Below are 72,089 nucleotides of genomic sequence, written 5' to 3' on the forward strand. Positions count from 1 at the left end.
GGAAGTAATACTGTAGGACTTTTTTTTTTTGTCGAATACTGTAGGACTAATTCGGTCGTTATAAATATACAGTTCTACTTTCACAGATTAATTCGTTCATAGATTCATAGAGTTTTCCATCCCAACAAGCTTAAAAGTTATTTCGTACATGCTTTCAAGTCACCGACATGAAGGTAAGCGTTTTAATTAGTTCTAAAACATTTCATTAGTACTACTCTTACATTTTATCGAATGGAAAATTTGGAACAAGTTCTAGGGTCAGTTAAGTCCTCTCACACGCAAAATTATAGGGCCAATTGTTCCTGACTAGGTCTCAAGCAGTAATAACTAGGCAAAGCGTTTGAATGCGAATAAAACTATGGGGTCAGTTAAATTTTTTTTCACACGTAGAAGAGGAAAAAAGACATTTTCCTAACTTTCCCAATTAAAACGTTCTCTATAAAATATCTAAGATTTTAATAATATATGTTTGGCATTAATTTATACAGTATGATGCAGCAAAAGATACTATTGAAGGTGGAAATGCACTCTGACAAATGCAGAACCAAGGCCTTGAAGATTGCAGCAGCTGCATACGGTAATGCATCAATCATTTGAGTTTTATTTGTATCAATTCTTCATTCATATTTATTTAGGGTTGGATAATTAAGATAATTAACTGATGATCGTTAATATGGAAGCAGGTGTGAGCAAAGTGTCAATAGAAGGAACAGATAAAGATCATCTTGAGGTGAGAGGGGATGGAGTTGACTCCGTTCGCTTGACGGGGTTGTTAAGGAAGAAGGTTGGCTTCGCCACCATAGTCCAAATTGAACAAGTGAAAGGAGGTAATGCAGATGATGGTGAAAAACCAACTCAAGGTGAGAGGGGATGGAGTTGACTCCGTTCGCTTGACGGGGTTGTTAAGGAAGAAGGTTGGCTTCGCCACCATAGTCCAAATTGAACAAGTGAAAGGAGGTAATGCAGATGATGGTGAAAAACCAACTCATACTGTTGAATGGACGCCATTAGCAAGCTATTGTTGTACTCCGCAATGCCGTCCAATGTACTGTGAAGTGGTTCGTGAATATTCAGAACCAACTTGCTCTATTATGTAATTGTCCTTAACACACACACACACACACATATATATATATATGTATATATCTTAATGTTAAATATATATGTGTGACTGAGATTCAGATTAAGGAGAACATTTAACTTCAAACATTTGCCGGTTCTATATACAAGTAAGGTTTGCTTTCTTTGAATTATGGCCCTAACTTCATCTCAATGACTCAAGGATTCGGATTAGATTTATCGTTGGATGAACTGCAGTGCTGATATTGACCCTAACTCTAAAAATTTCACCAATATTCTACAAATTATAGAACATTTAGTGATGACATCATTTCCATTATCCAAAGTTTTAGTTTTGAGTATAAAATTTTCACTTCCTTATATAATTCTTCGCCGCGGATTGTGGTTGTATTAAAAAAAAAAAAAAAAATCCCGTGGCTTCTTGTTGTATGGAAAAAAAAAACTCAGGAAAACCCATATATGATGGCAAGGATTTAGTTTTCCATTAGCTTTGGGACAAATATTTCATTGCAAACACACTATGCATGATATTTTAAGTCAGCCATTTTCACCCCATTTAGGGATATAAATACAATCATATGCAGTCAATCCTTCCGGGTCCAGGGGCAGGGAAGACTCATAGAAGTATTTCAACCTCCATCTGGTCACCCGTTGTTTGATTCAGCCGCGTCAGGAATTGATCTTAAGACGTACCGTGTAGAATACGAGTCTGAATTCTTTCTCAACCACTGGGCTTCCCATGATGGTTGTTAATTGAAAATGGTTAATAAAATACAGATCACATGCCAATTATATAATTGTGATTTAGAGTCCCTCTCTTTCCGTTATAGGTTAGACTGAGAGGTAACCCTACCAATTATATACGGAACTGTCCCTACTTTCACAATGCTAAACCCTATAGTACCGTGTTAGTTCATTATGGTGGTTTGTTTGGCCGTCAAGAAATAATTCATTCAAAATTTGCGATAGTGCAACATTAGTTTATGTAAAAAAAAGAAGACTTAGACTTTGCTATGCAATCTATCACATTTTCATTCACAATATATATAACAAAGACAGCTGTAGGTTGAAAATAACAAACCAATTGTAGTCGTGCATATTAGGTATATATATATATATATATATATATACACATACATATATATATATATATACACACACACACACATACATATATAACAAAGACAGCTGTAGGTTGAAAATAACAAACTAATTGTAGTCGTGCGTATTAGGTATATATATACTTTTGACGATTAATTTGTTATGATTACTCAAAGACTTTGACTTCGCTTTGCCAATAGAGATGTACAAGATATTAATCATCAATTAAAAGATATGTACAAGTATATACACATGAGTTAAAATGTACACATTAACACATGAATCTTTGAACGTTTGTGACAAGGTTTAGGTTTGAATGTATCATTGCACTGTGATATTGTATTATTAATTTACTTATTATATTATGAGTCAATTATAAATTTACGTAATGGCCACAACGGAAAATTACTCTACATACCTAAGGCAATGAACAAAGATGAATTGTGAGAATTAAATATTGCTTTCATAAACATCCGTGAATTACTGTGTATAATTTTAATGATGTACGAGTCCTATATCGTATTAATGAATATCTTACTCTTTCTAAAAAAAAATTGACGATGTATTAATCTAAATAAATTTCTCAGTGTGTTTTCAGTTTAAAATTGTCTGACAGACCTTCCCACTTCCCCCAACTCTTTTTTATTTATTTTTGTTTTAGTTTTTTCCTAGTGTCCAATTGGGATTTTATAATTTTTGTGGAGTATGTTTGGCTTACAGGACCATGAAAGTCTCAAGGCTTCCATCAATACATGTCTGCATGAGTCTAATTAATCCTCTAACAATATGCTTGTTGGCCAATAGAAATTATTGTATATTAGCTAATGCAGATTGGATGAAACGCTGTAAGTTGACTATATATTAGTATGCGTTCACTTTCTGGATATCAAAATATAATTTGTCTTCAGTAATACTAAATTTTGTTATCGTTATGATGTATGGATCAAGTGGATTAATTATAGCCACGTGGGGTGCTTCAGAGTGTAAGGCATGTGGATAACTTTTCAGTCGTCGAATCGTGTTCTTCAAAATGTTTTGATTAATTTTCTTGAAGTTCAGTTGCTAGCTACTATTTTTTTTTTTTTAAGGAATTTTAACCGAGTTCAGTTGCTAGCTACTATTTTTTTTTTTTTAAGGAATTTTAACGAAATCTTTTCGGTACTGTTTATTTTAATGAAAAATTACATTTGTACACTAAAAAGTCAATCATAGTACTATTCACATTACCCTTTATTTTGTCACTTTCATTAAAACTCAAAATTTTTAAGCCATTTTCATTAGTTTTCTTTTTTTTTTGAAAGGAATTTTAACGAAAAGCTTCCGGTACTATTCACTTTAACGAAAAACCACATTTTTACATTAAATAAAATCAATCCTGGTATTATTTACTTTACCCTTTATTTTGTCATAATCGACTCAAAGTTTTCAAGTTTTTTTTCATGAGTTTTTTTTTTTTTTTTTAAGGGGTGATAGTGTTCTCATTCCCTTATTCTTATTAAAATAAAAACAGAAATACAAACAAGGGCAACATAAAGCCAGACCATCTTGAAGGAAAAATGTAAAACCAAAAATCAAACCCACGTACAAAGAAAACATATAATGAAAATAATTTGAAACGATAGTTGGTAGAAGCAGAAAAATCATGAATATAAGCAGAAGTTTCACATGAAAGAACGTTAGATCATTAGAAATATGCATTATAATTTGCACGAAAGTTGGCTAAGGTATCAGCCACACATGCAATTGCTAGCTAGTATTTGGAGCTAATGAAGGATTTGGTGTAAAATCGAGTGCAGTGATGTTCTAAGATTTATACAGTCAATAAGATTTTTTTGTTGTTGTTGTTTGTTGTAAGAAAAAGATATTATTAAATCAAGTGCTTGTTTAATAGCAAAAATATTTGACACTACTGAAAAAAACAAAAAGAGTATTTACACTTGCCAGAGTCATATTCTTGTCGAGTTAATGTGCGATATTAATTTATAAGTACAACATTGGTTGTAACTAATTTCATCATAATGGAAAACGTATTCAGTTCACTCTCTCTTCAGATCTGACTTTTCTTATAAACAATAAATAAAATCTTGTCTGTAAGATATATACGATCTCATATTTTTCACTAAAAAAGAAAAGAAGAAGAAAGGCACGATCCCATGTAATTGGTACAGGATAGGCATGTATGGACTTGTAATACAAATCGAGAAAAATATTAAAGGGGATCCTATCTTTCTATAAGTAGCATGGTAATCGATATATAGTTCTACTTTGGCTGTTTCATAGGGTTTCTATCCCAAAAACTTAAACTTACATATTTCACACAATATTCTCTCCAAAATGCCGCCGGTAAGCCTTTTCATATATATATATTCTACTACTCTTGCATCTTGTTGCAGTTATATAACTTTTTTCTTTTAATCCAACTGAAACTAATTAATAAGGCGGGAAGGTTTTCTTAAATTAGCTGACATTAATTAAATGTATAAATTGATCATGTTGTTTATACATCTTTTGTACAAATTGATGGTGCAGCAAATGAAGATCGTTGTGAAGGTGCCAATGCACTGTGACAAATGCAGAACCAAGGCCTTGAAGATTGCAGCTGCTGCACACGGTATGTGCCTTTTGATATTATCATGATTCAAATTTTCTTTCAACGATTTCATTGTTAATTATAGTTGGCATGGTTATTAAAGAGTATCATAATTAATGAAAGCAGGTGTTAGTAAAGTGTCGATAGAAGGAGCAAACAAAGATCATGTGGAGGTGATAGGGGATGATGTAGACTCGGTTTGCTTGACGAGGTCATTGAGGAAAAAGCTCGGCTGTTCCTGCACCATACTCAAAGTTGAAGAAGTGAAGAAGGCAGTTAAAACTGGGGAAAAGCCAACTCCAGCTCCTCCAGCTCCTTCAGCTCGCTGTGTTCAATACTGTTGTACTGCCCAGTTTCGTCCAATGTACTGTGAACTGGTTCATGAATATCCAGAACCAACCACTTGCTCCATAATGTAATTGCGTATGACATGAATAAGTTGAACTTGATTATGATCATCTTCATTTTCTCTTTTCCCTTGTAGATGCATGGATCTAAAGTTCATAAGAAATATTTTTATATCAATTGCTTGTCTCTTTGAAATTTTGTTTGTGTTTCTGCTTGTGCCTTTTTCATATGTTTCCTAACCCATATGGAATTGCTCAGGTACTAGGAAACACTTTTGATCATAAGTGCTTTTATCAGAAACACTTTTATGACAAACATAACAAGTTTGTAATCCAAAGAGACCATCATTTATATGCGTTGCCTTTAATTATGTACTTGTAATGATCCATACTAATTTTCGACCAATAAATGGGTGAAAGTATGATTATATAGCAGCATGTGTGGATGCATGGTTAATCAGGGTGTCAACACAATTAAACTATATCTATTTCTTGATTTCTCTACAAAATGGGTCCTGTCCACCTAAGCTTTCTCCGCGTGTGGCTGGCTGTTAACCACAAGGTCGAAGGTTCAACCAATCTTCTAGGGGTGGGTTTCTTTTATTTTTCCATAAAAAATGAGTTATTTCATTGATGAAACAGCAAAAATACAATCTAGCAGGACAAAACCAGACTACATGTACAATCTAGCCAAGATCTGTTGTGGGTGTTGTCTAGCTTTACGAGTGATGTAGACTCGCTTGTTGTGGTGACTTTTGTGAGCTTGAGTATAGATCAGTGGTGGCTGATCAGGCCGTCTACTTTATTTAATGTATACGCAAGATTCTTTCCAAATTAAGAAATTGATCATTGGAGATGATGCACCATATTATTGTTTTGTTTCATCATCAAACTAGGAAAAGAAAAAGGATAGGGAAGATCACAGAATTGACCTGACTAGGTACAATACTAAAGAAGAAGGCTCGAAAGTTATGATCCCAACTCAATAACAAAATAGGGTGTAATTTCACCACAAGAGTAGAAATGTGGTGATGACACACCTTTATTATATCCAAGGGATGATTTCGTTTTCTTTTGATTTTGGGACTGAAGGTTTCATTGCGAAAAAACCATTGGAGGCAACTTAATTTTATGTACATTACATATACAAAAACTTACTTGTCACATCAGATAGTGAATCATTGTAGTCTAAAACTGTCTAGGTGGTCCAGTAGTTGGAGACGAATTCTCAACACGCATTCTATAGGGCATACGTCCTGAGTTCGATTCCTGGAGCTGGTTGAATCATAAGATGGTGATCAGGGGAGACAAAAATGTCTCTGTAAGCCTTCTTAGCCCCCGAAAGAGTAGACTGATGTGACAAAGTCATCAGCTGATCATTTTAAAAAAAATAAAATAAAACTGTTGTTTCTCTAACATTTTTTTTATTATAAAATAATAAACTTTTTTTTTTTTTGGGAACCGGTTAAAAGCTTAAACTTAATTTCAAATTCGACTTTTAATTTGCGTAACATCGTTCTCCCTATACGTACTTTGCAGGGAATTCATCGAAAGATGGCCAAATTAATCTACACCATGTACCACTCTTGTGGCCTCAAAGTGAGGACACAAGTCATTGTGACGAAGTTGAGCCAAAAAACAACACAAGTTTGGTCGGACTGTACCACGAGCCAATATAGTAGGTAGAATAGTTCAATCATAGGCACCCGATCCACACGTCAAGTAAGCTACTGCTTAATTGATCTTATCTCTTTAGTGACAAATTAAACATTCAAGTAGATATTATAGGAAAACTCTTATTATGCTATCTCCCATTAAACAACCAAATGTTAAACTAAATTATATGTAGGGATTTTATCACGGTTTGGTCTTTGAAATTGGACTTTCCAATCAAAATGATTTTTTGAAATTAAAAATCCATCAATTTGATTTCGAAAAATGAACCGCAAATCAATTCGATCATTCTGTTACATTTTCATTAAATTCTCTATTAATATGCTTATGTGGCAAACAAGTGGATCACTTGGATACAATCATATGGTGTCACGTGGATTAATCATAAAACCAATTTTTGTATTGTCTAAGGTGGGGATCCTACTTTTAACTCTAAAGTTAATATGTGCACGTCATGAGCACCCTGCTTTTTAATGTTATATAGAATTGTGTGTAACTATTGAGCCCAAAGCTAAACATGACATTGCATTTGACTCCAAAGTACTGAACAACTCATATAAGCACTAAATCTTGAATATCCCTGATCATGAGATGTATAATATTTGTCACAATAAATTAAGTGAGACCTATTTAAGATTAATATTTTGTTAGTGAATGCAAAACTTGTTATAAATCTTAATTAAGTGATGGATTGTAACTCCCTGTATTTTGAATTCAAACCCTCTATTATTATTTTTTTGGTGTAGAATAATATAAAATATCGTTTGTAATACTTTGTGTAATAATCAATCAAAAAAAAAAAAAAATTGGCGTAATTTAAAGGCTTGCACATATATATGATTCGTGTCATGAAGTTCACTTTATTCATTCTGGAATCACAAGAAGCTTCTACAGCTAGCTAGCTAGCTGCTATGTGTATTTCACGGAAAGTACTTACGAAATGAAAGATTAATTTCCAATTAATTATTTTAATCAAATCAAAGTAGAATCTACTGGGTCTTAATAAAGATTTTGAGAAATCTACGGTGGCCTTAATTTGACTAAGCTTGTGGAAACCTTGGATTTTAAGCTTCTGGAATATCTCGTCTGCTGTTGAGATTAGTCAACAGCCGGTAATGGTATTATAAGACGACGAAGCTCCTATAAATACAGCATAGCTTTTTACTACTTTTTATTGACCTCTAAGTGCTCAAGTACAACAAACAAAAATACCCAACAAAAATCATCGATTCGTAGAATATAGAGTTTCCGTACGAAAAACAATCTAGCCTTTTGTACAATGGTGCAGCAAAAGATAGTTATGAAGGTGCACTTGAGCTCTGAAAAACTCCGAACCAATGAAGGTGCACTTGAGCTCTGAAAAACTCAGAACCAAGGCGTTGAAGATTGCTGCAGTCGCTAAAGGTATGCAAAATATATGAACCAATCTTTAAACTTAAGGCCATCCTCATCCACGATCTAAAGGGATCTTTTAGTCCATAAAATATCTAAAAGCCATCTCCAGCAAGCAGGTTATAAGTAGGCTGCATCTAGTTATCAGCAGGCTAAAGGGCTACAGGCTTGGCAAATATAGCAAGCCTTTTAGCCAAGCTAATCTTTTTGGAACCCATGTGGCCCCAGCTATACATTAAAATATTTATATTAGAACAACTCTACCGTGGTGGATTGGTCGGGGGACAGCCCAGAGAAAAGGGCCCGAGGCCCTGTGGATCGGCTCCAGCGTGAAGGAGCCCGAGTGGAGGTGGAGGCCCGAGCTCCGGGCCAGTGAAGAATTGCCAGCCCGAATGGATGTGACACCAGGGCTGACGTCAGCCTGGCATCAAGCCTTTTTTTATTTTTTTTCTGTCAGGCGCGTGCACCCCACTCGCGTGTGGGGGCGCGTCGCCAACACATTTTCAGAAAAATCAGCCCACTTTTTCAGATTCAAATGTTACCGTTGGGAAGCCACGTGGCTTCCCACGGTCCGTTCGATCTCAACGACTCTTTAACTTGGATCGTTCGATCTCAACGGTAAAAAAATAAAAAAAAGTCTTATTTAATATCCACCGTTCTATCTGAGATCAACGGTCGATATTAATATGCTTTATAAATAAATAAATGAAAGAAAAAATAGTTTTAAAACTAAGAAAAGTTACCGTTGTGACACGTGACACAATCTGGAGTGTTGAAATTCAATTTTTTTTTTATATCCAATGGCAAATATTAATTAGTTGAATAAAAATTGTAAAAAAATTGTAAAAAAATTCGAAAAATCTGAATTTTTTTAAAAAAAAATTGTTTTTACTTTTCTATAAATACATTCTCATCATCATCTACCTTACACCATAGTTTCATATTTTCTCAACTACTTTCAATCCTTTTTTTTTTCAACAAAATGACTACTGATGCAGGTACGAATTGGTCGTTTCTTGAAGATGTTGCGTTGTGTACTAGATGGGTTGAAGTTACTCATAGTTCGCTTACGGGTAATGAGATGCAGTTGCGAGAAATGTGGAGTCTTATTCATACCAATTATCTTGAGAAAATTGGTGGGAAAAGAATCAAAGAATCAATGTCCAGTCGTTGGAAATTACTTAGCCAATCGTTTAGCATGTGGGGAGACGCCTTGGCACAAGCAAGTACTAATATTCAAAGTGGGGAAAATTACTCGGATCAGGTAACAATATATTATTTATTTGTTTGTACTATACCCAATTTTACATTATAATTATTTGTTTGTATTATTTATTTGTTACCTACTTACATTATAATTATTTGTTTGTATTATTTATTTGTTACCTATTTTCATTATAATTATTCTCTTCTCCCGCATTGTGTAGGAACTTCAAGCACAAGCTTGGTACAGAGCCAAAACCAAAAGCAAAAATAAATCATTCAACTGGTGGAAATGTTGGAATATTGTCAAAGATTGTCCTAAATTTAGAGTTGTGCCTGTTGGTCCAGAAGTTTTCATGAACAGCACTCCTCTACACTCTACACCCGATCATGTCTCGCATGTTCATGAAGATGATGCGGAAGAAGTGCCTGAAACGCCCCTTCCTGAACAAGCGTCGGGTTCAACCCGTTATCCAATTAGGCCTCAAGATAAGAAGGCTTCAAAGAGAAAAAGGAGTACTTCCAAGAATGATTATGCAAAGTTCATGGAAGAACTTACTCGCCAAGGTGAATTGACTTTGGCGAGGGAAATAGCGAAATATGAGGCTGATAAGGCTAGAGAGGACACAAAAGCTGCAACTATTGAGAGAGAATTTCAAGCTAATGAGAGAGAAAGAGAGCTACTTAGGCAAGAAAGGGAACATGTTAGAAAAGAAAGACGGGCTCAACGAGATCGTGAGATTATGAACACGCCTTTAGAAGGGAAGTCTCCAAATTCTAAATTTTTTTGGAAGTCAGAAAAAGCGGACGTGGTGCGAATGAGGCGTGCAAGAGAAGCGAGAGCAAGCCAAGATGGTCCTAGCACCACAAGAGAAGATCATCCTAGCACCACAAATTGGTTAAGTGATGATGAATAGAGTAGTTTTTGTAATCGGAGCCCATAATTTTCCAATCACTTTGGGTTGTAATTTATTATTTATTGAATATAGTACTTTATGTTGTTTCCAATTTATTGAATATTTATTCAAATGAATTTGGTAAGTTATTTATACTAAGAGAATATTTATTCAAATGACAAAAACACACCAAATAAAATTACATAAACATATTGAATAATAAAAAACTCACTAAAGCTGAACTAAAAAAATTACATAAACATACCAAATAATAAAACACACCACATAAAATTACATAAACATACCAAATTTAAAAAAAACACACTAAATGAACTTAATTATCTTTAGCTTGTTTCAATGCCCACTGGTGCTCTATCAAGTCAATTTGTCGGGCGTTGTGCATGTCTGACATTTGAAATGCAGTATATCGTTGAATGAGTCTTTCATTGTAACGTTCATCCCTTTGTAATGGCTTATGTTGCACGGGCTCATCGGTGGCGTCATGAGCACAATATATACGTGTTCTTGAATTGTTCATCGTGTCTGGCTCATATTCATCAACGGCTTCATAATCGTACTCATATTCCAGAATCATGTTGTGGAGAATGATGCACGTCATCATGATGGATCGAAGTGACTCTACATCAAACAATCTGGCAGCACCCTTGACGATCGCCCAGCGAGCTTGGAGGATACTGAAACAACGCTTCACATCCTTCCTGCACCCCTCTTGACAGCTTGCAAAGTGTTTTTCCTTTGCACTTCACGGATGTGGCACTGTTTTGACAAATGTTGACCACCTTGGGTAAATGTCGTCAACTAGGTAGTGTGGCCCGTCGTACATACGTCCATTGACCTCATATGTGACTTTTGGTGCCTTTCCTTGCAGGACATCATTGAACACTGGGGATTGGGTAAGGACGTTGAGGTCATTTTAAGCTCCCGGAACCTCGAAAAAAGTGTGCCAAATCCATGTATCAAAAGATGCCACCGCCTCCAAAATGATACTTTTTGCTCATTTTCTGTCCCCATAAGCGCCTTGCCATGCACTTGGATAGTTTTTCCACGTCCAGTGCATACAATCAATGCTTCCAATCATCCCAGGAAAACCACGCATCTCGACCTTCTTCAGAAGCCGTTGCAAGTCCATGTTTGTAGGTTTCCGAAGGTACTTTGCGGTGTAGATAGATTCGATTGCTCCGCAAAACCTCATCAGGGACTCAAGAATGGTTTATTTCCCCATCCTCGTTATCTCATCCACTTGATCTGCAGATACTCCATATGCAAGCATCCGCAAGGCAGCAGTAATTTTTTGCTGAGGAAGGAGACCCATAGCACCAAAAGCATCATTCTTTTGCACAAAGTAAGAATCATGGTTTCAAACAGCAATCATGATTTTATTGAACAAATGTCGTTCCATTCTAAAACGACGTCTAAAGTACGTATCAGGGAATGCATTATTATGGACAAAATAATCGTCTAAAAGTTCCGTACCTCGTCGTTGCCTACTTCTATCAAGGTTTCCGGAATGGCTGGGCCTGCAGATCTGAGCCACAACTTGGATGACTTGACGGGAATGTGAGGCTCTGCCCATTCTTACTTCGTCATCTCTCCTTCTACGCTCCTCATTCTTCCTTCTGATTGGTTAAACAATTCTTCCTCTTTCTGATTGAGTTCCCACATCATCCTTGAGGAAGAAGAAGACATTGTAAGAAAGAAGCATAAACTATGAATAATGATACAGATTTTTGTGAAGAAGGAAGCAGAAACTATGAATAATGATAGAGATCTTCAGAAAATTGGTGTGAGATTTGTGAGGATGGATGGTGGATTATATGGAGGATTCATAAAGAATTAGGTTGTAGATAATGCCACGTGGCATGCCGTCATTCGTTAAAAATCTGATGGAAATCTATCCTTAAAGATTGTAAACAGATTATGATACGTGGCACAACGTGATTGGTTAATAATCTTATCAGAAATCCATCACCAATAATTGTATTTTCGGATAATGACACGTGGCATGCCGTCATTCGTTAAAAATCTGATGGAAATCTATGCTCAAAGATTGTAAACAAATTATGACATGTGACTGTTGGAAATGTGCCCTAAAACCAATCATATGATGATACTTTATGGACATTTCACATGTTAAACTAATCTAGTTTAATATTAAGGGCAAACATTATTGTTTGAGCCGTCTCATATAAATGTTATATGCTTAAACGATAAGTCTAAGGAATATGTGATTGGAAGAATGCGATCTAAAGAAGTTAGATTCATGAGACCATTCTTTCGTTGACACATCCTAAACGTTCCTGATAATAGGATTGTCAATTGGGCATTGACAGTCCGTTAAGATCAGTACGTGCTATGTCTTCTCTCAGGGAGAGTGACTAGTCTCGAGTCATTGGTGTGTGTGGCATCAAGACAAGTACGTAGGTGCTCAATAGAGAATGAGTTCACTGAACACGATCAACGAAGAGTTCTCATATTCATGTCACATGAGAACTCATGGTTGGGATAATGCAAATTAGTCTTTTGACCTGAGGCATCACAGTTGTCTTGTGGTTAGGTCCTTAATCTTTGATTATGTCAAAGTCACTCCATCAGGAGGGTGTCCACGGCATCGTTGGGGTTAAGCCACTTAGCCATGGAGGCAAGTGAATGCGCAACAAGGGATCTCTAACCTTCAAACTGTTTGAGGGAGAATACTCTATGATATGATTAAGAATCTTTGGCCAAAGTATGAATGAGATTTAGGAATGTGTTCCAAATCACATTCAAGGTAATCATATAAGCACAAGACTCACATTGGATAGTAGACATGAATAAACTATCAAACCAAACAATGTGGTCAAGAGTATTGTATTAGAGAAAGACCGTATTGCATTTGTAATCCTAAAACTGAATAGGTTCTCCACCTCTTCTGATTAGCTTGGGTAACCATGACATGCTGCTAGGCGTCAACCATGGTTTGTGGAAGCCCTAAAAGTGTATTATCACTAACGGGAGAATTGAAAGTAAGTTCCAATTCACAATCGATTTGAAAGAGTTTGAATCGCCCACTGCCTCGCTAAAAGGAACCTAATGGATCGTACACCGTGTAAGGTAGAGATTGAAGATTCAACGGAGATGAGTAAGAATAATTAAATGGTTTAATTATTTATGGCAAAGATTAATTAATATGATTATTAATCAAACGAATAAGTTCGTTAAAAGACCTCGGGATAGTTTTGGACCTTAAGGCCCAATGGGCTTCGAACGTCAAGTCCATTGACTTAAGTTGTGTGACAACTTAATGAATAATGATTCACAAAGGCCCAAATAGCCCAATAAATCCCATGTTAAAGAAGGAGTGGTTTTGGACTTATTTACAAGTTTGCCACTCAAATGAATTAAGGAATAAGTATGACTTTATAGCCAAAATTCATTAAGGGTAATTTTTGGGGAAAGGATGAGAACACAAGCTCTCCTTTCTCTCTAAAATTTCAGCCACCTCGGAGGGATCATCTAGCAATCAAACTCCTCCAAGGTCACTCATTTCTTCTACAATATGCCTTGGTGTGGAGACTTAGAGGTTTTCAATTTTGGGAACTTGGAGAAACCTTTTCATCCATCCAAATCCATGGATCTAAGATGCAAGGAATGAAGGCCCTCTCTTTGGGTGATTAGCCTTTGCTTATGCAAAGAGGAATCTACAAAGGTATTGATTTCTCAACTCACTTTGTTTTGAGTTGAGTCTTGGTTCACCTATCTACTAGGCTTTGAAGTTCATGGGTTAAGTTTTGTTTTTGAGTGCATATAAACATGATTCCGCCTTTTAATTGTTAATTGCATGTTGTTGATGTTGCTCAAATGAACTTGTTTTTCACAAATTTTCCTTCAAGTGGTATCAGAGCCTAAGTCTAGTAGTTGGTGAATCCTTTTAGGTTTTGTAGTTCATAGTTTGTGATTTGAATGTTGTAATTGTTACAAGCTTTATTCTTGCTTCTTTGAATGTAAATTTTGTTAGAAAATTTGCCATCTCAAATGTTGTAGATGTAGTTCATATGAGCATGAATTTTGGAGCTAAATTTTGGTGCCATGTTTTTGGGGAAATTCGGCCAAATCCAAAGGGTGGATTTTTGGGTTCTTGTTTAACTTGTTAAAAGTGTTTTAAAGTGACTTTTGGAACCCCTATGTACCCTAGTATGGTTGTATGTTATTTCCCTTAAGTTTGAGTGGTTTTGGTATGTTTTTGGGTGAAGAATGTTCATGGAGCTCTTATGGGTTTTCATGGATGTTCTTCATTGTTCTTGATATGTTCTTGCCAAGAACAAAAGGTTTGGTGTTTTGATTCAAAGTTTTGATTTATTTCATAAAGTTTTTGTTTTGAAATATTTCTTATGTTTAAATATATTAGATATTTATTTTGAAAAATTAAAGAAATTTTAGTGGGTAGGTGTGTAATGATTTATTCCATTTCACCCACCCCACTTACAAAAACTTTGAATTTTTTTTTTATTACTTTGCTTCAAAACCAGCCACCCTACTCAATTAGGGTCCTTGTGGGGCTTTTATGCAATTACATAAAGTTTTGATACTTTTGTGTATTTGTACTTTGACCCAAAAGTTTACGTTTTTACGTAAAGGTCCAAAATCACTAAAAGGACAAATTGTTTTGCTCCTTTAATGAAGTTTTAGCTTTTGTGGAAATTTTTGGGTTCTAGTTGTAATTACATGAAGTAGTGGACTTTTGTGTTTTTTACAAAGTGACCCCAAAAGTTTAAGTTTTTGCAAAATGGCCCAAATTAGGTAGAGAACAAAATTGTTTTGTCTCTTTAAATGAGAATTGGATTTTCATTTCATTTAGCTCCATTTAAATCAATTCTATGGATACAAAAACTAAATGAAAATGTTGCATTCAAGTTTAATTAGTTAAAGCGTTAATTAATTAAAGAAAGGGTGATTATGAACCTAAGCCTACTATAATTGAGTTATGTGAAAGGCCGTTTCAAATTTGTTTGAACCATGGGAATGTGTAGATTAAATTTTGGTTGTAATTTGATATGATCAATTGTTGTAAAAGAGCATAAGCTCTTCTTTACTTTAAAGTAATTTGATTTGATCAATTGTTGTAAAAGAGCATAAGCTCTTCTTTACTTTGAAGTACTCCTTTCTTGTTTTATTCGATATGCATGAAATTGGAGTAGTTGGGTCCAACGCCCAATAAGACAACACGCCTTAATGTGATTAAACGCGTAACTAAAATCAATCACCATCCCTAGACCGAGATTCAACACTAGGCTCGTGTTGAATCGAATCAAAGGTTCATAGTCATCCTAAGGCCCTAAGGCAACTATATAGTCCATCAATGAATGCAAATCTTATGTTAGTAGTACCATATAGTCTTGCTTTAAAAACCGTTTTAAAAGCATAGTGGGAGTATTATATACTACTAAATCAATCAAATGGACCAATAGTTGTAATAGGATCAAAATTGTTTTAATTAGATTAAAATGAATATTTATGTGATGAGACCTAAAACCCTCAACCAAACCATTATTAAGTTGATAAGCGAGAGATGCTTTGAATATCTCTTCGTGGCCTTCCACCGTGGTAGGCTCCAATCGTTTGTGACTTGTACACCGGCTTCACCCTATCATGGGGGAGTACAAAGTGCATGCTTACACTCAGGAGGAGTCTATACGCATATGATGAGGTGAGTGTAGGCAACGAGGATGGCCAACATCATATCATTGTGAGGCTATTCTTGAACCCCTTCATGAACTAAGCATGGTGGGAATAACTTAACTAAGTGCAATGGCGCCGATATCATATCATTGTGAGGCAACATTCTCTAGAGGCCAAATAAGATGGGTACTTGCAAGAGATGCAAATGAGTAAGCGTACTCTCTCATTATTATTAATGCTAGCCAACATCGTATCATCGTGAGGTGGGCTTGGTAATAGTGAGCCTCCCATACCCTACTAAGAGTTTCCTCCAAAACTCTCGAATTCCGATGAGGGATATTGAATTTGCCAAAAATAGTGGGTGGTGCTATTTGATTTAAAGACCCGAATCAAATGGCTTAAAATCAATCAATTTATATTCGTTATGTATTTGTTTACCAATATATTTGCAAACGCTATCCAAAACTTGACAAAGAAAAGCCGAATGCTTTAATTTCCGGACTTAGTTCTACAATCCCATAGATTGTCTTTAATGGCTTGTAGATGTAACTAAGTAGTCTCATCCTCACAATCTTCCTATTGATAATGTATCATTGGAAGAATATGTTAGATAAGTCTAACATGAGAAGGACAACACTTTTAATGTCATAATTCTTCAAATACAAATTGTTGTATGAAGAAATGAGAGTTGCCTTGAACAACTCTTGAAAGTTTGTAATTATGTTTAGAACATAATGGTTGGTTGACAAAAATAGTCCATCAACATGGACTTATGATGATTTTGAATCATTGAGTGTTGAAGTGTTAAACCACTTAACGAGACGGAAATTAGGCAAGGACTTCACCTTTGTGTCCCTATCCTAATGGTTCACTAAGTTTATTGTAAACTATATAGTGAACAATAACCACACACTCTCCAAATTGTTTGATGTGTATAACACAATTGAAATAAGTTTCAAGAGAGATAGTGGGAGTTTAGGGACCATGACTATTGTAGTCAAAGGAGAAGTCAAATGAAGAAGGCAAAATAACTCCAAGGGAACAAACTTTTTTTATAAAAGGATGGACATTGGAAGGGGTATTTGCAAGAAATGTCTTGCAAGTGTCAAGAACACATCTTTCGAGGTGTTGTAATATGTTCTTGAAATAGTTCAAAACAGTTGGTTCTTCTACTTGAATGCTTGATTCCGCATTAGTAACTATGTTTTACAATTGTTGTAAAAGTGTGCTAATAAAAAGTAGAAGATTAATGAGAGAAGAGAAGGTACTTCACATTCGGAAAGTGAATAAAATATAGATCTCTGCGAAAGCGGATTGTACTTACTTCCTCATATGAACTACCAAAGAAATTGGAAAATACTAAAGATTGTCTTTACATTCCAATTTTAAGGAACTTAAATCCGTCATTATAGTAGAGATGGATAAATGTTTTGTTTGACAAAACATTGTTCTTTATTAATCAATAATTAGATTATTGTAATTTAATTGGTTGTCTCTATAGTAGAGATGATGTGGTAGTTTAACTGTTTAGAAGACGATGATGCTTAAAACCCAAAAGGTTGCAAGGTAGTGACTAATCCCAACTGAGTTGTGATACCTCTAAAACATAAGTTACGAGTTGGTCATAGATGGATGTTTTGGATCGTTAGATCCGGATCCAATACCTTCTTGTTAAAATTGTATAGAGGCGAAATGTTCGAATCTTTATTCTTTTGGAAAGAAGAAAGAATCACAAAGTTGTTGAGGTTAATTCACTTAGATGTTAGTGGCACTTGTCCACAACATAATACTATTCATGTTGTATGACATTCACCGAAGATCACTCTCGGTTGGACTATAGTTTATTTTGAATAAACACAAGTCCGAATACTTTGCAAAAGGTTTCAAAGAATTCAAGAAATGTAAGTAGATGAGTAAGACGTCTAAAGTATTTACCTCCTTAGATTTGATCCAAGGAAAAAGTAACACTTTAGATTAATTTCCTTGAAAAATATCAAGGAACGTAGCATCGTAAGATAATGAATTTCTCCATTAGGAGAAGAATGAACATGAATAAGATTTAGTTCGTTGGACATTATCAATTACCCATATATATATGATATATACTTCTAAGACAACCTAGTTCCTATACCACAAGCTCCAAGGTAGTCCAGAAGGATTTATAAACCGTCTCAGTTGAATGGTTTGAACTTTATGACTATGTCATAGAGTTGCACCTCTTAATTCGAAAGAAATAAGAATGAAAATCCTTATGACTACATTGAGCGTATATACAATATATACTCAAGGAAATGGTAAAGTACCATTTGACCCGAAATAATGAAACCTTCACAGCTAATTGGTAACTTAAGGTGACTACACTCAAAGAGAATGGTTGACTTTGAAGAAACCATCTTTGACGTAGTCTTGGTTTCAATTAATTCGAAGATTGCTAGCTACAACTAAATGGTGATTTAATGTTTGGACATAATATGGGTTTCCGAAACCATTATTAAGATAGTCTTGATAATATATATGTCTAAAACTATAAATCACAAGACAGGTTAGTTGTAGAGATCCATCCATCATGGATCTTAGCAAGCTAGTGGGAGCTATAAGCGTCTTATGAGAAAAGATCAATTGTTTGATTTCTCATAAAGATGTAAATGAATCTTTTGTTTACTAGGTTTACAAAAGATTAGTGGGAGTTAATCGTATTCCTAAATTTAAATATATATATATATATGATATATTAATTTTTGGAAATGAAAAGAGTACTTCTTCGTTAAAGTTATTCTATAACGATATAATGTATATGGGAGATATAGTCTATATAATGGAATGGAAATCTATAATGATATATTTCAAGATATAATTGGATTATATCAATCCCTAAAATAGACAAGAGATGCTAGGAAGTTTCTCATTTGATGATAAACTTCAATTAGAATGACAATTCTAGTGAGACTAGGAAGTTGTTCTTCTCAAAGGGAATGTACCCTTTGACTCCCAAAGAAATAATGCGTAAATAGAATCCTTTATGCATAAGCAGAAAGGTGATTTATGTATTTCATATTGTATGAAAAACATTGATATAAGATGTACCTAGAAAGGTACAAGACAATATCAGTGCAAGCCCAGGATCAGAACCATGGCAACTGTCAAGTGAGTCCTTAAGTATTTGAGAAATACTAAAGGATATATTACTCAATAATTGAGAAAGAATTAGAGTAACGTAATGGAAGCGTAAATGTATTAGATTATGAATCTAATCCATCATTGGATATTTCTTCATTATGAATGAAGAGATAAACAGATATCTCTTTATTATGACTAAAAGATATTTGGATGGAAACATTAAAGTAATGACTTTAGTGTGTTCCATTATGATTGCAAAATATATTGCCATATAGAAGTTTACAACAATGTTGTTTGGATGGGAAAGTTCATTTATGAACTCTCTATTCGGTTCCAACCAGAAAGTGTATGACACTAATGGGGCGATAGCTCAAGCCAGGGAATCAAGGTCTCATCAAGGACCGAACTCAAATGAGAGACTAAACCACATGATTGAGAATCATGTATAATGGTGACGTCGTTATTCTCAAGGTTGCTTCTATGGATACCATATAGATATCCATTGTCTAGGCCTACTACTCAGCCATTTATGAAATGACTACAGAAGAGGTATCATCACTGATGACTAAGCTGATTGGCTCTAGTGCAAGTGGGAGATTGTTGGAAATGTGCCCTAAAATCAATCATATGATGATACTTTATGGACATTTCACATGTTAAACTAATCTAGTTTAATATTAAGGGCAAACATTATTGTTTGAGCCGTCTCATATAAATGTTATATGCTTAAACGATAAGTCCAAGGAATATGTGATTGGAAGAATGCGATCTAAAGAAGTTAGATTCATGAGACCATTCTTTCGTTGACACATCCTAAACGTTCCTGATCATAGGATTGTCAATTGGGCATTGACAGTCCGTTAAGATCAGTACGTGCTATGTCTTCTCTCAGGGAGAGTGACTAGTCTCGAGTTATTGGTGTGTGTGACATCAAGACAAGTACGTAGGTGCTCAATAGAGAATGAGTTCACTGAACACGATCAACGAAGAGTTCTCATATTCATGTCACATGAGAACTCATGGTTGGGATAATGCAAATTAGTCTTTTGACCTGAGGCATCACAGTTGTCTTGTGGTTAGGTCCTTAATCTTTGATTATGTCAAAGTCACTCCATCAGGAGGGTGTCCACGGCATCGTTGGGGTTAAGCCACTTAGCCATGGAGGCAAGTGAATGCGCAACAAGGGATCTCTAACTTTCAAACTGTTTGAGGGAGAATACTCTATGATATGATTAAGAATCTTTGGCCAAAGTATGAATGAGATTTAGGAATGTGTTCCAAATCACATTCAAGGTAATCATATAAGCACAAGACTCACATTGGATAGTAGACATGAATAAACTATCAAACCAAACAATGTGGTCAAGAGTATTGTATTAGAGAAAGACCGTATTGCATTTGTAATCCTAAAACTGAATAGGTTCTCCACCTCTTCTGATTAGCTTGGGTAACCATGACATGCTGCTAGGCGTCAACCATGGTTTGTGGAAGCCCTAAAAGTGTATTATCACTAACGGGAGAATTGAAAGTAAGTTCCAATTCACAATCGATTTGAAAGAGTTTGAATCGCCCACTGCCTCGCTAAAAGGAACCTAATGGATCGTACACCGTGTAAGGTAGAGATTGAAGATTCAACGGAGATGAGTAAGAATAATTAAATGGTTTAATTATTTATGGCAAGGATTAATTAATATGATTATTAATCAAACGAATAAGTTCGTTAAAAGACCTCGGGGATAGTTTTGGACCTTAAGGCCCAATGGGCTTCGAACGTCAAGTCCATTGACTTAAGTTGTGTGACAACTTAATGAATAATGATTCACAAAGGCCCAAATAGCCCAATAAATCCCATGTTAAAGAAGGAGTGGTTTTGGACTTATTTACAAGTTTGCCACTCAAATGAATTAAGGAATAAGTATGACTTTATAGCCAAAATTCATTAAGGGTAATTTTTGGGGAAATGATGAGAACACAAGCTCTTCTTTCTCTCTAAAATTTCAGCCACCTTGGAGGGATCATCTAGCAATCAAACTCCTCCAAGGTCACTCATTTCTTCTATAATATGCCTTGGTGTGGAGACTTAGAGGTTTTCAATTTTGGGAACTTGGAGAAACCTTTTCATCCATCCAAATCCATGGATCTAAGATGCAAGGAATGAAGGCCCTCTCTTTGGGTGATTAGCCTTTGCTTATGCAAAGAGGAATCTACAAAGGTATTGATTTCTCAACTCACTTTGTTTTGAGTTGAGTCTTGGTTCACCTATCTACTAGGCTTTGAAGTTCATGGGTTAAGTTTTGTTTTTGAGTGCATATAAACATGATTCCGCCTTTTAATTGTTAATTGCATGTTGTTGATGTTGCTCAAATGAACTTGTTTTTCACAAATTTTCCTTCAGTGACCCGACGTGATTGATTAATAATCTTATCAGAAATCCATCACCAATAATTGTATTTTCGGATAATGACATGTGGCACAACGAGTACGATTAAAAATCTTATCGGAAATCCATCCCCACTAATTGTCTTTCTAGATTTTTTGACAAGTGGCGCAACGAGAACGATTAAAAATCTTATCCGAAATTACAAATAAAATTATTTTGTATTATTTAATAATACTTCGGATAATGACACATGGTGCAACGAGAACGATTAAAAACCTTATCCGAAATTACAATTAAAATTATTTTGTATTATTTTATAAATAAAAAAATACTAATATTTTATTGCCTATTGCTAGGGCTATTGAAGTGTAACGGTGGAAATGCAAAAGGCGATTACTGTTCATTAAGGGCAGTTACTGTTCACCAGGTGGATTGAATAGTGAATAGCCTGGGGGGAGGGCTCCCACGCTGGAGTTGCTCTTAGAGGGTCAAAATACAATTCGGGGTATGCTTATCCATCTATGACCGGGAGATGATTTAGGCACTCTTATTTTTTTATATTTTCTTTGGGAACAATATACTCATTTTTATCTTAACTACTGAATATTAACATATGATCGAACATGTAAGCAGGTGTGAGCAAAGTGTCGATAGATGAAGAGAAAAAGCAGCTGGAGGTGATTGGAAATGGAGTTGATTCCATGAGATTGACCATGTCGTTGAGGAAGAAGCTTGGCCATGCCACCAAACTAAGTGTTGAAGAAGTTAAAGGAAAAACCGACGAGAAAAAGCCAACTACTTATCCAATAACTTGGACATCAAGCTATATCCAATATCCACAACATCCTCCACACCATCACGTAGTTCATGATCAATATCCACAAGAAACCAATTGTTCTATTATGTAATTGTTGTTGACTTTGAGTTTAATGATTAATCATCTTTACCAACCAACACTCACAATCAAGATTGTCAATGCTCATTTGTGCTGAATTCTGAGTTATACCACCATTTTGAAATTATAATCTCTATACTTGTACTCACAATTTAGATTTTGTTGGATCTTTTGAACCATGGACTTGTACCTCTGTCTCCTACTACAAACTGGGCAACTGAGAATCCACGCACCTTACCTGTCAATATACATTTAAGAGAAAGAATCAGGTTTAAGTTTACACCGCCTTTGATAAAATAAAAATTGACATGTGAAAATTTTCATGAGTTAAGGGCACATCTATAACAATGATGTTTCACCTCTATCCCACTCTCACTCCCACTCATGCATGGGGGGAGTACATCATCGTTACACAAAAGTTATACTTCAGCTTATAGAAAAACACTTACATGTACCTGAAACATGTTTCATGTAGTGTTTTTTTTTTTTTTCACTGCAATTCATAGAGGCATGCATTCAAAATAAGGCTAATGACCAAATGATGTTATGGGGTTTTGAGTTTTTAGCTTGTGTGACTGGTGATTATGTTTTGGTGATCGATTACATTAAATCTTCAACAAGTGATAATTTTGGGAAAAACTTTTAGCTTGTGGTAATGTTTTTTTTTTTGTAAGCGATCTTGCAAACACAAAACGCCAACCACAAAAAGCCCACCACAAGTATAAGTCTTTGCCCGGATTGACACACAAGCATAGATGATGCCTATGCCATGCGACATCAGCAATAACATAAATAACTACACGATATGTTTGTCCTTGACTAAACGCGGAGTGATGATGAAAGTTGCAATTGATTGATTTTGTTCTTATTCTCTCACTCATTTTGGATACTATCATAGTATAAATAATTAGTAATTAGCCTATGCACAGTTGACTGGTTGTCAAGAAATTTTATCATTTAGTTACTTATATATAGGGTAATTAGGATCCGGTGGCACATGCTTGTGACATATATTGCACACATATTTTTGTGAAGTTCACTCTCTGTTATGTATTTAAATTATCTAACCATTTATCAGCTACTTTGTTTTTTATTTTCAACCCAAATAATTAACCTGCACTATGTTGTTGCCTCTTTTCTGTATGCATTTTTCCGTGCACGCTTCATGCCAAAAGAAGAACGAGCAAGCCACTTACTTAGAGGATTTGAAGGATCACATTGATGATTTTGTTAATGCATACTTGCTTCAAGACCACCGTGCAAAAGGTTTGTTCCCCTTTCGCATTTAATACTTGTACGGCATGTCTGCAAATGTTTTCATTGTTCAATCGGTTTGCTTCTAATTTTGATTAGGTAATTTTGCATTCGTTTTTAGTTCTTTGGAATGTCAAAGAGTTGTCGCAGAGATGAGCAATGATACCAAGGAAGTTGGAGCGAATTACCCTTGTAAAATAACAAAATAAGAATTTTTTTGCAACAAATAAAAATCATTCCTATCCTGAGATATTTTTATTTAGATTAATCAATGTTATCCCAACATATATTAGTAGCTCAAATTCATATATTGCAGCTGATTTCTAATCCCGCAGCAGCACGCGGGCATTACTATCTAGTATATACTAAAAGAGTAACCTTCAACTTAATTCCCGTCGTATCCTTTTACACACAGATTACTGTTACATATACAGTGGATTTCCGATTTTGTCCTCGCCCAATTTTCTTTTATTTCAACTTTGCCCCTTTTGCTTTGCTGTCAAATGAATAACGATTTTGTGACGCGTGGGATCCTCGACCGCTTCCTTCCTTTATCCCCCCTCCCTCCTCACCTCATATGGCAAACCCTCGTCCCTCTTCACCTCGTCTAAACACCATGAGCTAGAAGAGAGACAAACCCTACTTCTCCCGCCACGCCCCCTACTCCGGGTCAAAACACCGTCGTCCCCTGCCTCCACATCCGGAACCCAAACCCGAGCTCGACAAGCCCACTTACAAGCAACCTACCGTGCCATCGACTCCGCTCAAGCCGCCATTGCTGCCTCTCTCGACCCATCATTCGGTATCACCATCGAATCCAAAAAAGTACTGATCTTTCCTCTTCAATTGACCCAAAGAAGCTTTCTTTTTACTATTTAATGTCTGGGTTTTCGAATTTTTGTTGAAATTTGGGGTTTTGCCGCAGCTGCAGGTGCTTTGGCCGACGGACTCACTTGCCCAGTGGCGGAAGGGAGTTGGAACTGGTGCTGAAATTAGAGATTCCGGTGCTAGGTCGTTGGAAAGTTCGATCACTGCTGCCACCAGTTCACGCAGGCCTCATCTCTAAGCTTTGGGATCTGTAGACTGCTACAACTGCAGAGGTAAGCACTGTGATAAATCTTTTAATTCACTCTATAGTTCTTTTTTCATCTGGGTAATTAACTAATTTCAGGCCAGGTCAAACGCCGCAGCGGCCTCGCTCCGTTTTCCAAAATCCTCTTCACTTAGGTAAGCAATTCAGACTTTGGTTCAGTTTTCATTATGCCCAATTTTGTGTTTATACCTAAAATTTTTTAAAACTGATTTGGGGTTACTGAAATAGGCATGCTCGATGAGTGCTGCAGCACTGCCATCCCTGAATCAGAAGATAGTCGGAAGAAGGAAGAAGAAGAAGAAGAAGAAGAAGGTCGCGGAATATTGAAAGCTTTTAGCTTTGTGAAGGTATGCTTTTTCGAACTCACTTCTTGCTTTTGTTGCACTGAATTGGTATATTGGGTTCGAATTGCGATGACGATGAAGTGTTTTGAGGGAAAGACTTGAGTGAGATTGCAACTGAGAGACATAGGTTCAAGTTGAATTGTGTAAAAAATAAAAGAGATTTCAAATTTGGTTGACACAGGGAAACTATGAAGATTTAATGGTGGTTGGAATCATTGATCTAACCAAAGTGGGTTTCTGTATCATGTATTTCATGAGTAGAACTGACATATCATCTATATAATTGACTGAATTATATACTCTAAATATCAAACTTTCTTAATGTCATGTGATCAGTATGAATGGATTTGATATGGGAAGGTTTGCCTCTAAACTAAATCCCATTTCCAAGTGATGTTATGTGACAGAATTTATTCCGCACTATGTCTTTAAAGGAAATGTTCATTAGTTTATACTCATAGCTGTTGTACTTACAGGTTAGTTTTATATATTTTTTTTAAGAACCATGCATAGTAGTTGTTAAATATTATGACATTTGAAAATCCTTAATTCTGTGATTGGGATATGATTACTATGTATTCGCTTTATTTAATTAAAATTTACGAGCGATGGAAAATTTAAAATTAATTTATGCAACAATTATTAGGCACTATGTTTCAGTGAAATTCAAAACGAAGGTGAAGGCGATATCTGTATCCTTATACATATGCATTTAGGAAACTTTGATGATTCACCTATATTCCACCAACTGGTATGTTCATTCTCTAAACTTTTATATTTATTGTCATTATCGTATGTTAATATTATGCCATATAATAGGGCAAATGACAAGTCATCCAATGTAGTTACTGTTAAATAGTATGATAAAGCTAAATGTAATTAGTTCTGTTAGTTACTGTAATTAGTTAAGATAGTTGAGGGTATTCTTGTAACTAGCCTAAGGCAGCTAAGCCTATATATATTCACATCTGTGTAACTGATTTTATTATTCAATACAATCAGAAAACTTAACAGAGAAAGTTTTCTATTTCAATATGGTATCACGCCATTCTGCTTCCCAGCACCGACCTTCTCTTCCGCTCGACAAATCGATCGTTTCTTGATCGCTTCTCTCTGATTCTTTGCCTTTTTGTCTTCGATCTCTCTTGAATCTTGATCTCTTCAAGATATGGCTGCTCAATTTGACTCGCCACCAACTGGATCGTCTTCTCCGATTATCTCTCCTTCGGTCCAAAACCCTAATTCTTCCTCTAATTCCAGTCCTTTGAACTCGTATACCTCTCTTACGATTCACAACATTGGTAGTATGGTGTCGATCAAGCTGAAACGATCCAACTATTTGCCATGGCGAGCACTATTTGCTCCCATTTTCCGCCGATACAAACTTCTTGGTATCATTGATGGCACTGAGATCTGTCCTTCGCCCTTCTTGCCTGATCGCTCGATGAACCCTGCCTTTGAGGATTGGTATGAAAAGGATCAAAATCTTTTGATTTGGCTTAATTCTACCCTCTCCGAAGAAATCATTCCATTCACAGTTGGTGTTTCTTCTTCTCGCGAGCTCTGGGTAAAGCTTGAACAGTGCTTTGGTGGAGTTTCTGAGGCTCACATTCACCAATTGCGATCGCGACTCCAATCAATTCAGAAAGGCTCTCAATCCATCTCTGATTATCTGCAACAAATCAAGGAAATTGCTGATTCCTTGCAAGCTGTTGGTGCCTCAGTGTCCGATCGTGACCTAATTGCTGCTACACTTCATGGATTGCCTGATGAATTCGAATCTTTTATTGATTCCATCATGTTGCGGTTATCTTCTACCTCCCTTGATGAGCTCCATGGTCTCTTACTCACCAAAGAGTTATCTATGGCTCACCGCCGACCTATTATTCCTTCTTCTGCTACTGAGCCTTTTCAAGCATTTTCTGTACACTCTCAACCTCCCCTGCTTCGTACTCCATCTGCTTTTGCTGCTCAAAATCAACCCCTTCACTCTGCTTCTCGGTTTAACTCAAATCGTGGTAAGCCATCTCGAGGTAATTTCTCTTCCAATCGCAACAGTCGCAATTTTCATAATTCTCGTGGTACTTTCCCTACAAATCGTGGCAATCGAAATTATCAAGGATCTCGCCATTTTCAAGGTTCTTCCACCTTCAAAGTTCCTTGTCAGATCTGTGGTTCTACAAGTCATGAGGCAATTGACTGCTTTGATCGTATGAATCCGGACATCTGTGGTCGAATCCCTCCAGCCAAACTTGCTGCTATGTGTGCGCATCATTCAGTCAAACCATCTCAGCCCTGGTTGATTGACTCTGGTGCCACTTCCCACATCACCAATGATGTAGCTAATGTTTCTTCTCCTACTCCCTACACTGGAGAGGACAAAGTCTACATTGGCGATGGTAAAGGATTGTTTATTCATCATATTGGTTCATCATCTCTGCACACTCCACATAATTCCTTTAAACTGAGCAATGTTTTACATGTTCCATTCATGAAACACAATCTCCTGTCTGCTTATCAGTTTCAAAAAAATAACTGTTCATTGACTCTTGACCCTTATGGATCCACTGTCAAGGATCGCATTTCGGGGAAGATGCTTTTGCACGGCCCTGTTAGGGATGGTTTCTATCCTCTCCAAGGTTCCACCAGTCTCCATCAATCTCCCTCAGCTCTTCTTAGCATCAAAGCACCTGTCGCACTATGGCACAAGCGCCTTGGACATCCTTCCTCCTCCATTTTCAGAAGGGTTATATCTACTAATAATCTTGCACTACAAGGCAAGAAGAGTTGATTTTTTCTGCTCAGATTGTGCACTTGCTAAGAACCACAAGCTTCCTTTTGGAGTGGCTTCTTCATCAACAACTCAAAGTCTCCAACTTCTGCATTGTGATCTATGGGGACCTGCCTCTGTTACATCTAATAGTGGTTTCAAGTATTACCTACTTCTTGTTGATGACTTTAGCAAATATAGTTGGTTTTTTCCATTGAAGTCCAAATCTGATGTATTTTCTACATTTGTTACTTTCAAAAGCTATGTAGAAAACTTCAGTGGCAATAAAATCAAGATTCTGCGCTCAGATTCAGGGGGTGAATTCACCAGTCACTCCCTTGCTTCTTTTCTTCGTGCACATGGTATATTACATCAATTTAGTTGTCCACATACTCCTGAACAAAATGGTTGTGCAGAGAGGAAGCATCACCATCTTGTTGAGACAGCTCGAACATTACTTGTTGCCTCTCATGTTCCTCAAGTGTTTTGGGTTGAAACCTTCTCCACTGCCATATATCTTATTAATAGGCTTCCTATTTCTGGTCTTACAAAGTCTCCTTGGGAACTTCTCTTCAATCAACACCCATATTACTCTAAACTGAACTTTTGGCTGTCAATGTTATCCCTGGCTTAAGCCTTACATTCCCAGCAAACTGGAAGCTAAAAGCAAAAGTTGTGTGTTTTTGGGATATAGTCTACAACATAAAGGCTATAGGTGTCTTGATCCCGTGACAAATAGGATCTACATATCTCGACATGTTGTTTTTGATGAACACTCTTATCCATTCAAGTCCCTGCTGAGTCACAGTTCAAATTTAGAGACTTCATCTCCAGCATATTCTCCATCCTTGGATCTTCACTTCCGCAAATATGTCTCAAGTTCTCCTACAACTAGTACCTCTTCAGAATCACCATGTCCTTCTGCACCTACTTCTATTCCTCAGATCTCACCTCCACCTGAAGTTCCTTCATGCACTCAGTCAGTGGATCATTCTCTCAGTTCTTCCAGTTCTGTCTCTCTCAGTAATTCTTCTCTCGTGCCTATTCAGCCAAGTCATCCACCAATTTCTGAGAATACACATCCTATGATTACAAGATCTAAGGCTGGAATATACAAGTCTCGAGCTTATTCAGCAACCAAACATCCACTTCCTGTTGATCTTGACTTTGTTCCTAGTACTTATTTGCAAGCATCAAAGCATGCTCGCTGGAGAGCTGCCATGCAAGCTGAATATAATGCTTTAATCTTCACAGGCACTTGGTCTCTTGTTCCTCCTCATCCTTCTCATAATGTAGTTGGTTGTAAATGGGTTTTCCGGGTCAAGAAAAATCCTGATGGCACTCTTGACAAACACAAAGCCCGCTTGGCGGCAAAGGGATTTCATCAGCAAAAAGGAGTTGACTTTCAAGAAACCTTCAGTCCTGTTGCTAAACCCGTTACCATTCGAATTCTTTTTACACTTGCTGTCCAATATAATTGGTTCTTGAATCAATTAGACATTAGCAATGCCTTTTTTCATGGAGACTTAAAGGAGGATGTTTACATGCAACAGCCCCCAAGTTTTCTTGATTCCAACTCTTCCCATTTTGTTTGCAAGCTGAAGAAATCCTTATATGGTCTTAAATAAGCTCCTCGAGCTTGGTTTGATAAATTGTTTCAAGCCCTTCATACCCTTGGGTTTCACCAATCCCAATCTGATGCTTCTTTGTTTGTCCTTCATGGACCTCAGTTAGTCATTGTTCTTGTTTATGTGGATGATATTCTAGTTACTGGCCCCAATTCTCAACTCTGTCAACAGTTTATCCAGCAACTTAGCACTCAGTTTCCAGTGAAAGATCTTGGTCCTTTTCACTATTTCTTGGGATTGGAAGTTCACAGATCTCCCAATGGCCTCTTTCTCCATCAGACCAAGTACTTACTTGATCTCCTCAAGAAAACAAATATGGAAGGTGCCAAACCTTGTTGCACTCCTCTCGGGTCTCAGAAGCTGGACCACAGTGGGCCTCTCTTATCCAATCCCACTGAATATCGTTCCATAGTTGGTGGGTTACAATATCTCACTTGGACTCGACCGGATCTTGCATTTGCTGTTAATCAGATATGTCAGTTTATGCATGCTCCAAGAGAACAACACCTTCAAGCAGCAAAAAGGGTTCTCAGATTTCTTAAAGGTTCTATTTCTCATGGTTTATGGTTTACTAAAGGTCCCATCACTCTTTCAGCTTACTCTGATGCTGATTGGGCTGGCTGCACATTTGACAGGCGGTCCACCAGTGGATATTGTGTTTTTCTTGGCTCTAATCTCATCAGTTGGAGTGCAAAGAAACAAAGCACTGTTGCTCGTTCCTCTACAGAAGCTGAATATCGTTCTTTGGCTCATACTGCAGCAGAACTCACTTGGGTTTGCAAAATTCTCAAAGATCTTCATTTCCCTCTTCCTACTCTACCTACCCTATGGTGTGATAATATCTCTGCAATCTCTTTAGCCTCTAATCCTATTTTTCATGCTCGAACCAAGCATGTTGAGATTGACTATCACTATATCCGGGAGTTGGTTCTTGCAAATCTCATCAAAGTTCAATATGTTTGTAGTGAAGACCAATTGGCTGATCTTCACACCAAATCTTTGTCTAAGAGCAGGTTCTCTTTTCTCTGTTCCAAGCTTCCAATTGGAATCCTCACTGATTCCTCCTTTAGCTTGAGGGGGTGTAATAGGGCAAATGACAAGTCATCCAATGTAGTTACTGTTAAATAGTATGATTAAGCTAAATGTAATCAGTTCTGTTAGTTATTGTAATTAGTTAAGATAGTTGAGGGTATTCTTGTAACTAGCCTAAGGTAGCTAAGGCTATATATATTCACATCTGTGTAACTGATTTTATTATTCAATACAATCAGAAAACTTACAGAGAAAGTTTTCTATTTCAATACCATAAAAAGCTGAAATCAAATTTGTTGTTTTGCTAGCTGATCTTATTGTCATAGGTTACAATTTCACATTTTTACGTTCAATTCTTCTTCGTTTTTTTTTTTTCTTTTTGGAAAGCATGAGTGTAAAGTTTGATCACTGCGTTTGACAAACAAATATATTGAAATATAAAAATTGAATTTAAATTTGTCAACTAGATTTTCTTTTTCTTTTTCAAATTGGTATTACATATGGAAAAAAATATAACAATGATTGTTCGTTTGTTTGGATGAGGTGAAATCCAAATTTATGCGACGGGAAGAAGTAAAAAAGTTTTTTTTCCCCTTATGCATCGTGCAAATGATTAGGTAAAAACAGTAAGAATTGCAAATAATGTTAATCGTTATTTATTTATTTATTTATTTTTTTCTTCTAACCAACAATGCAGTAAGGATATTGCTTATGAATAATTATCGTAAAATGAACTCTTTATCTTAGTTTGTTGGTAAATATCACATATTCATTATTCATCCATTGTACATATATATCTTACTCCTAATTATTCATGTATATCTTACTTCTAATTGTTTTTTGATTGTGGTAATCTATTGTTTTACTCATTCACTCTACTCTACAGATTTGTTTGAAAACTAGCAGGAAGAAAGATGAGACGGTTGGAGTGCAGAGTGGAAGTTTACTTTGATGCTAATAGGTTGGATCACCAGGTGAAATTTTCATTTTGAGATGTATACATACGTTCACTGCTTACATATAAATTACTTTGTGTACCTGCGACAACTTGCTTGATTGCCCTGTTGTTTTGGCTGCTTACTCAACCTTTTTATACATCGGAGAGATTTGAGTTTTATCATTACAACTAAATGTCCATAGACACATGATACAGATTGAAACAAATGTAAAATTTAAAATGGTATGAATCAGGACAGCTGCAAACTGTGATTTGCAGACCTTAAAACGGAGAAGTAACTTCTCGCTTCAATTCCGCAGCATAATCCAGCTTTTGAGTCCAGTTTTCAGGTATGGGGTTTCTCAGCTACCTCTTTTTTGAAACGAAACATTTGAGTAATACTTGCCAGGATATCCAATTAATTAGATCAATTTTTGTTTAATTGGGATTCTTAAATTTGATTTTAGGGATTTTAATTTGATTCGGTTTTGGGTTTACGATTTCAATTTAACAGTTCTATATTTATATTTTCTTGACTCTGTAAAAAAATTTACATAATTTTGAATACTGATACATAACTAAAACTCATTTTTGCCTAAAATACTGTTTGTTAAACACTGGTCTCCCATTAAGGTATGATTTCTCAATCCAATGTTTCTTTGCTGTCTAAGATGATTTTGGGTTATATCACTCAGAAACAATTTATTTTTTTGAATTATTTTTTTCGCTAAGAAAGTGAAAATCCCTAGCCTTTAGATTTTCCAGTATTTTGTCGGTAATAATAATTTTTTTGTGGCCTTATACGTGTCTCTGTTTCTAAATATGATGATCTCTTAATTTACCATTGTAGCTTTTGTAATATGATGATCTCTTAATTTGCTTTGACATATCTTCTTTACTTCCTCTTCTAGCTCTATATATGATTCCATTGCCAAATAATTATTCCATATTTCCTATTTTTACAGGAAGCAAATCATTGAATGCACACGGAAAATTAAAAGAGTTTTAGTTTTTGAATTCGTATTCAATGAATTTGAAATGGAGAACTTGGTTGATTGAGACAGAGAGAATCTGACAGCTCCAAACTCTGATCTGCTGATCTCGAAATGGAGAAGTTACTTCTCGCTTTACTTTCACAACGTAAACCAGCTCCTCAGTTCAGTTCTTAAATATGAGGTTTTTCAACTACCACTTTTCTGTAATGAAACATGCAGTACTCGCCAGGATATCCAATTAATTAGGTAGTTTTTGTTTAATTGAGATTCTTAATTTCATACTAGGGATTTTAATTTGATTGGATTCTATATTTTCGAAACTCAAGGTAAAAATTGTTCAATAGTTTCAAATACATAGGATTAGTTTCATAACTTTATGGGTGGCTTTGTTATTGATTTTGGTTGCAGATTTAATCCCTTGAACTTGAATTGGATCACTCTATGGGACTTTCTGTTGTTTGGCTTCTTTCTTCTCTCTTCACATTTCTCTCACTCCCTTGGTCAATAACTTTTCACCATTTTGGGTTCTTTCTGAGAGTTGAATGAGATCTGGGCAGTCACTTAAATTCAGGGTAGCTCTATAAATCCTCTCGGTTTTTTTTTAAAATATTTTTCTCTGTTCTGTAGATTTCACCAAACAGCAGAGAATAAAGTTGGCATTATCCGTGGAGAATTCTGTTTTTCCCATCTTATTCCATAAAACTGAATTTTCAGTTATTTAAAGATTTGAATTTTTTCAACCAGATGCTGTTGGGTGTAATGTTTTTGGTTGGTGCTTGCTTGCAACGCAATTTGGTGCTATAAAGTTTTGCGTTTTACAATCTGTTCATGTTTAAACCTCTTCCAATTTTGCAATTATGTGTAAATCTTGCAGGTCAAGATGCGACACCTATCTGGGCAATGTCTGGATGTCTAGGCTTGGATGGAGACTTGGAATTATGGAAGAGGTGAAGTAGCTTAGCTCTATCTCATTAGCTCTTATCTGTTATGTTTAAGCTCATTGGTACTGGCTCTGAGGTTTTTCGAAACTCTCCATTTTCTTTTATTAATGTAAAAGAAGTGATGCAAATCCAGTAAAAGTATAAATAAGAACTATTAGGGAAAAAATAGTTGTATAATTCCAAGCCTTGAAGAAGGCTACAAATATATGAGAACGAAATATCTTCGGAGTGTTTATGTTTGTTCATTTCTCCCTTATGGTTTTTTATGCCTTTTAATGCTTGAACAACGATGCAGGTCAATCAAGCAGATAAGATTTAGAAAGAAAACTCCACATCTATTGCCAGCAATGCTCAGTGGGAGAAGTATAGGAAACCAAAGCTTACAAATCCGATGCCTTTTAGGTTTAGAACTGATGTATATGATACCTGTTGTGACTAATTTCTTTAATAAGCAGTAATAGCGTTGATGCTTTATGTGATATGTTTTGGGTTTTTTGAAGGAAGCAACTTTGGAGAAAAGAGCTCATGCGCCACTGAAGGAGATCACATTAGTCAGGACTCCAGGGGCAAATTCAACAAGCAAACATCATAACGTGATAAAGGTATTTACGCATGAATCTGAACAATTACGTTGTGTATCATTGTCATATAGGCAAATTTGTTATGTGTGATGGTGTATTTATGCATGACTGAAATGGATAATGTAACAATTTATAATTTTGGGTTTACTAATTTTCTGCTTTTTTATGATTTATTTGATGAAAGTCAATCTTCAGGTACATTTTTCAAATAGGTGGTCATCAATTCTCATGAATACTGCTCCTCTGGTTTTTTTAGGCTACAAACGTTGAATTTAGTATTCTTATATTTTAGGGAGTTTTAACGAAAGGCCCACGGTATTGTTCACTTTAACGAAAAACCACATTTTTACGTTAAAAAGTCAAACCTGGGTCTATTCACTTTACCCTTTATTTTGTCCTTATCATTAAAACTCAAAGTTTTCAAGCCATTTTCATTAGTTTTCCTTATATTCTAAAGTTATTGAATTTGAATAACTATTGAAATTATTGAATTTGGTATTTCTGTATTATATTGGAGTAGTAATAGATTTTCTTACAGTAATTTTTGACGATGTATTAAATCTAAATAAATTTCTTAGTGTGTACATATAAGGCACATCATCTGTTCTCCGTTGGTCGATGTGGGATCTCACAATATTTTAAAATTATAAAAACTGTAGTTTTTTGTGGGTCATTACACAATGAACAAAGATGAATTGTGAGAACTAAATATTGCTTTCATAAATATCCGTGAATTACTGTGTATAATTTGGACGATGTATTAATCTAAATAAATTTCTGAGTGTGTTTTCAGTTTAAATAATTTTGACATATGTCTGCATGAGTCTAATTGATCCTCAAACAATATGCTTGTTGGCCAATAGAAATTATTAATCTATTAGCTAATGCAGATTGGATGAAACATATTAGTATGCGTTCAAATTCTGGATATGAAAATATAATTGTCTCCAGTAATACTAAATTTCGTTATCGTTATGATATAGATCAAGTGGATTAATTATAGCTACGTGGGGTGCTTCAGAGTGTAAGGCATGTGGATAACTTTTCAGTGGTCGAATCGTGTTCTTCAAAATGTTTTGATTAATTTTCTTGAAGTTCAGTTGCTAGCTAGTATTTTTTTTTATTAAGAACATGTTTCACATGAAAGAACGTAGGACCAATCAGTAATATGCATAATGATTTGGACGAAAGTTAGCTAAGGCATCAGCCACACATGCAGTTGCTAGCTAGTACAGTAGTAGCTATATTACTCATCTTTTATTTCATGTTTTTATTAACTATTAGGTGTACCAACAGTTATGTAAATTTGGAACATTTTTCAACATTAAGACATGATATTTGGAGCTAATGAAGGGTTTGGCGCAAAACTGAGCGCAGTGGTGTTTTAGGATTCATACCGCCAATAAGACTTTTTTCACTCTCTTCAGACCTGACTTTTTTTTATAAACAATAAAAAAAATCTTGTCTGTAAGATATATACGATCTCATATTTTTCACTAAAAAAAAAAAGAAAAAGAAAGGTAAGATCTCATGTGATTGGTACAGGGTAGGCATGCATGGACTTGTAATACAAGTCAAGAAAAATATTAAAGGGGATCCTATCTTCTATAAGTAGCATGGTAATCGAAATACAGTTCTACTTTCGCTGATTCATAGGGTTTCCATCCCAAAAACTTTAACTTCCATATTTCACACAATATTCTCTCCAAAATGCCGCCGGTAAGCCTTTTCATATATGTATATATTTTACTACTCTTGCATCTTGTTGCAGTTATGTACCTTTTTTCTTTTAATCCAACTGAAACTAATTAATAAGGCGGGAAGGTTTTCTTAAATTAGCTGACATTAATTAAATGTATAAATTGATCATGTTGTTTATACATCTTTTGTACAAATTGATGGTGCAGCAAATGAAGATCGTTGTGAAGGTGCCAATGCACTGCGACAAATGCAGAACCAAGGCCTTGAAGATTGCAGCTGCTGCACACGGTATGTGCCTTTTGATATTATCATGATTCAAATTTTCTTTCAACGATTTCATTGTTAATTATAGTTGGCATGGTTATTAAAGAGTATCATAATTAATGAAAGCAGGTGTTAGTAAAGTGTCGATAGAAGGAGCAAACAAAGATCATGTGGAGGTGATAGGGGATGATGTAGACTCGGTTTGCTTGACGAGGTCATTGAGGAAAAAGCTCGGCTGTTCCTGCACCATAATCAAAGTTGAAGAAGTGAAGCCGGCAGATAAACCTGGGAAAAAGCCTCCAGATGAACCTGTGAAAAAGCCTCCACCTTGTCCTTGTCCTTGTCCAGCTCCTCCACCTTGTCCTTGTCCAGCTCCTAAACCTTGTCCAGCTCCTCCACCTTGTCCAGCTCCTTGTCCAGCTCCTCCACCTTGTCCTTGTCCAGCTCCTAAACCTTGTCCTTGTCCAGCTCCTCCACCTTGTCCTTGTCCAGCTCCTAAACCTTGTCCAGCTCCTCCACCTTGTTCAGCTCCTTCACCAAGCTGTGTTCAAAACTGTTGCGCTACCCAGTTTCGTCCAATGTACTGTGAAGTGGTTCATGAATATCCAGAACCAACCACTTGCTCCATAATGTAATTGCGTATGACATGAATAAGTTGAACTTGATTATGATCATTTTCATTTTCTCTTTTCCCTTGTAGATGCATGGATCTAAAGTTCATAAGAAATATTTTTATATCAATTGCTTGTCTCTTTGAAATTTTGTTTATGTTTCTGCTTGTGCCTTTTTCATGTGTTTCCTAACCCATATGGAATTGCTCAGGTACTAGGAAACACTTCTGATCATAACAAGTTTGTCAGAAACACTTTTTCATAAGTGCTTTTATCAGAAACACTTTTATGACAAACATAACAAGTTTGTAATCCAAAGAGACCGTCATTTATATGAGTTGCCTTTAATTATGTACTTGTACTGATCCATACGAATTTTCGACCAATAAATGGGTGAAAGTATGATTATATAGCAGCATGTGTGGATGCATGGTTAATCAGGGTGTCAACGCACTTAAATTATCTCTATTTCTTGATTTCTCTACAAAATGGGTCCTGTCCACCTAAGATTTCTCCGCGTGTGGGTGGCTGTTAACCACAAGGTCGAAGGTTCAACCAATCTTCTAGGGGTCCGTTTCTTTTATTTTTCCATAAAAAATGAGTTATTCCATTGATGAAGCAGCCAAAATACATTAGTACATTCTAGCCAAGATATGTTGTGGGTGTTGTCTAGCTTTACGAGTGATGTGGACTCGCTTGTTACGGTGACTTTTCTGAGCTTGAGCATAGATCAGTGGTGGCCGATCAGGCCATCTACTTTATTTAATGTATACACAAGATTCTTTGTAAATTAAGAAATTGATCATTGGAGATGATGCACCCATATTATTGTTTTCTTTCATCATCAAACCAGGAAAAGAAAAAGGATAGGGAAGATCAAAGAATTGAGCTGACTAGGTAGAATACTAAAGAAGAAGGCTCGAAAGTTATGACTCCAACTCAATAACAAATTAGGGTGTAATTTCACCACAAGAGTAGAAATGTGGTGTGACACAACTTTATTATATCCAAGAGATGATTTCGTTTTGCTTTTGATTTTGGGACTGAAGGTTTCATTGCGAAAAAACCATTGGAGGCAACTTAATTTTATGTACATTACACATACGAAAACTTATTACTTGCCACATCATATAGTGAATCATTGTAGTCTAAAACTGTCTAGGTGGTCCAGTGGTTGGAGACGAATTCTACACGGCATATGTCTTGGGTTTGATTCCTGGAGCTAGGTGAATCACAAGATGGTGGCCATGGGAGACTAAAATGCCTATGTAAGTCTTCTCGGCCCTCGAAAGAGTATTTTGTTGTGACAAAGCCACTGGCTGATGATCTTTTGAAAAAAGGAAATAAAACTGTCGTTTCTCTAACATTTTCTATTATAAAATAATAAACTTTTTTTTTTTTTGAACCAGGTAAAAGCTTAAACTTAATTTCAAATTCGACTTTCAATTTGTATAACATTATTCTTCCTCTACGTACTTTATAGGGAATTCATTGAAAGATGGCCAAGTTAATGGACCTGGATTGTCTGCCCTCCCTCATCCCCTCCTATTTTTGTGGTCACGGTTAAGCCACGTCAACATTTTATATTGATTTTTTTTATAGAAATAATAAAACAAAAAGCAATGGGAATATAAAATGTTGACGTGACTTAACCGTGACCACAGAAATATGAGGGGATGAAAAATGTATGGAATGGGGAGGGCAAACAACCCAAGTCCCAAGTTAATCTACAACATGTACCCAAGTCCCAAGTCCATAAAAAATGAGTTACTCCATTGATGAAGCAGCCAAAATACAATCTAGCCAAGGTCTGTTGTGGGTGTTGTCTAGCTTTACGAGTGATGTGGAAGTTGCGGTGACTTTTGTGAGCTTGAGTATAGATCAGTGGTGGCCGATCAGGCCATCTACTTTATTTAATGTATACACAAGATTCTTTGTAAATTAAGAAATTGATCATTGGAGATGATGCACCTATATTATTGTTTTCTTCCGTCATCAAACCAGGAAAAGAAAAAGGATAGGGAAGACCAAAGAATTGAACTGACTAGGTAGAATACTAAAGAAGAAGGCTCGAAAGTTATGACTCCAACTCAATAACAAATTAGGGTGTAATTTCACCACAAGAGTAGAAATGTGGTGATGACACAACTTTATTATATCCAAGGGATGATTTCGTTTTGCTTTTGATTTTGGGACTGAAGGTTTCATTGCGAAAAAACCATTGGAGGCAACTTAATTTTATGTACATTACACATACGAAAACTTATTACTTGCCACATCAGATAGTGAATCATTGTAGTCTAAAACTGTCTAGGTGGTCTAGTGGTTGGAGACGAATTCTACACGGCATATGTCTTGGGTTTGATTCCTGGAGCTAGGTGAATCACAAGATGGTGGCCATGGGAGACTAAAATGCCTATGTAAGTCTTCTCGGCCCTCGAAAGAGTAGACTGTTGTGACAAAGCCACCGGCTGATCATCTTTTTTAAAAATGAAATAAAACTGTCGTTTCTCTAACATTTTTCTATTATAAAATAATAAACTTTTTTTTTTGAACCGGGTAAAAGCTTAAACTTAATTTCAAATTCGACTTTCAATTTGCGTAACATTATTCTCCCTCTATGTACTTTACAGGGAATTCATCGAAAGATGGCCAAGTTAATGGACCTGGATTGTCTGCCCTCCCCCATCCCATACCCTTCTCATCCTCTCCTATTTTTGTGGTCACGGTTAAGTCACATCAACATTTTATATTGATTTTTTTATAGAAATAATAAGACAAAAAGCAATGAAAATGTGAAATATTGACGTAACTTAACCGTGACCACAGAAATAGGAGGGGATGCAAAATGTATGGAATGGGGAGGGCAGACAACCCAAGTCTCAAGTTAATCTACACCATGTACTACTCTTGTGACCTCACTCCCACATCCCCCCTCCCCCCACACACACACACACACACACACATACACACACACACACACACAAAGCTAGATAGAATAGTTCAATCATAGCCATGTCCTACTCTTGTGACCTCCGGCCCCCACCACCCGACAAAGCTAGGTAGAATAGTTCAATCGTTGCCATGCACTACTCTTGTGGCCTCAAAGTGAGGTTACAATCGAGGTAGAATAGTTCAATCATAGGCCCCCGATCCACATGTCAAGTAAGCTACTGTTTAATTGATCTTATATCTTTATCTATTGGTTAATTGATCTTTTCTCTTTATCTATTGTTTAATTGATCTTTTCTCTTATTATGCTATCTCCAATTAAACAACCAAATGTTAAACTAAATTATATGTAGGGTTTTTATCACGGTTTGGTCTTTGAAATTGGACCTTCCTATTCAGTGTTCTAAAAATCGGCCTAGGCTCTAGGTAGTGGTCAACCGCTGCAATTAACCTATAGTCGGGAGGAAAATCTAGGAAGGGATCAGGCGGGAGCCGAGGCGGTCCAGGCGGCGCTTGGGCGGCCTAGGTGGGCGATTGGATGGCCTAGGCGGTCTTGGCATTTCACTGCCTTTTTCTATTTTCAAAATGCGGAAGGAGGAATGCAGAGCATAGCTGCACAGTTAGTGGGTTTTGAATTCCAGCGAGGAAGACGAGAGGAAGAAGAAGAAGAGAGAAAATGGAGGGTACATGCGTATAGCTAGCACAATGGTGCCCCACCTCCCTCCCTTATAGCTAGCACAATGGTGCCCCACCTGCCCCGGGCCGGGATGTGACATTTGGTATCAAAGTCTAACCCTGGTCACGTGTGTGCCGACGAGGACGTTGGGCCCCTAAAGGGGGTGGATTGTGACATCTCACATCGCCCAGGGGAGTGATCCTTATATGTATATTCTCATCCCTACCTAGCACGAGGCCTTTTGGGAGCTCACTGGCTTCGGATTCCTTAGGAACTCCGAAGTTAAGCGAGAAGGGGGCTAGAGCAATCCCATGATAAGTGACCTACTGGGAAGTTGCTCGTGAGTTTCGAAAGACAAAACCATGAGGGAATGGTAAGCCCAAAACGGACAATATCGTGCTACGATGGTGGAGTCGGGCCTGAGAAGTGGTCCCGCCAAGGCCGGGATGTTACATCGTTTGTAATACTTTGTGTAATAATCAATTTAAAAAAAAAAGGCGTAATTTAAAGGCTTGCACATATATATGATTCGTGTCATGAAGTTCACTTTATTCATTCTGGAATCACAAGAAGCTTCTACAGCTAGCTAGCTAGCTGCTATGTGTATTTCACGTAAAGTACTTAAGAAATGAAAGATTAATTTCCAACTAATAATTTTAATCAAATCAAAGTAGAATCGACTGGGTCTTACTAAAGAATTTGAGTAATCTACGGTGGCTTTGACCAAGCGTGTGGAAACCTAGGCTTTTAAGCTGTGGGAATATCTCGTCTGCAGTTGAGATTAGTCAACAGCAGGTAATGATATTATAAGACGACGAAGCTCCTGTAAATACAGCATAGCTTTTTGCTACTTTTTATTGACCTCTAAAGTGCTCAAGCACTAGGAACACTCAACAAAAATTCATCGATTAGTAGAATATAGAGTTTCCGTACGAAAAACAAGCTAGCCTTTTATACAATGGTGCAGCAAAAGATTGTTATGAAGGGGCACTTGAGCTCTGAAAAACTCAGAACCAAGGCCTTGAAGATTGCTGCAGTCGCTAAAGGTATGCAAAATATATGCACCGACCTTTAAACTTAAGGCCATCCTCATCCACGATCTAAAGGGATCTTTTAGTCCATAAAATATCTAAAAGCCATCTCCAGCAAGCAGGTTAAAAGTAGGCTGCATCTAGTGATCAGCAGGCCGAAGGGCTACAGGCTTGGCAAATATAGCAAGCCTTTTCGCCAAGCTAATCTTTTCGGAACCCATGTGGCCCGGCTATACATTAAAATATGTATATTAGAGGGCCAAAATACAATTCGGGGTATGCTTGTCCTTCTATGACCGGGACATGATTTAGGCACTCTTATTTTTTTTTTATATATTCTTTGGGAACAATATAATCATTTTTATCTTAACTAATGAATATTAACATATGATCGATCATGTAAGCAGGCGTGAACAAAGTGTCGATAGATGCGGAGAAAGAGCAACTGGAGGTGATTGGAGATGGAGTTGATTCCATGAGATTGACCATGTCGTTGAGGAAGAAGCTTGGACATGCCACCATACTAAGTGTTGAAGAAGTTAAAGGAAAAACCGACGAGAAAAAGCCAACTACTTATCCAATAACTTGGACATCAAGCTATATCCAATATCCACAACATCCTCCACACCATCACGTAGTTCATGATCAATATCCACAAGAAACCAATTGTTCTATTATGTAATTGTTATTGACTTTGAGTTTAATGATTAATCATCTTTACCAACCAACATTCACAATCAAGATTGTCAATGCTCATTTGTGCTGAATGCTGAGTTATACCACTATTTTGAAATTATACTCTCTATACTTGTACTACAATTTAGATTTTGTTGGATCTTTTTAACCATGGACTAGTACCTTTGTCTCCTACTACAAACTGGGCAACTGAGAATCCACACACATTACCTGTCAATATACATTTAAGAGAAAGAATCAGGTTTAAGTTTACACCGCCTTTGATAAAATAAAAATTGACATGTGAAAATTTTCATGAGTTAAGGGCACATCTATAACAGTGATGTTTCACCTCTATCCCACTCTCACTCCCACTCATGCATGGGGGGAGTACATCATCGTTACATGAAAGTTATACTTTAGCTTATAGAAAAATATTTACGTGTACCTGAAACATGTTTCACGTGGTGTTTGTTTTTTTTTTTTTTTTTTCACTGCAATTCATAGGGGCATGCATTCAAAATAGGGCTAACTAATGACCAAATGATGTTATGGGGTTTTGAGTTTTTAGCTTGTGTGACTGGTGATTATGTTTTGGTGATCCATTACATTAAATCTTCATCAGGTAATAATTTTGGGAGAAACTTTTAGCTTGTGGTAATGTTTTTTTTTGTAAGCGATCCTGCAAACACAAAACGCCAACCACAAAAAGCCCACCACAAGTATAAGTTTTTGCCTGGATTGACTCACAAGCATAGATGATTCCTATGCCGTGCGACTTCAGCAATAACATAAGTAACTACAGGATGTTTGTCCTTGACTAAACGCGGAGTGATGATGAAAGTTGCAATTGATTGATTTTGTTCTTATTCTCTCACTCATTTTGGATACTATCATAGTATAAATAATTAGTAATTAGACTATGTACAGTTGACTGGTTGTCAAGAAACTTTATCATTTAGTTACTTATATATAGGGTTATTAGGATCCCGTGGCACATGCTTTTGACATGTATTGGACACATATTTTTGTGAAGCTCACTCTGTAATGTATTTCAATTATCCAACCGTTTATCTTTTACGTCTTACCTCATAGATCATGTCTACAGAAAATCACTCAAATTCAAAATCATATGACTGTTAAATTAAATTTATTGTTTCTTGTAAACCAAGATCAATCAAATGTAGAACGCAGAACCTTAGAGAGAGAATGAAGAACAGACAGAGAGATCGTACGATTACTTAGAGAGGAAGAAAGAGCTCAATTGTATTGTTTCATTAACTAATTCATATTTTCTTACAAGCTTAGTATATATTGTCCTAACTATGACAGCTTACAAGATAAGCGACCATTACAACAATTATAGCTGCCTATGTAATCTAATGACACTTGTCAATAGCTCAACCATTGATCTTATACTGCTAACATTTTTTTGTAGAACTGTATTTGTCCAATTTCTTCACTCTAAATTAATGTCTTAATGGTTTTGGATTTGTCTAATTTTCTGCACCAATGATCTATAAATGATATACTAAAATATAAACGATTTGGATCGTTAAAGTAAATTACGAATTGGACCCTACTAAATGTCCAATTTATCAAACATGGTTCATGTACTCAAGGAGACCGTCAAAAATAAATTTTAGATGAAGTCAAAGATGTTTAATCAATCAGGTAAGAGTATCATTATGTTTAGTACGGGTGCAACTTGGGCGTATTGGATGGCCAACCCAACCCTAATCCAACATTTGCAATTCACGTTTGGGTTGGGTTCAAGTTCATGCGGGTTTATTCGGGTTCGAGCTTCAATTGGGTTCGGTTTTACTTGGTTGTGTTGGGGTTTGTCCAACTTTATCAAGTTCAATCTTATAACACCTTATTTTGTAAGATTTTAAAATTTTGAACCATACAACGTTAATACTAGTTAAAATTCAATTTTACACATCATTCACACAAAAGAAAACCAAATATTGTGGAGACCAAATCCAATATTTCAACCATGCGAAGTTCAAAATAAAATTACAAAAGAATACTAAAGTTTCAACTAAAAGAATGTAAAAGCAACATCATGACTCATTGTTCAAATAAAAAACACCAAAAGGTCTTATTCATGGTCATCCCAAACAAAACATGTACCTAACTTATATACTACAAAGCGGATTGGGTAATATGTGCATGATAGAGTTCGGGTTAGAAATCTGGGTTGGGTTAAAATTGGTGGACAAGACATCAACTAAACCTAACCCAATAAATGGTCGGGTGAAGTTTGGACGGGTTTCTACTAAATTCCAACCCGCCCGATCTGTTTTGATATCGAATTAGGCATGGGCGATTCGTGTTAACTCAACTCAAGTTGCACTCCTATTATTTAGATTGGAGGTATGAATTATCAAACCAATATCCTTCTTGTACTTTTATAAATTAATAAAACTATTTAAACACATAAAACTAACACATAGACAAACATACTTTCCATCTCTACCAAATTTTGGTAAGCTTTTGCTACACATACAAGTCCTAAATACTCACTCTTTTTAAAGATACTGACTTAGGCATCGGAGATCCATTAGCCAAACTCTCCCCCACCTCGTGTGGTCTTTGATCAAAGATGTTAATTGTTTTGTAGGTACAAATTCGTCAAGATTGAAGATGACATATTTTTGCTACCATAATAATACTTGCATTCCCTTACTTGCAAATAATGTATCTTCACCGTAGAATTTTCATAGTCAAAGCTGATTAATCTCTTATAATCTTCATTAGAAGATCATCTCTATATAAAAAAATAAAAATAAAAAATCTTCGGATTGGAAATCGTTTAGTCATCTAAATGTATGAAATAAATCAACGACAAAAGTACCAAGTAGTGTATTCATGATGACTCATTGATTTATTTGATGTAGTTAGATAACTAAACAATCTCCAATTCGAATGATTTTTTTTAAAGATGATCTTTAAATGAAGATTAAGATATTGAACGGTCTCGATTATGAATTTCTACTGTGAAAATTCATCATTCGCAAATGAAGGAATGAAATCCCAAAAAAGAAATGCAAGCATTATCCCCATATATATATATAATACCTCTATCCCCCTCTCCTCTCTCTCTCTCTCTATCTCTCTCTCTCTCTCTCTCTCTCTCTCTCTCTCTCTCCCTCTCTCTCTCTCTCTCCCTCCCTCCCTTAATTTGTATTCCATCTGAAAAATCTAAGCACGGTTTTGGCTCAGTTTGTGGAAATGTTGGAACGTCTCTTTCCCCCTTAATTTGTGTTCCGTCTGAAAAATCATAGTATTTTGGAACCAAATTTGAATCTAAGCACGGTTTTTGTCTCAGTTTATGGAAATGTTGGTTTCCATGTATTTGCTTGAAGTCTAGTTTAAGACACGCTGTATCTGTGGGGACAGGTCAACCCAAGGTAATATATTTTACAAAGACTAGGCTCCTATAAATAAAGCATAGCATTCCAAGTACTTTGTACATGTTGAAGTGGAGAAAAAATGCAGTCAAATATAGATAGATTTATAGAGTGCTTTTGCGTTCCGAAAGAGCAACCTTCCCTCTCCAGCATGAAGGCAAGCCTTTTCATTAATTTGTTCTTAAAACATAATGTATTTCAATATTCATTGCACCGCAATTGTAGTTCAAGTAGTTAACAGTGTTTATCTCATACACGAGGTTTGTATTTGAAGGTCCCTACTCCCAAAGATCACTTATATACCAAAAAAATAAATAAATAAATAAATAAAAAACAAAGTATTCTGTTTGTTTTATCAAAGTTACATTTTCATTTTTAGGAAGATGAAACCAAAGGCTTTAACTATGTGTGATCTTCATATATGCAGCAAAAGATTGTCATGAAAGTGCAACTAAACTCTGAGAAGTGCAGAACCAAGGCCTTGAAGATTGCTGCAAAGGCCAAAGGTGTATGCATCAAATTTCAGATAACTACGAATTTATTTGAGACTGCCTTAATGATTGATGATTAATTAATTAATTGTGGGTTAACATCAACGCTAAGAACTATATGAATGGTGGCCGTTTTGACCATGGGACTGAAGGTATTGTCGTAATCAAAACCACGTTGCTGACCATATATCCTTTAGCTACGAGACAGGCTCTATAAACGTTCAATGGAACCATCTGCGTGGTGCTTGACTTTGAACACCCAATTACAAGGCATTCTGATGAGGAGATGGAGGCATCAAAGAAAACGTCAACTGTATTTTACTAAAGAATTAATTTGAGTAATCTCCGGTGGCGTTGACTAAGTGTATGGAAACCTAGGTTTTTAAGCTGTGGAAATAGCTTGTCTCCTATTGAGACTAGTCAACAGCAGGTAATGATATTATTAAGCGGTTAGCGGGGTCTAGGTGGAGGCCAAGATGAACTAAACGGATTTTATGTAAATTTATTATATTTTATATATATATATATATAAAAGTGCATATTTAGATTAAAAAAAAACATAATTGTATTGTGATTTATCAATTACAAAATAAAATGACATACAAATTATAAAGTATTAGAATATATTGCAAAATGGGTAACAAACATATAATAAGTGTTCATCCAAGTATTTAACAAGTTTCTTACATTTTATTGACAAAATAAAATACAAAAATAAAATTATCGATTTTCTATCTAAATGAGAGTCGTGACATAGGCAGGTTTAAGCGAGTTAGGCGAGCGCCTAAGCGGGATAGGCGGAAGCCTAAGTGGATTTAGGCGCACTTTCTTAATTTTTAAACACCTAAAGACTAATCGGGATCATAACTAGCTGCCTAGCTCTTAGGCGAGGCCTAAACATTGTTAGGCAGAAATTTTTAGAATAGTGCTATAAATATAGCATAGCTTTTGGTACTTTTTATTAACCTCTAAAGTGCTCAAGTCCAAGAAACAAAATACCCAACAGAAATTCATCGATTCATAGAATATAGAGTTTCCGTACAGAAAAAAAGTTTGATTTTTATACAAAGGTGCAGCAAAAGATAGTTATGAAAGTGCATTTGAGCTCTGAAAAACTCAGAACCAAGGCCTTGAAGATTGTAGCCGTCGCTAAAGGTATGCAAAATATATGCACCAGTCTTTAAACTTAAGGCCTTCCTCGTCCATGATCTGAATGGATCTTTTAGTCCAGAAATATCTAAAAGCCATCTCCAGCAAGCAGGTTAGAATTAGGTATGGTTTGGCATTGAGGTACTTATATATAAAAAAAAAAAAATGCTTATTTTTAAAGTTTTTTGTTGAAGGAATTTGGTAAACTAAAAGAAAAGGGATTATTTTGGAAGCTGCTGTGATTGACAGCTAAAATCATCAGAAAAGCTGAAGCAGCTAAATGCTGCTTTGGAAAACTGGCTTTTTTTTTTAAAGCATGCGGAGCTACAGTGCATCTTTAATGAAACTTTCTAAAGTCTAATAACACCCTCGAACCAGAAACGGCTTTGACGATCTCCATCCTTCGCCGATCTCCATGGTCCCTTGAACCAGAAATGGCTCCATCTGCCATCTTCTCTAATCACCAAACCAGAAATGGCTTCACCGATCTCCATCGTCCCTCGAACCCAACCCCTTCTTTGCTTCAAATTGATTTCTCTCTCTCCTACGAGACCCGATGGATCTGTCTTCATCATCAGACGCATGAACCCACAACTTCAATTGACTCAATCTTGTTCCCCTGCACAAGAAATGGAAACACAGAAACCCACCAGACTACCACAGCCAAAACCGATAATTGCAAAAAAAAAAAAAAAATCATAAAACTCTTATTTTTCCTCTTCTACTTCAAGAATCTACAGACAAAAAGAACAACAACAATTCAATTTCTCCTTCTTCAAAGTTTACAACTTTGAATTTGTTTCAAAAAAAAAAAAAACAAGGAGGAGGTGGAAGAGATAACCTCGAGTCGCTGTTTGCGGAAGGAAGAGAGGCTGGACTAGAGATAGTGAGAAACTTGTCATTGTCATCGATCAATCCCTCTGAAACCCTTTCATTGCCCCTACAGAACTACAAGATCGTTTTGTTGAGGATGTCGTCGATCTTCTACAGCGGCTATTGATGTATGAAGGACGAGATCGATTCGTCTGATAGCCAAAAGGATGAGATTGACGAAAGCCCATAGAGGATTGGAGGGGCAAAGCGAAGTGGTCTTGCTCCGATGGTAGATGCCATGTCAACTACATGAAGAAGAAGGAGGAAATTAAAATAGAAAAGATGAAGAATGAGTAGAGAAAAAAAAAAATAAAGACAAAAAATTGGGGAGTGGGGGAGAGTCGGGACACTTCTACATAGATTATTAACAAATGAAGATGGATAAAAGAAAGATAGGAGACTTCTAGTGTGAAATCCTGTTCCTGGATTTCATTATTATAATCTACGTATTGGTATTATAGAGATTTATATTATTTTCGGGAAATTAATTATTTAAAATCCGTAGACCATTCGAGGTCACAATTTATATTGTTGAATAGATTTCGAGATCACGAACGCATAGGCGAAAACAGTTTGCTAGTCCAGGTTTTAAAGGTATAGTTATGGGCATTTGAAGTTGTGATGCTAAACGATAGTTTTTAAATTTATTTTAAACTCCCATCTTGTGGAAAAGAGGCCAATCATATTTATATGAGTTAAAGGGAATTGACCAAGGAGGAATGAAGAAGAAAAAATAAATAAATAGAAGAGATCAAAAGGGAGGGCTGCTGCCCAAATGGGGGAGATGAAGGAAAGGGCTTTTGCCCAATCAGGAAGAAGGTGGTGAGAGATGACCAACGGGAGAGCAGGAAAGGAGGGGAAAGGAGGAGGTGCGAAGCACCCAACCAAGCAGACCCGTTACCCACGTGTGCGACCCAGTTTCAAACCGGTGTGAAATTTCAGCGGTTCCTCGCCCTTTTTTGTCCAATTTTCCGATGAATTGGACCTATAAACCATTCCCAATCATCACCTTGGCCCTCTCTCTTCTTGCTTCACCAAAAATTTGAAGAAATTTGTTGGTATTTTGGTACAAAAATCCTAATAGGCGCCGCGGGAGTTCTTCGTCTTCGGGCGAGTAAATTTGAATCAAATTCCTTAAATCACCATCACCCATAGCATCCTCTTGAGACAAGGAACAAAGCCCAAGCAGTGATGGAGGCGTCGGAGCAAGTTTGGAGGTCGAATCGAACACACCCATTCTAGGGTTTCCGTACGGTTTTAGCAAAATTGGAGTCTTTCTAGGCCAAATTGGATTTGGCCACAGGTATAAAGTTTACTCTACTATTTGAGATCTTCAATTCTGTAATTTTTAAGAATTTTTTTAAATAGTTGAATTTTCTGGCAAGTCGGGGCGCCTAGGCCTGGCAATTTCTGACACGACCTAATAACCCGACACGACACGACACGAAATTAACACGTGTTCAGGTCGACACGATAACGAATCGGGTCGTTATCGGGTAACCTGATAAGCACCTGTTAAGATAACGGGTTGATTCAGGTATACACGTGGGTAACACGATACACGATAAGCAGAATATTATTTTTATAATTTTATAACCCTAAAAAAATACTGTAATAATTATATACATTAATTTAACAATTTTATACCCCTAAAAATTATAATAAATATATATATATATATTAAATTAACTATAAAGTCTATAATAATTATAATAATTATATATATACTATAATAATTATACCCCCAAAATATTAACTATCTATAATAATTATATATATATATATTAAATTTTGAATTAAATTTTATAAAAACTATAATAATTATTAATTAATATGCATGATGCATTGATGCATATGCATTGCATCCATTGATTAATTTGATTTGATTTCATTCCATTCCTGCCGCCATTTTTGAAGAAAAATGGAGGGAAAATGAAAATGATAAGAAAAATTGAAAATAAAATAAAAAAGTGAGGGAATTAGGGAAAGATGGTGGAGGGAAAAGTGAAAATGATAAGAAAAAGTTGAAAAGGAAACAAAAAAAGGGGAAAATGAAAATTAATAGAAGTGGTGAGAATTTTTTTTTTATTTTTAAGTTATTAACTTTTTATCACACATATGACATATCTCACTATTTTTATAATGACACACGTGATGTACTATTCCGTGTACCAGTCAATTATACGTACAAAATAAATAGATTTAAATCTACTTAATAAATATATATATATACACACACACCATTGGAACTTGATTGATGGGATACGAATTCTCCGAAACTAATTTCAACGATCCTAACCATCAAACTTGTTTGTATATGCTTTGAGATCACATCAACAAAAAATCGCAAAAAACAAACATGGGACAAAACTTTTCGACGGTTATAAAAGAAAAATCACGATTTAACGGTTATTTTAACTTTGATTTTGATGATTTTTTATAGCTACACTCCTTGACCCTATATGAATACAATGAATGAATTCGATCTTCAATTTAAAATATTTACACAAATGGATACCACAAAATCTTATGTTATACTTGATGAAAGTATAAATAAACTCTAAGAAGTGTTAGTTAATCTATTGTTTTTATGGGATACGAATTCTCTTAAACTAATTTCAACGATCCTAACCGTCATACTTATTTGTATATGCTTTGAGATCACATCAGCAAAAAATCACAAAAAACAAACATTCAGAGATCAAGTAACGGGACAAAGCTTTTCGACGGTTATAAACGAAAAATCACGATTTAACGGTTATTTTAACTCCGATTTTGATGATTTTTTTACAGCTACACTCCTTGACCCTATATGAATACAATGAATGAATTCGATCTTCAATTTAAAATATTTACACAAGTGTATACCATAAAATCTTATGTCATACTTAATGAAAGTATAAATAAACTCTAAGTGTTAGTCAATCTATCGTTTTGATGGGATACGAATTCTCCAAAACTAATTTCAACGATCCAAACTGTCAAACTTGTTTGTATATGCTTGGATATCACATCAACAAAAAATCACAAAAAAAAAAACATTCAGAGATCAAGTAACGGAACAAAGCTCTTCAACGGTTATAAACGAAAAATCACGATTTAACGGTTATTTTAACTCCGATTTTGATGATTTTTTACAGCTACACTCCTTGACCCTATATGAATACAATGAATGAATTCGATCTTCAATTTAAAATATTTACACAAGTGTATACCACAAAATCTTATGTTATACTTAATGAAAGTATAAATAAACTCTTAAGTGTTAGTCAATCTATCGTTTTGATGGGATACGAATTCTCCAAAACTAATTTCAATGATCCAAACCGTCAAACTTGTTTGTATATTCTTGGAGATCACAGCAACAAAAAATCACAAAAAAACAAACATTCAGAGATCAAGTAACAGGACAAAGCTTTTCGACGGTTATAAACGAAAAATCACAATTTAACGGTTATTTTAACTCCGATTTTGATGATTTTTTTACAGCTACACACATTGACCCTATATGAATACAATGAATGAATTTCATCTTCAATTTAAAATATTTACACAAGTGGATACCACAAAAATCTTATGTTATACTTAATGAAAGTATAAATAAACTCTAAGTGTTAGTCAATCTATCGTTTTGATGGGATACAAATTCTCCAAAACTAATTTCAACGATCCAAACCGTCAGCTTATTTGTATATGCTTCGAGATCAGATCAGCAAAAAATTGCAAAAAACAAACATTCAGGGATCAAGTAACGGGACAAAATTTTTCAACGGTTATAAACGAAAAATCACGATTTAACGGTTATTTTAACTCCGATTTTGATGATTTTTTACAGCTACACTCCTTGACCCTATATGAATACAAAGAATACTAGTGGATGTGGATATCACAAAATCTAATGTTATATACTTAATAAAAGTATGAATAAACTATAATATTAATAATTATATACATTAATTTAACAATTTTCTTTCTTGGTGGCAAATGGAGCGTTTTCATTATCCGATACTTTCTCAGTTAGCACGAGATGTGTTAACAATTCTCATTTCAACTGTTGCATCAGAATCTGCATTTAGTATTGGGGGTAGAGTACTACATCAGTATCATAGTTCATTGTTACCAGAAACAGTTCAAGCTTTGTTGTGCACACGAGATTGGCTATTTGGAAAAGGAGGTAATATATTTTTATATGGTATAGTATTATTATTTTGGTAAACTTCTCATAATTTGAATGATTTTTAATGTTTGGTTTTTCCATACTTAGTTTATGCGGAAGAGAGTTCTGACGTGGAAAACCTTACTGAAAACATCTTCAACATAACTCTTGAAGGCAATAGATCAAGCCAAAGTTCCAATACAATTTCATGATGATCGATGTAAATTGAAGATTTTGTAAATGGAGGTGTAAACTTTTGAGAACAAAAACTCTTTATCCTCGCACATTTAATACGTGTAATAGATTAGTAGTGTATGTATTATTTTTTTATTAGGCTCTTATTTTCGAGTGTAGATATAGTACTAAAACGACAAATGTTTTATGTTTTGAAGTAATATTTATGTGGCAATGTGTGGTATGTGCAAATTTTAAAAAAATATTTTTTTTTCTTAACGGGTCATAATGGGTCGGGTCACTTTACCCTTTGGATAAAGTGACCCGACCTGTTAAGGACCCGTTAAGATAACGGGTGTGACACGACACGATCTGTTAAGATAACAGGTGTTACACGAAAACGACACGAACACGACAGACACGACCCGTTTGCCAGGCCTAGGGGCGCCCGACCGCCACCCGCGGCGGCGCATGCAGCGGCGCGTGGCCTGTGGGCCGATAATGTCTTTTTAAGCACTTTTAGATGCCATGAGTTCATGTTTGATATCCGTACGACGTAAATTGATTTTCTGGACTTAGCTTCATTTCGATACATGAATAAGTCAAAATATGAACCAATGATCCGACCGTTGGATCGTCACCAAACTTTAAGAAATTATAATAAGTAATATTTTAGGATGTTAGGAACTTACAGATCAGGAATCCGAAGTACGGATCTTCCCGAATTGGATTTCTAATTTGTAAAATAAATTGTAGATCGCCACCTAACTTTAGTAATTGGCGGAGATCCGACTGTCGGATCGCGATGAGATTTTAGTATGTTGTTCTTCGAGAATAATGTGGACCTTAGGAAGTTACGGATCTAGATTATGATGTGCGGATCTTCTGTATCAAATTTTGTAGTGTTGTGGATCCTACTGTTGACCGAGAATTGACTTTTGGTCAACATGTCTTGAAACGTTCTAAATACTAAAATTAGTACTACGGGGGACTAATTGAAGTCTAGTGGGCTTACATTGGTTAGAGAGTGATTTGAGTATATGAGATATGGATATTAACTTATTTTCTTTTATTAATATCGTATGTGAATATGTCTTGGTCTTATAAATGGGATTTGTATTGAAATGTGATTTTATATATTAGCCATAGACTGTGTTATTAAACATGAATTGGTTTGTGTACTGATGATGGTTGGGATATATTTGAGTTTAATTATCTTTTAGTACTATGATTGATGTGTATGATTATTTTTATGATAAGGTTATCCTAGAATCCTATTTGAAGTATGTTGTAGCACCTATATGCTTGTGTGACTTATTAGTGATGGCCTTGAGAAGTTAATGGTGTAGATGACTACGTTGAAACTCATAGACGTTGAGATGTGGTTAAGTTGTGTGTTGAAGTTATTACACCATGTAGCAGAGGTACATGGATGGTCCTACTTGGTATATCCGCGATGGGAGACCCTACGTATTCAGGGATGATCATGCCTGGTATATCAGCGTTGGGTGATCATCACTTGCACAATTATGTTGAAACATAATGATGTATATGATGGATGAAATAGAAACCTTGATTATCATGTGGGTTATTATGTAGCTTGAATTGAATAATTCATGCTTGTCAAGTCCAAATGTTTGATTGAGTAATGTTATGCCTTTTTGGCTTGAACGAATCGTGTTATATGTCGAGTTATAGAGAAGTTGAACTACGAATGGCTTGATCCCTAATGAGGGTACGTAGGCAGTCTAACGAAGAGGTTAGATCCAGCCATAAAAGATACGAAAAATTATTATGCATCTGGATCTTGAATGATACTTTGTATATATTCAGGAGGCGGGGTATGTTAGATATACGGGTATTTGGTGACGTCACGTGTCGATCCTGGACGTATGTTGGGATCGGGGCGTGACATCTAGAGAGATTATAAATAAATAAAAAAACATAGATTATTAATAAATGAAGATGGATAAAAGAAAGATAGGACTGATTTATTATTTTACATTTAACATTATACTCATTTTATACCCTTTTTGGTCATTTCACACAGTCATAACTGTTTTACATAAAAGTTTACCAAACACTATCATATTGTGTTTTTTTTTTCAAAAGCACTTTTACAAAAAAAGTTTATCAAATACTGTGCTGCATTATTTTACAGCTGCTTATTCTCACAGCACAGCAGAATCAATTTTTTTTCAAAGCACAGCAATACCAGGCTTGCCAAATATAGCAAGCCTTTTAGCCAATTCTAATTCTTTTTAGAACCCATGTGGCCTCAACTATACATTAAAATATGTATTTTAGAGGGCTAAATTGTAATTCGGGCTATGGTTAGCCTTCCATCAAGGGAGATGACTTGGGCACTCTTATTTTTTTAATTTTAATTTTTTTATATTCTTTGGTAACAATATAAATATTTTTATCTTAACTAATGAAAATTAGCATATGATCGATCATGTAAGCAGATGTGAGCAAAGTGTCGATAGAAGCGGAGATAGGGTATCTGGAGGTGTTGGAGATGGAGTTGATTCCATGAGATTGACCATGTCATTGAGGAAGAAGCTTGGCCATGCCACCATACTATGTGTTGAAGAAGTTAAAGGAAAAACTGACGAGAAAAAGCCAACTACTTATCCAATAACTTGGACATCAAGCTATATCCAATATCCACAATATCCTCTACACCATCACGTAGTTCATGATCAATATCCGCAAGAAGCCAATTGTTCTATTATGTAATTGTTGTTGACATTGAGTTTGATGATTAATCATTGTTACTAACCAAAATTCATGCACCTTACCCGTCAATATATACTTAAGAGAAAGAATATTGTTTAAGTTTACACCACATTTGATATAAAAAAATGACAAGTGAAAATTTTCAAGAGTTTATGGCACAGATCTACAACGGTGATGTTTCACCTCAATCCCACTCTCACTCATTTGTGGTGGGAGTATATCATCGTTATGTGAAATTTATGTGTACCTGAAATACTTTCGATGTAGTTTTTTTTTTTCGACTTGCAATTGATAGAGGCATGCATTCAAAATAGGGCTAATGATCAATCAGGATAAAATGCATGAATTCAAAACAATGTACGTGACAATTGTGCTTCTCTCTATTCCTCTGTTGACCAAATGATTTTGGGGTTTTGAGATTTTAGCTTGTGGTGGTAATGTTTCTGTGATCGGTTACATAAAAGCTTCATCAGGTAATTTTGGGGGAAAGTTTCTGCTTGTGGTAATGTTTTTGTAAGCGATCTTGCAAGCACATAAAGCTCACCAAAAAAAGCCCACCACAAATCTAAGTCTTTGCCTGGATTGACTCGCATAGATGTCGCCTATACTGTACGATATGTTCATCAGCAATACCATAAGAAATTACAGGACACTTTTGTTCTTGACCAAATGCGCAGACTTGTTCCAAACCCTGGAATTTTTTTTTTTTTTTTTTGTTTCAGTTATTGTGGTTGTAGTGGAATGTAGAAACTGCTTCTGCTGTGCTTTTTAACAAAACTGTTTTTGTTATTCTGTGAGAATAAACAGCTGTAAAATAAAGTCGGTAAACTTTTTTCAGTAAAAGTGCTTTTAACAAAAAGACAGTGTTTGAATATTTGATAAACTTTTATATAAATTGATGTGAATAAGTTGGCCAGACATAATGTACATGATGAAATGATAAAAAATGCGAAAGAATTTACTATTGGGGGAATATTAGCATAAATTGAAAGTTTAGGATGCTCAAAATCAAATTGAAAGTTCAGAGCAAAATGGAACAAGGTCCGAAATTCAGGAGATTCAAGGGCTCCTGCTAAGAGAAATTGATCCTTAGACGCATCGTATAAGACAGACAATAAACTTTTATGCAACAAAAGCGGGATTCTTAGTCCTGTTAATTCGATACTCGAAATGTTACGTCCATTTCAAGGCATATCTTACATCAATCGAGATATCCATCATGGAATACTCCTCTCCTCTGTAACGATTAACAAACCCGACATAACTTACTTAGAACGACGATACAACCTTCATGAATCTAGCGCAGCTTTCCCTTGTCATAAGTAGCTATGTTTTGGGGCTCGCACTCTGGACTAAACAACAGAACCAGCAAAGCAGTGGATGAGCTCACAGATACCGCTCCACAAGCCGCCCACCGACGACTCCTCGGAACTGTAATTCTCGGACCAGTAAATCACAGAAACAACGACATACAAGCCCTGACGTTGTGTAAATACAATAGAATGGATAGTATTTACAGCTACAACGAGGTATTCAACATGGAAAAACAAAACCATCCGAAAAGCAAGTTTGTCCAAGGCTTAAACTTGGCATTCGATTATTATGATCAAGCACAAATCATTGAGTTGAATAGAGAAAGCATGTTGATAGAACAAACCGTAATGCAATCTGCAAAGGATCCAGAATCCCAACGATCCGCCAACAGTGAAAATACCGGCAGTCTGTTCTACAACTTTCTGCTACAATTCAGAGCTTCCTTCTCACACCTAGTAATGCTATTGGCCTTAACCTACTGAAAATTGTAACAGCCTAATTCAAAAACAAATTAAAAATAAGCTAAACTGAACAGTACTGGAAACTTTTCTTTAAATTTGCCTAACAAATACCATCATGCTTCAACCACTTGTATATTGCACAAAGCTTCTAACATTATGCATACTCATGAGCACCCTAAAGTTAATATGTGCACGTCATGAGCACCCTGCTTTTATTCATAAAAACATTTTTGTATCTTCTAAGGTGGGGATCCTACTTTTAACTCTAAGGTTAATATGTGCACGTCATGAACACCCTGCTTTTTAATGTTATATAGAATTGTGTGTAACTATTGAGCCCAAAGCTAAACATGACATTGTATTTGACTCCAAAATACTGAACAACTCATATAAGCACTAAATCTCGAATATCCCTCATCATGAGATGTATAATATTTGTCACAATAAATTAACTGAGACCTATTTAAGATTAATATTTTGTTAGTGAATTCAAAACTTGTTATAAATCTTAATTAAGTGATGGATTGTAACTCCCTGTATTTTGAATTCAAACCCTCTAATTTTTTTTTTTGGTGTAGAATAATATAAAATATCATTTGTAATACTTTGTGTAATAATCAATCAAAAAAAAAAAATTGGCGTAATTTAAAGGCTTGCACATATATATGATTCGTGTCATGAAGTTCACTTTATTCATTCTGGAATCACAAGAAGCTTTTAAAGGGACACCTCATCATTAGATATTTTTATGTTTTAACAGCTGTAATTTGGTTGTAACTAATCCATGTTATTAGATGCTAATCTAGTGGTCATTAGTTACTAAGTTTATTTAGCAAAGTGTATATATACTCAGTTGTAATTTCTTCTTCATTAAGAAAACAGAAACACAGAAAGTATTCTTTCTATCTTGGTATCATTCGCCTCTCTGCTTCACCGCTTTTCAATCCTCCTTTCTTTGCGGTTCGTTCTTCTTGATCTCGAGTTTCTTGATCTCGAGCTTCTTCTTCTCAACAATGGCGACGACATCATCGTCGCCTTCTCCTCCTGAAATTGTTCCTCCAAATCATGCATCGTCTGAATTCGTTGCCCCCAATTTCTCTGCGATGAACCCTAATTTTTCTCATTCGTTGATTGCATCAATCACTATCCAGAATATTAGTTGTATGGTGCCTACGAAGCTGAAGCGTGATAATTACTTAGTTTGGAAGGCTCTATTTGCTCCAATCTTCAGGCGCTACAAGCTCACCGGTATTGTTGACGGTTCCGAGCTCCCTCCACCACCTTATCTTCTTGATCAACATGGTTGTCTTACTGGAAACCCTAATCCTGCCTATGAAGCTTGGTATGAAAAGGATCAAAACATTCTGATTTGGCTTAACTCTACTCTCTCTGAAGAAATCATTCCTTTTACTGTTGGTGTAACTTCGTCTCACGATCTTTGGATTAATCTTGAAAATCGATTTGGGGGCCTCTGTTGCTCATATTCACCAACTCCGCTCTCGTCTCCATGCCATACACAAAGGTGATTCTTCGATTTCTGAGTATTTGCAGCGCATCAAAGGTATTTCTGATGCTCTAATGGCGGCTGGTTCTCCAATCTCTGATCAGGATCTTATTGATGTCACTCTCAATGGTTTATCTGATGACTATGAATCGTTTATTGACTCTATTATGTTGCGCATCTCTTCTACTACTTTGGATGAACTGCATGGTTTGTTAATAAACAAGGAATTATTCATGAATCGCAAAAAGAAAGGTGCTGTCTCTTCCGCTCGAGAACCTTTTCAGGCCTTTGTCGCTCAGTCTCAGGGTCCTCTTCTGCCTACACCACCATACTCTCCTTTTCCTCAATCCTATGCTGCACATTTCAATGCTCCTCCCAGATTTCAGAACAATCGTGGTAATGGCAAAGGGGTTTCTCAGCGCCACAATCGTGGTAACTACTCCAAGAACTTTTCTCAGTTTCGTGGTAACGTTCATAATTCAGGAAATGGCTCTGGTTCTTTTCGCCATAATTCTGGTGGAAATCGCTATAACTCTAGTGGTTTCAATCGCACTACTCACACCAACTCTGGTTCTTATTTTGGGGGTAAAACATCTTGTCAAATATGTCACTCTCTTGAGCATGAAGCTATTGATTGCTATGAACGCATGAATCATGCGTATGCTGGCAAAATACCCCCTGCCAAATTGGCTGCTATGTGTGCTCACACAAATTCTAAAACTTCTCCTCCGTGGCTCATTGATTCTGGAGCTACATCTCATATCACTAATGATATTGCTGCTCTTCATTCTCCTGTTCCCTACTCCGGCGAAGAGAAGGTTTACATTGGTGATGGACAAGGTATGTCCATTCATTATTCTGGTACTTCTTTGCTTAAAACACCATCTGCTACATTTCGATTGAACAATGTCCTTCATGTTCCCAAGATGAAATTCAATCTTCTCTCTGCCTATCAGTTTTTAAAAGATAATTGTTGTGCATTGACCCTTGATTCTGATGGCTCTACAATCAAGGATCGCTCTACGGGGAGGATGCTTTTTCAAGGACCTGTTCATGAAGGTTTCTATCCTCTTCAAGGCATTCCCTCCACTTCTGCTCCTTCAGCTTTTCTTAGCACTAAAGCTTCTCTTCAGACATGGCATCAGCGGCTTGGCCATCCATCTACAGCAATGTTTAGGAAGATTTTAAATAAAGCTCACCTTGCTCATAGTGGTCGCAATTCTGTTAGCTTCTTTTGTACAGATTGTGCTATTAGTAAAAATCACAAATTACCTTTTTCTTCCAGTACTAGTCGTGCTTCTGCCAGTCTTGAATTGATTCATTATGATGTTTGGGGTCCAGCTCCAGTTGTCTCTGTCAGTGGTTACAAGTATTATGTTCTCTTTGTTGATGAGTTCACTAAATACACATGGCTGTTTCCTTTGAAGGCAAAATCTGAAGTGTTCTCTGTATTTGTCAATTTCAAGGCTTATGTTGAAAACTTGGTTGGCAATCGAATAAAAATTTTCCGATCTGATTCTGGAGGTGAATTTACTGGTTCTGCTTTTAATTCTTTTCTTGCTACTCACGGAATTTGTCATCAATATAGCTGTCCCCACACTCCCGAGCAAAATGGGTGTGTTGAACGTAAACATCGACATCTCACAGAAACTGCTCGCACTCTTCTAGTTGCTTCAAGTGTACCTCACAAATACTGGGTAGAAGCTTTCAGCACAGCCTTGTATCTTATTAATCGGTTACCCTTATCCAATCTGGTCACCTCTCCTTGGGAACTACTCTACAAAAGGGCTCCAGATTATTCCAAGCTGAAAATCTTTGGTTGTAGCTGTTATCCCTGGCTTAAACCTTATGTTTCTTCCAAACTTGATGGCAAGAGTACCCAGTGTGTCTTTCTCGGCTATAGTTTGCAACACAAGGGTTATAGGTGCTTGGACATTCACTCTCATCGAGTGTACATATCAAGACATGTTCTGTTTTATGAGACTCTTTTTCCTTTCAAAAGCACCTCTCAGTCACAGGGCCCTGTCTCTTTGGGATCTGCCTCCAGTTCTTCTTCCTCATTTACTCTTCCCTTTCCTTATTGGGATAAGTCTCACCCCCCACTCTTGGACAGCACTGCTCCCTTATCTAATGCAGCTCCATCTTCCTTACAATCCTCTCATCCTCCTTCTCTTTCATCACCAGTCTATGCTGCATCTCCAGTCCCTGCTGTATCTCCAGTTTCTGTTGCATCTCCAGTCCCTGCTGCATCTCCAGTACCTATTGCATCTTCAGTTCCTGTTCCATCCTCCATCCCTGTTGCTTCTTCTCCCCCTCTTGTTCCTACAAACTCACATCCTATGCTCACCCGGTCCAAGGCTGGGATCTTTAAACCCAAGATTTTAGCTGCTACCAAGCACCCTATTGACACCAGCACCTTTGTTCCTACTACTTATGCTCAAGCTTCCAAGTATGAGCATTGGAGACAGGCAATGTTTGCAGAGTATCAAGCCTTGCAAAGTACTGGTACGTGGACTTTAGTTCCTTCATCTCCCAATCAGAATATTGTCGGATGTAAATGGGTGTTCCGGATTAAGCGAAAACCTGATGGTACCATTGAAAGGTACAAAGCTTGTCTTGTAGCTAAGGGGTTTCATCAGCAAGAAGGGGTTGACTTTCAGGAGACATTTAGTCCTGTTGCCAAGCCAGTTACAATTCGAATTTTGCTCACACTTGCTGTTCAACACAACTGGTTTCTCAATCAATTAGATATCAGTAATGCATTTCTGCATGGCGATCTCAAGGAACCAGTCTTTATGCAGCAACCACCTGGATTCATTGATCCCTCCCAGTCAACCTTTGTTTGCAAACTTACCAAGTCTCTCTATGGTTTAAAACAGGCTCCCAGAGCCTCGTATGACAAACTTTTTCATGCTCTCAGCTCACTTGGTTTTGCAAATTCACAATCTAATTCCTCTCTCTTTGTTCAAACACAGCCCTCTCTGGTTATAGTCCTTGTGTATGTCGACGACATTCTTGTGACTGGTCCAAATGCTTCTCATTGTCAGGCCTTCATTCACAAATTGCGGAGTTTATTTCCTGTCAAGGATTTGGGTCCTCTTCATTTTTTCCTTGGGTTAGAAGTTCACAGAACCTCCACTGGCTTATTCTTGTCTCAAGGCAAGTATGCTCTTGATTTACTTGTTAAAACAAATATGGATGGCTGCAAACCATGTTCTACTCCTCTTGGATCAGTTAAATTGGATCACACTAGTTCTTTACTACCCAATCCCAAGGAATACAGATCCATTGTAGGTGCCCTTCAGTATCTTACTTGGACACGCCCAGATATCTCTTTTGTTGTAAACCAAGTGTGCCAATTTCTCCATTGTCCGCGTAAACCTCACCTTCAAGCAGTCAAACGCATCTTGCGATTTCTCAAAGGTTCTATTGCTCAAGGTCTGTGGTTCAAGCCAGGTCCCTTACATCTTACAGCCTATTCGGATGCTGATTGGGCTGGATGCCCCTTTGACAGACGGTCAACCAGTGGTTATTGTGTGTATCTTGGTCCCAATCTGATTAGCTGGAGCGCAAAGAAGCAACACACTGTTGCTCGATCGTCCACAGAGGCTGAATATAGATCCCTTGCTCACACAGCTGCAGAATTGACCTGGGTTTGTAAACTTTTACAGGATGTCCTGTTTCCCCTTAGGCAGGTTCCTAAACTCTGGTGTGATAATGTTTCTGCCATTTCTCTGGCTTCTAATCCAGTTTTCCATGCTCGCACAAAGCATGTGGAACTTGACTATCATTACATTCGCGAACTTGTTTTAGCAAATCTGATTCAGGTCCTTCATATCGGTACCCATCATCAGATTGTTGACATTCATACCAAGGCACTGTCTAAGGCCCGATTCAAGCTACTGCAGTCCAAGCTTTCTCTCGGTGATCCTCCGCTCAGCTTGAGGGAGGGTAAAGGGACACCTCATCATTAGATATTTTTATGTTTTAACAGCTGTAATTTGGTTGTAACTAATCCCTGTTATTAGATGCTAATCTAGTGGTCATTAGTTACTAAGTTTATTTAGCAAAGTGTATATATACTCAGTTGTAATTTCTTCTTCATTAAGAAAACAGAAACACAGAAAGTATTCTTTCTATCTGCTTTTACAGCTAGCTAGCTAGCTGCTATGTGTATTTCACGGGAAGTACTTACGAAATGAAAGATTAATTTCCAATTAATTATTTTAATCAAATCAAAGTAGAATCTACTGGGTCTTAATAAATAATTTGAGTAATCTACGGTGGCCTTAATTTGACTAAGTTTGTGGAAACCTTGGATTTTAAGCTTCTGGAATATCTCGTCTGCTGTTGAGATTAGTTAACTGCAGGTAATGGTATTATAAGACGACGAAGCTCCTATAAATACAGCATAGCTTTTTACTACTTTTTATTGACCTCTAAGTGCTCAAGTACAACAAACAAAAATACCCAACAAAAATCATCGATTCGTAGAATATAGAGTTTCCGTACGAAAAACAATCTAGCCTTTTGTACAATGGTGCAAGAAAAGATAGTTATGAAGGTGCACTTGAGCTCTGAAAAACTCAGAACCAAGGCGTTGAAGATTGCTGCAGTCGCTAAAGGTAAGCAAAATATATGCACCAATCTTTAAACTTAAGGCCATCCTCATCCACGATCTAAAGGGATCTTTTAGTCCATAAAATATCTAAAAGCCATCTCCAGCAAGCAGGTTATAAGTAGGCTGCATCTAGTTATCAGCAGGCTAAAGGGCTACAGGCTTGGCAAATATAGCAAGCCTTTTAGCCAAGCTAATCTTTTTGGAACCCATGTGGCCCCAGCTATACATTAAAATATGTATATTAGAACAACTCTACCGAGGTGGAGGCCTGAGCTCCGGGCCTGTGAAGAATTGCCAGCCTGAATGGATGTGACGCCAAGGCTGACGTCAGCTTGGCGTCAGGCCTTTTTTTATTTTTTTTTCTGTCAGGCGCGTGCACCCCACTAGCGCGTGGGGGCGCGTCACCAACACATTTTTAGAAAAATCAGCCCACTTTTTCAGATTCAAATGTTACCGTTGGGAAGCCACGTGGCTTCCCACGGTCCGTTCGATCTCAACGGCTCTTTAACTTGGACCGTTCGATCTCAATGGTAAAAAAAAATAAAAAAAGTCTTATTTAATATCCACCGTTCTATCTGAGATCAACGATCGATATTAATATGCTTTATAAATAAATAAATAAATAAAAGAAAAAATAGTTTTAAAATTAAGAAAAGTTACCGTTGTGACATGTGGCACAATCTGGAGTGTTGGAATTCATATTTTTTTATATCCAACGGCAGAGATTAATTAGTTAAATAAAAATTTTAAAAAAATTGTAAAAAAATTGTAAAAAATTCGTAAAAAAATCTGAATTTTAAAAAAAAAAAAATTGTTTTTACTTTTCTATGAATACATTCTCATTATCATTTACCTTACACCACAGTTTCATATTTTCTCAACTACTTTCAATCACATTCCTTTCTTTCTCTCAAAGTTTCAATCCATTTTTTTTTCAACAAAATGACTACTGATGCAGGTACGAATTGGTCGCTTCTTGAAGATGTTGCGTTGTGTACTAGATGGGTTGAAGTTACTCATAGTTCGCTTACGGGTAATGAGATGCAGTTGCGAGAAATGTGGAGCCTTATTCATACCAATTATCTTGAGAAAATTGGTGGGAAAAGAACCAAAGAATCAATGTCCAGTCGTTGGAAATTACTTAGCCAATCGTTTAGCATGTGGAGAGACGCCTTGACACAAGCTAGTACTAATATTCAAAGTGGGGAAAATTACTCGGATCAGGTAACAATATATTATTTATTTGTTTGTACTATACCCAATTTTACATTATAATTATTTGTTTGTATTATTTATTTGTTTGTACTATACCCAATTTTACATTATAATTATTTGTTTGTATTATTTATTTGTTACCTACTTACATTATAATTATTTGTTTGTATTATTTATTTGTTACCTATTTTCATTATAATTATTTCTTCTCCCGCATTGTGTAGGAACTTCAAGCACAAGCTTGGTACGGTGCCAAAACCAAAAGCAAAAATAAATCATTCAACCGGTGGAAATGTTGGAATATTGTCAAAGATTGTCCTAAATTTAGAGTTGTGCCTGTTGGTCCAGAAGTTTTCATGAACATCACCCCTCTACACTCTACACCCGATCATGTCTCGCATGTTCATGAAAACGATGCAGAAGAAGTGCCTGAAACGCCCATCCCTGAACAAGCGTCGGGTTCGACCTGTTATCCAATTAGGCCTCAAGGTAAGAAGGCTTCAAAGAGAAAAAGGAGTACTTCCAAGAATGATTATGCAAAGTTCATGGAAGAACTTACTCGCCAAGGTGAATTGAATTTGGCGAGGGAAATGGCGAAATATGAGGCTGATAAGGCTAGAGAGGACGCAAGAGCTGCAACTATTAAGAGAGAATTTCAAGCTAATGAGAGAGAAAGAGAGCTACTTAGGCAAGAAAGGGAACATGTTAGAGAAGAAAGACGGGCTCAACGAGATCATGAGATTATGAACACGCCTTTAGAAGGGAAGTCTCCAAATTCAAATTTTTTTTGGAAGTCAGAGAAAGCGGACGTGGTGCGAAGGAGGCGTGCAAGAGAAGTAAGAGCAAGCCAAGATGGTCCTAGCACCACAAGAGAAGATCATCCTAGCACCACAAATTGGTTAAGTGATGATGAATAGAGTAGTTTTTGTAATCGGAGCTCATAATTTTCCAATCACTTTAGGTTGTAATTTATTATTTATTGAATATAGTATTTTATGTTGTTTCCAATTTATTGAATATTTATTCAAATGAATTTGGTAAGTTATTTATACTAAGAGAATATTTATTCAAATGACAAAAACACACCAAATAAAATTACATAAGCATATTGAATAATAAAAAACTCACTAAAGCTGAACTAAAAAAATTACATAAACATACCAAATAATAAAACACACCACATAAAATTACATAAACATACCAAATTCAAAAAAACACACTAAATGAACTTAATTATCTTTAGCTTGTTTCAATGCCCACTGGTGCTCTATCAAGTCAATTTGCGGGGCATTGTGCATGTCTGGCATTTGAAATGCAGTATATCGTTGAATGAGTCTTTCATTGTAACGTCCATCCTTTTGTAATGGCTCATGTTGCACGGGCTCATCGGTGGCGTCATGAGCACAATATATACGTGTTCTTGAATTGTTCATCGTATCTGGCTCATATTCATCAACAGCTTCATAATCGTACTCATATTCCACAATCATGTTGTGGAGAATGATGCACGTCATCATGATGGATCGAAGTGACTCTACATCAAACAATCTGGCAGCATCATTGACGATCGCCCATCGAGTTTGGAGGATACCGAAACAACGCTCCACATCCTTCCTGCACCCCTTTTGACAGCTTGCAAAGTGTTTTTCCTTTGCACTTCACGGACGTGGCACTGTTTTGACAAATGTTGACCACCTTGGGTAAATGCCGTCAGCTAGGTAGTGTGGCCCGTCGTACATATGTCCATTGACCTCATACGTGACTTTTGGTGCCTTTCCTTGCAGGACATCGTTGAACACTGGGGATTGGGCAAGGACGTTGAGGTCATTTTAAGCTCCTGGAACCTCGAAAAAAGCGTGCCAAATCCATGTATCAAAAGATGCCATCGCCTCCAAAATGATACTTTTTGCTCCTTTTCTGTCCCCATAAGCGTCTTGCCATGCACTTGGATAGTTTTTATTAACAGTCTAGGTTGTATTACAACCACCAAGAGAATACAGAGAAGAAGATGAAGAAAGAAAGGAAGAAGAAGAACGAAAATACAACGAAACTCTTAAAGAAAGGGTTGAATATTCTTTGATTACATGATAAAACTCAGAGTCTCACATTCTCTTCTTTTATACACGAGTAACCACACCTCTACAATCTTAGCTAACTAGACCAATCTTATCCCAACAGATCCTAACTATTTTAACAGATTCTAACAACCTTTTCTATGACATGGCACTTCATATTTGATGACATGGCACTTCAGATTTTCTAAATCAATATATGTCAACATCCCCCCTCAATCTCAACTAGGGTAACCTAGCTTGAGATTGAAGCAATGCCGAGTAAAGGTATGACTGTGAAGGCCTTTTGTTAACACATCTGCAGTTTGATCATCAGTGGACAGATACTGAACCAACAAGTCTCCCTTGTGAACTCTTTCCCGAATGAAGTGATAATCTGTATCTAGATGCTTGATTCGAGAATGAAACACCGGATTGGCACTTAAAGCAATAGCGGACATGTTATCACAATAAATGGTTGGTGGCTCAGGTAACTCAACCCCAATATCTTTGAACAACAACCTGATCCAGGCCACATCAGCCGCCGTATGTGCCAGGGCTTTGTATTCAGCTTCGGTGGAACTCCGAGAGACTGAGGTTTGTTTCTTGGACTGCCAGGATATAGGGTTATTGCCTAGATATACAACATACCCAGTCACTGACCTTCTTGTATTTAAATCAGCAGCCCAATCTGAGTCTGAGTATGCAGTCAACTGAATAGATGTATCAGATGTAAATGTAAGGCCACACTCTGAAGTTCCTTGAAGATACCTCAAAATCCGCTTAACAGAATTGAAATGAACATCCGTTGGTGCTTTCATGAATTGACATACCGAGTTGACAGCAAATGCTATATCGGGTCTAGTAAATGTTAAGTATTGTAATGATCCAACCAAGCTCCTATACAATGTAGCATCTTTCAACAGGGTACCCTCAGTGAGTAACATCTGACAGTGAGGTTTACACGGTGTAGAGGCAGGTTTACAAGACTCCATACCAGCTTTGTGAATGAGATCCTTGACATACTTGGATTGATTAACAAATATGTCACCATTAGCTTTGTAATGAATCTGCAAGCCCAGAAAATATGTAAGTCTTCCCATGTCCTTTAATTCAAACACCCCAGCCAAATCTTGAATCACAGCTTGCAGTTTGGTACCATTGGATCCAGTGAGGATGATATCATCCACATATAAGAGCAAAACAAGTACATCCACCCCATCAGTTTTCACAAATAAACTGGTGTCAGAAGAGGATGCACTGAATCCCAATGTTGGCAAATAGCTAGTAAATTTGGAGTTCCAGGCCCTTGGTGCTTGCTTGAGACCATACAGAGACTTGACTAGTTGACAGACATAATTCGGATGAGACGGATCAACAAAACCCTGAGGTTGTTTCATATAAACCTCCTCTTGCAACTCCCCATGTAAAAAAGCATTTTTGATGTCTAACTGCCTTAATTCCCACTTGTGAATTGCTGCCAAGGACAAAATAAGCCTCACAGTTGTGTGTCGCACTACTGGACTAAAAGTTTCAGAGTAATCAATACCCTGTTCTTGAGAAAAACCTTGAGCTACAAGGCGAGCTTTGTACCGAGACACGCTGCCATCAGGATTTTTCTTGATTTTATAGACCCATTTACTGCCAATAATCGTTCTGTCAGGAGGAGGAGGTACTAATCTCCAAGTTCCTTGAGATTTAAGAGCATTATACTCTTCTTGCATTGCTGATTGCCATTGTGGTATAGCATATGCTTTTCTAAAACTAGATGGCTCATTTGAATCATGAATAGAAGCAACAAAAGAAAAACCTCCACTAAAGGTGTGATTATCATCCAGCATTAAAGAATGAAGCTTAGGACATGAAGCAATCAAAGCAGCATATGACTTCTGAGTAATAGTACCAGACTTCAATCGTGTAACCATTGGATGGCCAGATGGTTCAGAAGGCATGAGATCAGCTACAGAATGAGAGAGAGGAAGATGTACCTCTAACTGTGATGGACTCTGGACAGGCAACAGGGATATTGTATGTGGAGACAGTGTTGGAGTAGAGGAGACAGACCCTGGAGGAGTAGTAATGAGATCCTGTGCAGTGTTACTGGGCATTTGCAGATTCTGTAAACCATGCTCAGTACTGTCTTCAACACCCTGTGGACGTCCAGATTGACCTGTAGCAGGGACCTGAGAAGTGTGATGACCTTGATGTTTATAATCATGCACATGAATAACCACTGGAGAGACAGTCGATATTCGAGAACCATGCAAATTCCCAGCTTGAGATAATGAGGATAACTCAAATGGAAAAACCTTCTCATCATAAATTACATGCCGTGACAATACTAGCTTTCTTGTAGACAAATCATAACATACTACACCCTTATATCCAGAAGCAAACCCCAGAAAAGCACACTGTTTAGTCCTGGATTGTAATTTATGCTGATTATATGGTCTCAATAATGGATAAACAGCAGTACCAAAGATTTTCAGAGTATGAATGGTTGGTTCTTGAGCAAATAGAACTTGATAGGGAGATTTCATGGCTAAAGTCTTACAAGGCATTCTGTTAATGAGAAAGGCAGCATGTAAACAAGCATAATTCCAAAACATCAATGGAACATGAGCTTCTGTCAATAAAGAAATAGTTGTCTCTATTAAATGTCTATGTTTCCTTTCTGCAATACCATTCTGCTGAGGGGTATATGGACAGGAAATAGAATGAATAATCCCCTTAGTGTCCAAAAACTTGGTGAAATTGTGACTCATGTACTCACCCCCACCATCAGTTTGCAGACATTTAATGGCACAATTAAATTGAGTTGTAATAAAGGAATGGAACTTGATGAACACTTGGAAAACATCAGATTTATTCATAACAGGGAATAACCAGAGAAATCTGGAATACTCATCTATGAAACTAACATAATACCTATATCTTTCCAATGACTTAACAGGAGATGGACCCCATACATCCGAATGGACTTTTTCAAACATGAAACTAGCTCGAGTATCTCTTACTACAAATGGTTGTCTACACATTTTGCCAGACAAACAAGAAGTACACACAGAAGGACTAGAATCAATACTAACAGATTTACTGAACCCTTTGATCATGAGAGACAAAACTTCCTCTGATGGGTGACCAAGTCTCTTATGCCAAGTGGAGACTCTGACAGCTTTGCCAAGAAAAGCAGCACCTTTCCATGACTGAGCAGCAAATCTTCTAGAAAACACACTCACAGGAATCTCATATAACTCCCCTCTACTCATGCCGTGGTACAACATCACCCCTGTTGCCTTGTCCTGTATGAAAAACACACGATCATCACAGGTAAACCAGCAACCATTATCCTTACATAACTGTTTAACAGATAGAAGATTGACTGTAATGGTTGGAACATGTAATATATTCTTTAGAAGTAATGAATGATTAGGAGTAGAAATGATGGATGAACCAATATGTTTAATCGCCAAACCTTCACCATTGCCAATGGTAATTTTATGATCCCCATTATATGGAGCAGGCTGATTCAAATTCTCAAGATTTGATGTCATATGGTGTGAAGCTCCTGTGTCAAGAACCCAAGTATCTGCTGCAGAAACACCTTGTACATTCTGGCCAAAATCAGCTGCTGACTGATTCTGTGCAGTAAAGGCAGTAAGTGAAGGAGGTGGTGGTGGTCCTTGATAAGAAAAAATGTTCTTGTGCCTGCATTCCAGTGCACTATGACCTTTCTTGCCACAAATTTGACACATAAGAATCTGATAAGTCTGCGACAATGAGCCAACATCAACTCTGCTCAAACAGTTTGGAGCAGTATGACCCCTCTTGGAACAAATCTGACACTCAATTACTACCGGAGCACTAACATTTGTATTGCCATTCCAGCCATTTCGAGAACCATTATTGGAGTAAGAATGTCCAAAGAAAGTCCCCCCTCTTTGTCTGTTATTATAATAAGGCCGAGAATTGTTCCAAGAGCCATTCCCATTTCTGTTCGAAGGATAGAAATTTGAAGCATTCCCAAAATTCCTGTTGTAAGACCTGTTCCCATTTCCTCCATAACCAGAACCTCCTCGATATCCTTGAGTGCCTCCACTTCTTTGACTACTGTTAGAACTATCTCCTTGTGAGTAATTATCACCTTGATATCCCCCTTTATGTCTTCCAACCGAATTCTCAGAGTTTTCCCCTTGAACATACATTGCAGCCATACCGGCAGTCAGAGATGTAATTCTGGTTTCAACAGTAGCTTCAGCACTAAGCAACTGTGCTTGAAAATCCTTCAAATTAATGGGTGTATCTCTGCCCAAAATGACAGTCTTGACCACTTCAAACTCAGGAGGCAAACCAGATAGAGCCGCAATAACTACATCATTATCTGTAACCCTTTCTCCAGTAGACATTAACTGATCTTTAATTGCCTTCAATCGCAACAGATACTTGTCTATATAATCACCCCCCTTCTGGATTGTATGAAATTCCGTCTTGAGTTGGTTAACTCTGGCCATTGACATAGAAGCATACCTCTCTTGTAAACAATTCCAAGCTTCACAAGAAGTTTTACAGCCAATGACATACTCCATGGCATCATCAGATAAAGTGGCAATCAACAAACTCAACAATGCCATATCTTGTTTAACCCATGATTTATAAGCCTCAGTAATTTCTTTAGTGACACCCACTTCAGTATCAATCACAATCTTAGGTGGACATTGAGACTCGCCAGTAAAGAAATCAAAGAAATCATATCCTCGTAACACAGATTGAAATTGGTAACTCCATTTCACAAAATTATCATCTTGGAGTTTTACAGTCAACATCCCAAGCAAACTTTCAATTCTCACAGCCTTATCCGACATCTTGATTAAACTTCCAAACTTCAACGTTAACAATCTACACCTCAATCAATTTCCTTAACCAAACAGATAACCACAATTTCAAGAATTCTTCCAAAAAACAACACGACTGTAATTCACCAATCTTCAACAATGGCATCAGCCGTTGTACACTTAATTATCAAAATACCTCAGCAACCACTCAAGAAAAAAAAATATATTTCATCAGACTGCAACACTTAGTAATAACCTTCACAATCGATCATGTATGAAATCGCACCCTTTGCCTTCAGCGACATTTCCACAAACACCATATATGCATAAAACATCAAGACAGATAAAGAAGCCAACCTGACAAATCGCAAGACCCCAACTTCAAAGCAGCAACGCAACACAAATCAGCAACGAACCAAGATTAGCACAGCGGACACAATCACCAAGAATCGACGCTCGGCGATGATACCATATTAACAGTCTAGGTTGTATTACAACCACCAAGAGAATACAGAGAAGAAGATGAAGAAAGAAAGGAAGAAGAAGAACGAAAATACAACGAAACTCTTAAAGAAAGGTCTGAATATTCTTTGATTACATGATAAAACTCAGAGTCTCACATTCTCTTCTTTTATACACGAGTAACCACACCTCTACAATCTTAGCTAACTAGACCAATCTTATCCCAACAGATCCTAACTATTTTAACAGATTCTAACAACCTTTTCTATGACATGGCACTTCATATTTGATGACATGGCACTTCAGATTTTCTAAATCAATATATGTCAACAGTTTTTCCACGTCCAGTGCATACAATCAATGCTTCCAATCATCCCAGGAAAACCACGCATCTCGGCCTTCTTCAGAAGCCGTTGCAAGTCCATGTTTGTAGGTTTTTGGAGGTACTTTGCGGTGTAGATGGATTCGATTGCTCCGCAAAACCTCATCAGGGACTCAAGAATGGTTGATTTCCCCATCCTCGTTATCTCATCCACTTGGTTTGCAGATACTCCATATGCAAGCATCCACAAGGCAGCAATAATTTTTTGCTGAGGATGGAGACCCATAACACCAAAACCATCATTCTTTTGCACAAAGTAAGAATTAAGGTTGCAAACAGTAATCATGATTTTATTGAACAAATGTCGTTCCATTCTAAAACGACGTCTAAAGTACGTATCAGGAAATGCACTATTATGGACAAAATAATCATCTAAAAGTTCCGTACCTCGTCGTTGCCTACTTCTATCA

The 72,089-nt window shown here is 36.6% G+C and overlaps 2 protein-coding genes across 2 annotated transcripts; both read left to right on the forward strand.

The window, feature by feature from the left end:
* Positions 1–4,256: 4,256 nt before the first annotated feature.
* LOC137714213 (heavy metal-associated isoprenylated plant protein 47-like) lies at positions 4,257–5,268 on the forward strand. Its single transcript, XM_068453480.1, has 3 exons — positions 4,257–4,524; positions 4,711–4,792; positions 4,898–5,268. The coding sequence occupies exons 1-3, from the start codon at positions 4,516–4,518 to the stop codon at positions 5,188–5,190; spliced, it is 384 nt and encodes a 127-aa protein (XP_068309581.1). The 5' UTR covers positions 4,257–4,515; the 3' UTR covers positions 5,191–5,268.
* Positions 5,269–31,491: 26,223 nt separating this feature from the next.
* LOC137715619 (uncharacterized) lies at positions 31,492–36,526 on the forward strand. The gene is made up of 7 exons (XM_068454964.1): positions 31,492–31,759; positions 32,375–32,549; positions 33,279–33,351; positions 33,641–33,747; positions 33,850–33,947; positions 35,834–35,915; positions 36,021–36,526. The coding sequence occupies exons 2-7, from the start codon at positions 32,516–32,518 to the stop codon at positions 36,524–36,526; spliced, it is 900 nt and encodes a 299-aa protein (XP_068311065.1). The 5' UTR covers positions 31,492–31,759; positions 32,375–32,515.
* The last annotated feature ends 35,563 nt before the right edge of the window (positions 36,527–72,089 follow it).

This window comes from Pyrus communis, chromosome 14, assembly GCF_963583255.1.
Source record: "Pyrus communis chromosome 14, drPyrComm1.1, whole genome shotgun sequence".
Lineage (NCBI taxonomy): Eukaryota > Viridiplantae > Streptophyta > Magnoliopsida > Rosales > Rosaceae > Pyrus > Pyrus communis.

Bases quoted from the DNA above. Each gene is read 5' to 3' on its own strand.
- LOC137714213 (XM_068453480.1), top strand. The intron at 4,793-4,897 runs GTATGTGCCTTT...TAATGAAAGCAG, and splicing joins GATTGCAGCTGCTGCACACG to GTGTTAGTAAAGTGTCGATA.
- LOC137715619 (XM_068454964.1), top strand. From the start codon at position 32,516: ATGGAGAAGTTACTTCTCGCTTTACTTTCACAAC. The intron at 32,550-33,278 runs GTAAACCAGCTC...TAAATCTTGCAG, and splicing joins TCTCGCTTTACTTTCACAAC to GTCAAGATGCGACACCTATC. The intron at 33,352-33,640 runs GTGAAGTAGCTT...ACAACGATGCAG, and splicing joins GACTTGGAATTATGGAAGAG to GTCAATCAAGCAGATAAGAT.